Below are 64698 nucleotides of genomic sequence, written 5' to 3' on the forward strand. Positions count from 1 at the left end.
TTTGACTGAACGAATAAAATACTGAGTATACAGCTGTATAGTATACAAACAAAAATCATGTTCAAACGTCCATTCAAAAAATACACATCAGGAGCAGAGCAAAAAATGGCCTATTAAAAACTTCGAAGGTGCAATCAGATGCCATGGAGAAGTACACCTCCCATGTCGATCAGTCTCGTCCTCCTTGTGGTCTTGTCATGAACAGGTAAGCGTTGAAGTCCGTTGATAATTCAGAGTTTAAATAATTAGTTAACAATTAGTATAAAAAATTGGCAGTCAACATTCAATATAATAAAATTGCTCAAAAATAGTGCTTACATAGATCATGTAATTTGTAAAATATTGAATTATATTATAAAATCAGCTAATTTTTGAAGTTTGCCACGTTTAAGATTTGATCGCACATAAAGCAGGCTCTAGGTATCACAGAGAGAGACAAAAACTTCCTATGTAAGTTCTAAGGATACAGCGATAATGTCACAGAAATAAGAGTGGCTGACATTGGAAAAAAAAAGTTGTCATCATGTTTATAAATCTTTGTGTTAAGATTACTACCAACAACTTTTTCTAGTAAATAAACGTGATTACTTCGACTTTCCAATCATAAACTTCACTTAAGTTACTTATGTAGTAATATACTCGTATCACCTTATACACTGTATATCTTTTCATTGATTCAATACGCAAGACTTTGCTGTATTTATGAAAACATTCTGAAACGAGTTAAATTATTCACAAACATTGCCCTTGTTTATAAATAAAATTAAAGATAGAGTCGAATTCTGACTCACTTTAAAAAAATAATTTTTAGGCCATTAGTTACACACTAAATTGTCAAGACAAGACTGTCAAAGTTTTTGAACTTGTGTCTAATCCTTTGACTCTTTGACAATAAAATATGTTAAAGTCACTGAATTGTCTCTGGATTTTTCCATTATTTCCCTCTCATCACACAGAAAACACGGCAGGGGATGCTCACTCTTTTAAGGCACCTGATCCCACCTCAGATGTTTTAGAGGTCCGTGTTTGGTCTTATCCTGATTTGTATTGTTTGAATGAATTTTGGAGCGTAAATACGGTTTGTTATCTACAATTATATCATTGTAACACCAAACTTTACCCTTATGTAAACTTTTACTAACAATTCTATGCTTACAGGTACTTAAAATGTCATCCGTTTCAATGCAGTTTCAGTGGGTTTTTTTCTCCAAAGATATTCTAAATAATAATTTTAAAAAAATCATTTTTTGGAGGTATGCTTTTTTTTAACAATTCAAGTAGTTTAAGATGTAGAATCTATATAGATGATGAAAATGACATTTAAAACTTAAATTAACCTTCTGCAAACACTTTTTATTTGGTAACAATTCATGTTCTTCCGTCAAATTTAGTTTTCAATGATACGATTTTTTTAATTGATTCATTTTTTAAGTAAACTCTCAAATTTCAAACTGTTTGCGTTGATCAGGTGCTGATTGTTGCATTTTTTATAAATCTTTATATATAACACAACCAATGTCAGTTATAGTAATTCTTAAGATAATCAAAAAATCATATTTCATTTCGAAACAAGTATCGTAATAATTATTCTATAATTGTAAATAATTTTTTCTCTACTTTGAATTACTTTGGAAACTATTATCTAACGTAATGGTAACAACATGGGTAATAAATAACGACATTGTCGTACTACATGTACATTGTAACGTAACTCAGAGATACATAAGTACTAATCAAAGAGAGATAATAAGATTTCTTTGCTTTAAACATACCATATACTTAGTCTAGTATTTAAGAAAGCTGAATGAACAATGCAAAGAGAGGCAAGCGTCTTTAAATTCGGGTATTAATTCAATGCTTAAAGAAGCAAAAGTGATAACCAAAGTATTGTATATTAAAAATTCATTTTTAATAAATGAACAAAAATATAAAAGTGATATTTTGATTTTTTTTTCCAGTACGGATTTCGTCATTTAGCTTCCTTATTCCGAATTCGGAAAAATCTTCTTTAAGAATTATACTTGTATCTGATCCAGTTTGCATTGGTTTTGCTATAAAACTTTGACTGCGATTACACTTTTCGAAAAAGTATGATTTTCAGACATAACACCTAAAAAGTATAACAAGAAAATTGAAATCTTGTATGAAACCACATATGTAGACGTAATCCATGTTAATTTTAACAGGTATTCCGCTAAAGGGGGAAACGTATATTCCAAAAAAAGATACATTCCTGTCACCTGAATGTAAATTTTTGTGATGATTAAAATGAATGGAAAGTAGTGGTATACATTTTACATGTATAAAAATCCATGATAAAGTTCATATTTTGAAAGTCTTTAGTTTGTATAATTGTTATATTTTTTCAGAATTACATTATTTTCATGCATACCGCGATACTTGAGACTCTCCAATTTATGAGGCAAATAAGACTTCATGTTTTAAAAATAGACTACAAATTAAACGATGCATGCTTGGGAAATAATTTGACACTGAAAAGTTAGGCCAAAGTCTGGTTTATGAATATCATTTGATGAGAGTTCAGGTAAAAAATTGGAATTACACTTTTTAAGCAAAAGCTTTTAAGTACCGCGATATAATGAGACACCAATATATATCACTATTATAGTAAGATTTCGCTTTATTTTCAGCTGTATTTGTAGTCGATTTCATCAGATTACATGCGTCATAAATTAATCATAAAATATATATTTTTCTTACTGAATATGCTTCTAGCAACGATTTCTTTCAATAAAACTATACAAAAGTTGATGAAACAAGAATTTCAGCAGTCTCGATTAAAGTCATCATTTCGTAAGTTCTATGGTTGATACAATGACCTTGTCACCAGAAAATTTATCATTGAGACGGGTGATGTTTTTAATACTAATTGCTAGCCAATGATATTTACACTGAATTGAAGACGGATTTTCCCGTAATATCCTGATCATGACAAGGAGCACACGGCGGGTGTGACCGGTCAGCTTGGGATGCTCACTCCTCCATTGCACCTGATCCCACCTCCGATGTATTGTAGGACCGTGTTTGCCCTGCTCCTATTTTGTATTGTATGGATTTTTTATATTAACTACTGTTTGTTATCTCCCTATATTTCATTCCATTAAAAAATATATACATGTTCTGAACTCTTCCCGTTTGTGACAACGGTGCTCCATACCCTTTACCACGCAGACTAAAATTATCTTTTTTACTGTAAATTCGACAATCCGGATTGGAAGTTATTTCGAAGATTAATTTTTGCACACGTTTTGATAAAAATTGAGATATAGACTTTTTCGAAAGCTTCCGCAATAAGTGGTTGTTATGTTAAAAATGTAACTTCCGTTTGAAAAAGAGTGTTCACATTATTAAACGCATCGGCAGATAATTTAGTAAATTTCCTTAAATGTAAGAGTGACAATTTGAGTCTATTTTCATGCCCACCATGAGTTGCACCATAAACCATCTGATGAAATGGAATACAAATACGGCTGAAAATATACCGGAAACTCACTATAATAGTGATACATGTATACCACTATTTTATTGGAATTTACGTCCCCACAACTGTTTAATATACCTGTATTTTATATGGTATTATTGTTTGAATGCATTTAACACAATATATCGTTATTCTAGGCCTTTCAATCAAATGCTTTGTATCAGAGGACACAGAGCATTGGCCGTCGCCCCAGTAATTCGGCAAAAATAAAACATTGATTTATGATAAATCAGTAAATGATTTTAAATAATATACCAAAAAGCCTTGTAATGAGGTCCAGACCTAAATACAGATACCTTAGAGAAAGCATGTTTGTTGATGTGCTTTTTCTAAGGTCTTTGTATTTAGAGATTGACATCCTCATAATCCTATATTTGTGTAAAAGAAGTAATAACTAAAAAAATTAAAAATAATTTTTTAAATAAATCTATAAACATTGGGCGTCGAATAAAACGAGAATCAGTAGTACATTGTAAGGTCTTTACAAAGTACCTGTGAATGCAATACTCTATACAATGATACATGTAGTACTGTGCAGAATTCATTCTCCGAGACTACTTTCTCTACGTGCAATGATACGGAGTTGTATCGTGATGCAATACTAAGCTGTCTGGAGTACTAGTATATGAATGCTTGTACCTGGAAGATGTTGATATTAAACAAGGTATATTGATTGTTCAATAATCTTTATCTATTTATACTTCAAAATTTAAAAAAAAAGGACGTCTTCAGTTCTGATTCCATTACCAGATGAGTATTAGTACTTTATAAATATCCATTTAAATATCTGTACAAATTCCATAAAAAAATTCTTATTTATTTCCAAGATCTTTCAACAGGAATCAAATGGTTGCCATTCTATATCGTTAAAACACTGGGTACAGCATTTGAGTTATAAATAAATTTTTAAACTATACATCTGATTGTGAAATAATTTATCTTCTGGATCAATCTGTAACTCTATGCTTAAGAGAGTAGCCAAGGCGGATTGAAAATGAATTTCAATCAAATACTATTCGAATGCATTGATTGTAGCAGGTATTTATTGTATAATATGTATTTATTGTATATTTCCAATCTTTAGTTTCACAGTGGTTTTACTATAATTTTAAAATGATTTGACATTTTAATAGCATGTTCCATCATCAGATTTTTTTCCTTTTGAAAGACTACATATTCAAATATGTTTATGTTGGAATACGCTAATTGTTTATAAACAGTTTGACCTGAAAAGCTTTTTGACTAAAATAAATGAAATACTATAAGCTAACTTTTATTCGCGTGCGAGAAATTTCGTCATCGCGAATACTTATCGCCGCAAAGCTATCCTAAAAGTCTCTGTCTATTATCAACAGATCCAAAGAGGCTTCATGGAAAATTAATCGTCGCAAACAAGTTTACCTCCGGTATATCGCGAAATAATAACATAGCAAATAAAAGTTGGTTACCAGTTTTTTAAATACTTAAATCTCAACAAAATTCCAATCTTTTCCATAAGGATATGTTTTGATTTACCGGTAATTTGAATATGCCCTCTACCAAAATCCATAGCATTTGATTTCTTTTATTCAGAGTTTAAGACATTTATATATTTAGTGTTATTTAAAAAAAGATCTTGACAAAAATTCTTCAGCAAACAAATAATTTTTTTTACTTTGTCGATGATTATGCCAATTTGCTGGATCCGACCGATTTAGAGAAAGATGAAAAGGTAAAAGACAATGATATGATACTATTTTATTGTTAAAAAATAATAATAAAAATTATCAGATTATGATGTCAATAACACATGAAGTACAAAAAAGAAACAACAAAAATAAATCCGAATGGATGAATTAATAGACACATCTACTGTATAATAAATGCATAAATATAGTGGAGCAAGAAACTCGACATTCTTCTGGCTTGGGCTAGTGGGTGAACATCGGTAGAGCACTGAACTGGCATATCAGAATCCAAGGTTCAAATTCATTTGGAAGCAACATACCGTTGTTATAGATTTATGGGGTATAAAAGTAAGGGAAATCACTTTTTACAATGTTCTAAATAATAAAAGTGTTAAGCAGATCATACTTTTCTGTTACAAACAAAAAATGCAATATATATGAGGGTTAACCTAGTGGAAAACTGCATGTCAAGGCCTTTTTGAAAGGGCAAAATACATAAATTCGCAGTATTTCAACTACAGACAATTATTTGAATTCGCTGTAAAATAATTCATTTGTAGATGAAAAAGCAACCTTGTCACACAAATCTACATTTACATAATTATTCATGGAAACTTTATATACTATTCTGCTGAAATGAGTTGATCCACTGAGCTGTTTTTTTAGGATGTATGTTTCTTAATTATGAAAGCACCAAGATCTATGCATGACGTAATTATTTTTTAAAAGTATGTACTGACGATGGCAAGATCTTTAAAGTGAATTTATGAAAGATAAACACAACGCATGGATTCACAACGTATCTCTCTGTGTATATTTTTCTCTCATCCTGAAAAATAAATGCAAAAATATACTGCTTACGTGATATGTCTTACTGATTTTTGAAAATGAATGATAAAACATTAAAATCTACGAAGCTACGGGAATTTGAAGATCACGTGGCAATTCTTTCTTAAACATCACTGGTGGTAGATCTTGTTCCTGGTTTGAACTAGAATTTTCTTTCGTGGATATTTCCTGTCTCTGATCTTGTCTTGATTTCATGATAAATGCCCGTGTCACCCCTTGACGACGGAAAGGCAACATGGGTCGGGCTTGCTGGAAATTTCTTGTTTCCTGTTCCGGTGGTTCGTCATCCTCTGAATCACTTTCAAAGTCCGATTCATATTCCACCTTCTTGTCCACCGGTGGAGGGAACAACTCCAAGATAGATTTACGATTCCGATTTAAAATCTCATCATATCTCTTTTTATTCACGTCAATGAGAGTTCTAGCATTTCTTTCCCTTATTTTGTCGGGTTCAATATAGCTCAGCATCTGTTTTATTTCATGCCTCAGAGCATGCGCATCGTATCTGTCTTCTAGTGCCTTCTTGTAATCCGGACTTTCAGCGATAGGATGATTTGCAATCACCTTTTTGTAAGCATCTCTTTTTTTCATAACCTCGCGAACTTTTTCCTTTTTTCTTTCCATCTGATACCTTTGAATTTCTGCGTGGCGGTTGTAAAAATTGATTTGGTACTTTTTCAACCGATTCTCCACTGTGTTGAATGCCCGGATTTTTCGTTTAGCACCCTGCGTCATTCTGATTGTTGACATAAATCTAGAGTTCTTATTAAAAGCACTAGAGTCCATATTGAGCGTCAACGATCTATTGTGTACTTGTGGCATCCTAAAAAATACAAAATATTTGATAAAATAATTGATTAGATATTTTAGCAAATTCCATAATTGATTGCCTGAATAATATGGGAACAAGTCCAATGCCATTACTCTCTCCTTCTCTCTCTCTCGTGAGCTAAAAAAAATTATGTCCTCATTAGGTCGCGAGGCTTTTCCATTTTATTAATCCGTATAAATAATCACCTGAATAAAGGATTAACCTCAAAATTATTTTTAAAGTTCAATCAGAATTACCTGAGTGATTATCAAACTATTATTGTGTTCCAAAAATCGAATTAATCTTAATAATAAATAAATTGTCCCCCACTAAAATAACACAAAATAGAAAAAAAGGTTCAATGTGTCGTCACCAGAATCCTCACTGTATTTGTTAGAAAGCAATTTCTCGTTATTCCTCAGTTAATTAAATATTTTTAAAACGTGTGTTATTCTTTACCTATCTACTTCATTCATTCACGAAAAATCCACATTATTGATAAACATTATAAACGCGCTTTTCAAAATACTGATACTGAAAATGCAAGTAAAACGTATTGACTACTGTAAACATAAAGAGTTTGAGTACATCCTGTATACATATAGTACAATGTCATTCTTCGTTTACAAAATATCAGCTTGATAATACTTACTTGGAACGTATTTTGTTCTGTTTATCCGATGCTTAATAAAAATAAAATGAAATTGGATGCATCATTTCATCTGAGAATTGTGGAGCATTGCTGTCGTTGAAATACAAACTACATTTCACTTTACTTTTTAAGCACAGAATACAAATCTGTGGTAATCTGGTATAATCTAATATGTTGGCAGTAAGCTTGTAGAATTGAGAATAAATCTCCAGTTTAAGTGTATTAACTTCACACGTCCAAAGTATATAAATCTGTACCCATACCCCATTGAACTAGTTATTAGAGTAAATAGAAAAACCGCGTGTAAATCATAATGATCGGTATTAAGCGAAATCTCTGTTTGATCTTTTGTATCAATATGCTTAAATTCTCCAAGTAGCATATTTATAATATCGAGTATCAAAAAAGATTGACACGGGTGTACAAAAGGGTGATTTGATGGTCGTAAAGTCCTTTTTTGTGAGACTTGTTATGAAATTTTCGCAAACTTTGCTTTTAATATAGCTTTAAAAGATATAACTACTGTGATCCAATATTAGACAGCAAATCTTTGTAGAAATAAATTAATGTAAATTTTGTGTACCTAAGAAAGTTATTGCTTTTTTATATTACTTCACAAAGCCAAAAATAATACCAAGAGCTGAATTTATTAATAAGGGTAGCCTTAATTATATTAATGCGATTGTTGATAATATTTTTTTTTATCAAAGCGGGTAAAATTACAGAACTTCATTTTTTTAACAGTATCGGCCTTGAAATCGCTTCTTAAAAGTTAATATTTCATATAAATTCATATAAAAAAGAAAACAAATTAAATTGTCTCAGAAATTCAAATTCAGAATAAAGTTCCTTTGTTCAAATGATTTATTTCTTGTGTTCTGGAATATTCATCTTTATTCCTTTTCTAATTCCTCTAAATGCATTATGAGAGCGAGATTCTTTTACTATTTGATTTTAAAACTTCATTGTTAACGTTTGTGTAACAAGACGCCATTACACCATGTTATTTTTTTTATTATTATTAACATTTATAATTTTCATTTGATACAAATGGATCGAATTGATTTATACTTCTGATATATTGTTAAATTCTCCTTGTGATTTGCTGTATGGTTGTCCTATCATAAAAAAATATTCTTTAAAAATATCCTATCAGATATATAATATATGAACCGACACTTGTTCAAGATTTAATTTAGAATATCCAAAATATTATGTATGATCGACAAAAATCATACCTGAGTAACAACAAGAATTTTTAATTTAAAACACTCTATTAAAGAAATTCAATATAATCAACAATTATTAAAATGCAAACCCACAAGGCAGATTTAATTTTACCTCGTTTCGTCCATGAAGATCTGGAACTGAATTATGAAATATCTAGAACGGACTCCATATGAGAAGAAAAGTCACCAAAGCTTAAAATATCACAGCATAATTACAGATGTCATTTGTTTGAAGATTCGTAAGTAATAAACTGTTTGAAAAATGATCTGAGCAATTTTAATCAATCAAACGTCAACAAGTAAATGGTAAGGTGATGTTCGTTTATTAGAAATAGAAACATGAAACACAGTTGTTCACAAATTTAAAAAAACGAATAATATCGACATTTGATGAATCGTTCTGTTTAAATTGAGTCAATTTGATTTGATCAGAATGTCGATAATATTGTGACAGTCATTTAACTTCATTACGATATGACTCCTGGAGTTATGGACAATAACCTACAAGTTATCCAGTCTATATAAATAATAAGTCATCAGGTTAGCAGCCTCCAGATACGGGGGATTGTCACAACACGGTGCTTTCTGAACACAAACAGTTAAGATAGCTTTTAATTTTGTATTTCACTAATATGTCTACTGAATCAATATATTTGTTTTGTTTTTTTGCAGTAAACAAAGGTTTTTTTTTTAAATATAAACAGTAGGGTAATTTCAAAGTTTGGATAAAAGTTTAGGTATTAATTTATCGTTAGTTAATACCACTTAAATTTTTAGTAAATGGTAAAGAAAGGGTTAAATTAATTGCCACTGAATGCCATGATAAAAATAGATAGGTTAAGTCATTGATGTTGATTGCACTTTCGTTCAAAGGCTTGTTCTTTGTAAGAAAACGTTTTAGAGACAGACTACTGAACACTAAGTTGACGATACAAGGGCATTATTAATTGTGATTAAACTCAACATTTCACAAATGGTATTTACTGCAGTTTGGTTGAGCACTGACTTTCATACAAAATGGTTGCCCGCGTGGCGCAGAAGTTGGAGCATTTGTAAAAGGGTAATATAGAATCGGAAGTTGTTTCTTACGTCGCGGGTTTGAATGTGAAGAAAGGTCTTTCGGATAAAACGTAAGTATTGACCGAAATCTCATGTCGTGGTAAGTACTGGTACAACAAAAATCTCATACTTTTCAAAGACTCTAATAATAAAAGGCAGGTTCAGGTCTATATAAATTTGAAGCTCTTCATCACCGATAAGTGGAATGTTAATATGAATGAATAAAAACAATCACACAAATAGTAAGACCTTTGTTTTGTTCAAGGAACGACTTATATCAAGGGGGTACTCGGACTCTGAAATTGACAGTATTGTTTCAGAAACGCAAACAATTAATAGACAAGAATTGCTAAAAAATATCAAGACTAAATCTAACAGACCGCCCTCTGTGCTTGTTACCAAGTACAATCCTTCAGTCAAAAAACGGGGGAAAATTTTACGCAAACACTGGAAAATAATTCAAAAGATAAACAATATTCTGAAATATTCCCGATGCCTCCTATCATTGGATACAAGCGAAATAGAAACTTAAATGAGCTCTTAAACTCGAATAGATAACATATCAATTAACAAATCAGACAATCTGTGATAGCGAAAAGCATGCCAAGCAGATATCAGGAAACAGGTGGCTGTCAATTACCCAATACTCTAAACAAACAACCAATGCGCTTTCTCTCATGCCACGTGCATTAACTCTCCCAGCGCAATTATGTGACGGTCGCCCCGCCCGCTGCAAACGAATCTCAAATGCAGCTCTATCTAAGAGCCGTTTAGTACAAAATGTACCACAAAACAAGACGAGCAAATAATTTAAGCTCGCATCTCAGAGAATATTAATTCTCCTTGATATTGTCTTATTCATTGACATATCCAAAACATACAGCTTTTTATTCACAAAGCTTAATTAGTGGAACAGTAACAATACATGTCCACTACAATTATCATTGCATGAAACACCATTATGCTAGAGATCTTATACAGCTAAAATATATTAACTTAATTTGGGTTGGACCTCTGATGAGTGGCAGACCCTGGAACATTCCTAAAATGTGCCCGAAACACCGATTCAGGTGTCAGGTCCTCTTCCGTCGGCACACGTGGTGCCGGATGGCAACTTTATCTTACACGGTGGCGGGTTGGCAACTTTATCTTATACGCTAATTTCTCCCGTTACTAGACTAAATGAATTGGCAACAGAGGTTGCGACCTGACGACAGAGGATACTCACTGCACTGTGGCACCAGATCTCTTTTCTGATGTTTTTGAACATCATTGTTTGTTGCTGCTTACAATCTTAATATCTAATTGGATTTTTGAACATAGATTTTAAAGACCATTCTTTAAATAGAAAGCCTGATTTAAACATTCATGTAGAATGGTAAAAAATATGTTGCATGTCGAGTTTCAAAACTAAAACATAATTTAGATTAACTACTGTGTCAGTTATTCTTTAAATGGTGTATTTTTAGGTTGCTGTTCGTAAATAGATACACTGACCTTTAAATCGTCTATGCCTTAATTAAAGATGAATAATTTTTTGGAAAGTGTTTATTTTTAGTCATTGATACATTCCGTAAACGTTTTCTCAGTAATAAGGAGTTCCATAATAAAGGTTTAAGTAAATGTAAGTCCCCCGGTGCATTGCCCTGAGATGTCTTTGTAGAATTACGTTCTAAAGAACACATAGGCAGTCATACCAACCTGAGTCAAATTTATATAAGTATCATGATCGTATAAAATGATTGGATTGTAAAGTCACTGGAATAGAAGAATGGTTTCTTCTTAAAGCACCTATAAAAAAGATTTGCTATCAACTAAGTAATAGAAAAATTAATTTAACAAACAAAAGCTAAGGGTAGAAGCATCTAAAATGTTCCCTGGAACAGTTTTTAGTTACATATTTGTGGTAATCCGTGTGTTTTTAGCCTTTATGTATGATGTTATGATGGCAAAAATACATACTTAATCAGTGTGTATAATTTTTACAAGCACCATATAATGTTGCGTAAAAAGTTTCATACTAAAGTTGACACTTTTTATCAAAATTACCGTTATTTGTAAATACTTTTTGCATAGCTACATGTAGTAATAAAATTCAATATTTGTAACGTAATATTTATAATAGTTTTATATGTTAAGTAATAAAGTTCTATTTGATCAGAAGGAATGCCATTACCCTCAGTAGTCAATGTTATTTGAAAAAGGTCAAAGTGAAAATGATCCAATTTTTTCCCTATTAATATACAGTATATTTTATCAAATAATACAAATCAAAAGCAAACAAGCACGGACCTTTAACCCCTTCCATGGCAAAGATTTTAAGCATTTGTAGACAAATTGATATTAAGATTTCAATGCATTTTTTGGGGAATTTCTGGTAATTTTTGAATATACCAATGTATTTATATTCTGAAAGCAGGTATTGTGTAGTTTCTGAAAATGATTATAAAATATTTCAGTTGCAATGACAACGAAATACACCAAAATCATGCTGGGATTTCTATTTATTAAATAATAAGTTTCATTCTAGTTTTTGTTTGTTTTGTTTTGTTTTTTTTTTTGTTTTGTTTTTTTTTTTTTTTTTTTTCGCTTAAAAAAGTTAGTTAAATATATTTAAAACTATTTTATTGTTGTGTTGATAATTATGAGCATATTGTACATTTTTTTTACAAACTTATTTTAAGTATTTTTGGGGGATGGGGTGGGGTTTAGATATAAACACAAAAATTTACATATAATGTGTTACCCCTGCATTGATTTCGATAATGGCAAAATCGCTCAAATAGTGCGCAAAGTTTTACTCAAGCTAACAAAAAAGTGGTACAAACAATAAAAAAATTCTATATATTATTTTAATGTAATTATTTTCTCTTTCCAACATTGCAAGATTTATTCTGACATTTCCAGGATTAACGAAGTTATGAATGTTTTTTCAGACTATGCTCATTTTTCAAGTCAGATGCATAGAAATGCGTTTATACCATGTAAAAGGATAAAATATCAGAGGTGGGAGCAGATGCCGTGGATAATTGAGCATCCCTGTCGACCGGTCACAGCTGTCATGTGCTTCTTGTCATGATTGAGGGATTACAGAAAAATCCGACGACAAATCAGTTTATAAATGAAAGCATAACAATTAGTATGAAAAACCCTATCCAACATTTGGCTTAAAGATAGATTGAATTTTCTTATATGGTCAAAGTATCATCCACAGAAATTGCAAAATGATAATTTTATATGAGACTGTTGATATTCTTGATCATCAGGTTGTTTTTCAATACCTCGTTTTAGAAATTGTTCATACGTAGAGCATATTCTTTCGTATCGAATCAACTGAGGGATATAAACCCAGAATGCAGTTAATAAGGGCATATTGCTACATATTAAAGGGAAGTTGAAAAGCTTTGTTGTTAGGTTACCAATAACTTCTTTTCTAGCAAAATATCCAAGTATGAAACAGATGTGTCAGACTCTATGATATTTCTAATTTCAATATCACTTATATGAAACATATGTATTCAAGATCAAAAATCCACAAAACAATACGAAATAGCTAGGAAGAGAACAAACATGGACCTCCAAAACATCAGAGGTGGGATCAGGTGCCATGGAGGAGTGAGCATCCCCTGCCGACCGTTCACAGCCGCCGTGTGCTCTTTATCATGATCGGGAAATAACGTACCTATTAATTTTACCGAAATTTTCAGTAATTAAAAAAATACGTCATACCTTTTATAATAAACATTGTGTTATTATTATAGGTATGACGTATTTTTTTTTAAATTTACTGAAAATTTCTTTAAAATTGATAGGTACGCGAACTCCTGTGACTCAGTATATAAAATATGGATATAACGCGTCGACATATGAATGGAAATAAATGTTGTTAATTGATAATACGTTGTCGGGATATCTAAATTTCAAGTTGAAGGCCACAGGAAATTTTTTTCTCATATATAAGATTTTGGACAAATTCTGATTTATATGAATACAAATAAAAGGTCTATTGATAATAGGGTGCAAAGTTATACCCGTTTGAATTCCAACGGATTGTTGAAAGAAACTGGCATTAAAAACCACATACATAGTGTCTTTTTAATATCAACTTCAGAGTACTTGTTTGTAGAATCAGTTTGTTTTTAACAAAGTAATTTTACAAATAATCAGTGACAAGATAAGTACAGCACATCAACAATCTTTAGTTTTATTGAAAAATAATTGTCATTTGGTGTCAAAAAGCCTGGACGTTCATTTATCATTACATCTTTAGCAAATGATCAGCAAATAAAAGTGCATGCAAAAGCTACACTATTTTCCTTTATACATTCTACTCTTTGATGTCAAGGGAAAACATTGATTTAATATTGTGTATTTTTAAAGCTTTGTATCTAAAGCCAGTAAAAACTGAAGAAAAAAAAAGTTGTACATTTAAGTTTTTTTTAAAGACCAAATACCTTTATAATCCAATCATATACATGTACAACATTTTTTACCATAAAGTAATTGTATATTTTTCTTAAATTCTTACATTTGCTTTTTTATTTTCATAAATAAGTCATAAATATAAATTAAAAGCAAAAAAGTATTTTTTCGACAATGAATTCGATTTCAATTAAATGTGCATGATAATTAAATTCAGAAATAAGGCAATAAATGTAACATCCAAAACATCATATGGGGGATCAGGTGCCATGGAAGAGTGAGCATCTCCTGCCGACCGGTCACATTTGCCGTGTGCTCCTAGTCATAATCGGGAAATAATGTAAAAATCAGTCGTCAATAAGGCATCCACATAATATAGAAACAGTTTGAGATTCTTATTTCCTTCGCCCCACCTTTAAAAAATTGGATTTTTTTTTGTACTTTATTATATCAGTGCAAGTAAGCTGTCGGCTTTCCAAAAAATTGAATTATTCAATTTACTTACCTTGTCCTGATATATTTTCAAGTTTTGGGATTATAAAGGTTATGAATGTTTTTACATAAAATTGATTTTCAAAAAATGTTTGAGTTTCTGATTGATGATATCTGTGTAGTTTTTTGGAGATAAGTTCTTCCACCAATCTGTTTAAACTCTCATGGGCCCCATTTTTAGAAAACCAATTTTTGCATTCATACAATGCAGAATTTATTCAAAAACATAAATGAGAAGATTAAAAACTGTTGCTGCTGCTCTCAGTTCCTCATTTAGATATTTCAACGACGTATTATCATTTAACAATTATTACAGTTACTTTCATATGTCGACTCGATATCTCATTGTAATCTTGAAATAAAATATAGCAGAGAACCTGACACATTTGTTTTGTATACATGGATAAATATTTATAGTAACCTTGCAACAAAGCTTAATTATAAACAGGGATGACTCCATTTTTTTCTATCGTCATTTTCCCCTTCTTATGTAGAAATACACACTGATCACCTTCAGATGGGGTTTGTGTCCCCAACGTTGATTCGTCAGACAAAAGCGTGATCTAGTACAAATAATTTCTGAGCACAAAACAAGTTGATGACGAACAAGCTGTGGAAATAAAAAGATATTAACAGTCTTCTTTATCATAATCATTTCGTTATTAATCTCTATGGTTGATGCAATGATATTATCAGCAAGTACAATCTATCATTTAGTCGAATGCTGATTAACGTTGTTAATACAAATTGATACATCATTTTACACACTAATTTTCTAAGAATTTTGTTTGTTTTCCCGATCATGACAAGAAGCAGACGGTGGGCGTGACAGATCCACGTTTGCTTTGCTCTGGACTTTAAAGCTTTAATTCTCAATGGACCGCCTCTTAATGACATTAAGACATACCGAATGCGTTTTAGCACTCAATGATATTAATATTTGATTCCTTCGCTGAATGAACAACGGTATATCAGCATATTTAATTATTTTTGTGTCTTATTTGTTTTGAACGTTTAAAAAAATTAACATGTGCCGGTCCGGCAAAAAGGGTTAATCATTGTGTTGGAAGTTGGAAACTCACTTCGGATGAGACCTCAACAAGTATTTACTGACAAAACGTCAGAGATACTCAAGATGTAGGAATTCAACTAGGATGTGTCATTAAATTATATCCTGAAATTGTATAAGATGAGGGCTATTGAGTTTAACCTTCTGTTGAATGAAATACATGTACATGAACCAGAATTCATATATTGAATTTAATCAGAATAAATATAATTAATCGTACTACTTTTTAAGATGAATTTACATAACACACTTTCTGGAATATTTTATTATTTATAGAGGATAGTTGCTGTTTCTTACTTTAATGAAATATTTTTTATGTAGACATTTAATATACTTCGAACTATATACGTTTTTCTTGGTATTTTTTGCTTAATGACATACATAATTAATATACATCAATCCAATACATACATGTATTCCGTACGAATCCAAAAGAAGTTATATAGGTTCTGTTACCAAAGCTGAAAATAATGCTATATTTAAAAAAAACGTTTGAGGGAGAATTTAACATTAATTCATTTTGTGCTATTGTTTTATTGTCACTCAAAATGCACATCATTTGCAGGCCCGTGACAAGCAATATCAGTTTGGGGGGACATGTTAACGATGGGGTAACCTGCGTAAACTTTCAGAGTAACCAGTGGACTCTTCCAAGGATGTTTTGTCAGTGACCGAAACGTCGGCGACTGAAAGTTACCTGAGATTCCTACGCAAAGGAAAGCGCGAAATCTTTGTATAGAAAATTAAACTTGCCACTGCGGAGCTTCACTCATTGTTCATTCGCCATAGAATAGAATCCGACATTTAACACTCCATATTTATGAATATTCAGAAGTTTTCAAGATTAGCTTCATGTTTATTTCTAGAAATATTTTGTCTACAAAAATATTATATTTTTGCGTTTTTAAACTGAATAAATCGATGACCTAGCATCGTTTTAGGTAACTCAAGCTCATCTAGGGCTTGAGTAATTAACCGAGGTTCTGTATCGCAAAAGATGCTGATTTTAAAACGTTCATTCGTTTCTGATAAAGTCTGAAGATTCTGCATTTGGCTAAAATCATTTGCGACCATCAACCGGTTAATGAAAGTGTCTCAATATGAGTGAAAAAATTCTCGAAGGCACCTTAACAACAGCGAACAACAACAACCGAAAAAAGAAAAATAAAACAACAAAATAACCCCCCCCCCCCCAAAAAAAAGCAAACCATGCAAAGAATTGAATATCTCAATGATATACATGTAGATCTTTTTCATGATCCTCATTATTAGTTCTAACATAAAAATGTGTTTGTTCCAACAATTACATGAATTTGCATAGAGCGATAAATTTACAACTGTGAATTTATCATTAACCAAATATACAGCATGTATATGTAATGCACTAAGCTCAACGCTATGAACCATACAGTTAAAGAAAAAAAAAACATCATCGAAGAGCCAACTTTTAATGTTAAATCGTGAGACATTTATAACAACAGGAATTGAAAAGATAAAAATTTGAAAGAATTTACCTGTATTTAAATCGTGTCATTCTGATAATATGACTGATAGTATAGATATGAAAAGATAATTTATAATGATAAACATATTCAAAGCGGAAATGCTGTGGGTGTTCAGTGGAACTATAAGGAAGTTTTTGTTATAAAATTAAACGCCAACATATTGAATTCATAAGAGCCATGCCAATTTGTTTAAATTAAAATGCAGAGCAATTGTCCTCCAAACCTATTGAAAATATTTTGTTTTTAAAATACGATGTGAGCCGAAACTTTTTAAATGAAAAAGTGAGTTTTATTTCTATTTCAGGACAGACGGACATAAGTAATCTCACGCAATGGAATCATTTAGGACAAATAAAACTGAGATTATACAAGTATTTTGCGTATAAAAATATGAAAAAACAAGATGTGTTTGTGAAACACTAATGGCAACATAGCGAAAGTTAAGCTTTCTCCATTGCAGATCAAATATGCTGGTACCAAAAGTAAGGCTCTTTCACAAGAAAACACCTGTAGCTACACCTGTTCCAGGGTTATGATCAAGGTTAACATTTTATAAGATAGGACAAACTCCGGGTCAAGGTCAAAATGTTAAGGTTGTTGGTTTCTAAAGAGAGGCCTTGTCTCTGGCCCTTACCGTTCAAAAGTTATGGCCAAGGTAAAAGTTTGTAAAAAGTAGGTCAAACTGTCAAGGTCATAGGGTCAATATTCTTGGTATCCCATGCAAGGTCCTGTCACAAGGATTACACATGTGAAATATGAAAGTTCTAGCCCCTACTGTGCAAAAGTTATGGACAAGGTTAAAGTTTGTAAAAAGTAGGTCAAACTTCAAGGTCAAGGGATCAAGGTTCTTGATATCAAATAAAAGGTCTTGTCACAAGGATTAAATTTGTGAAGTATGAATGCTCTAGTCTTAACCTTTCAACAATTGTGGTCAATGTTGTGTTTTTAAAGTAGGTCAATATCCAAGGTCAAGGTCAAAGGGTCAAGGTTCTTGATATTCAATAAAAGATCTTTTCTCAAGAAATATATGTGTGAAGTTTGAAAGCCCTAGTTCCTACTGTTCAAAAGTTATAGCCAAGGTTAAGGTTTTTCATAGGTACGGAAATCTAAAAGGTCAAGGTCAAGGTTGTTAGTATCCAATGAAAGGTCTTTCAACAAAAAATATATATGTCAAGTATGAATGTTCTTGTATCTATTGTTCAAACGATATGGAAAAGTAAAAGTTTAAAATTTTTTTGTGAAACTGGGTCAAACTCCAAGGTCAAAAGGTCAATTTTGGTGGTACCCAAGGAAAAGTCTTGTCACAAGAAATACACATGTGAAATATGAATGTCATAGCTTTACTAATTCAAAAGGTATAGGCAAGGTTAAAGTTTTTGGGGACACACAGACAAACAGAGAGACAAAGATACAGACAGACAGCTAGACAGACGGACGGACACGACAAAAACTATATACCCCTGAAACTTCGTTTACTGGGCATAGTAATTTGATAAAATACGTACAGGGATTTATATGTATTATGATATGTATACAACAACCAATATTATTTCATTAATTGTTCAGCTTAACAGAGTGTGGATATAATCCCCTTATCAAATTATTCATTTTTATTTGATGATTTACTTTTCTTTTTCTCAAAATTAATTGGACACATTTCTATCGGATCAGTTGGTTGAAATATTTTTATGCCCCCGTAAACAAAGTTTCGGGGGTATATAGTTTTTGTCGTGCCCGTCCGTCTGCCTGTCTAGCTGTCTCTCTGTTTCTCTGTCTGTCTGTTTGTCCGCAAAAATTTTAACCTTGCCCATAACTTTTGATTTAGTGGAGCTATGAATTTCATATTTCACAAGTGTATATCTTGTGACAAGATCTTTCCTTGGGTACCACCAAATTTGATCTTTTGACCCTAACCTTGGAGTTTGACCCACTTTTACTCAAAAATTTTAAACTTTTACTTTGGCCATATCTTTTAAACAGTAAAGACCACGACATTTATACTTCACATTTGTATTGTTTTTTGAAAGACCATTCATTAGATACCAACAAACTTGACTTTTTGACCATGACCTAAGAGATTTTCGTTCTTGTGAAAAAACTTTAACCAAGGTCATAACTTTTGAACGGCAAGGGATAAGGCTTTCATTCTTCACATATGTAATCCGCGTGAAAAGATCCTTCATTGCATACAAAGAAAATTGACCCCTTGACCTTGGAGTTTGGCCCACTTTTAAAAAGCAAACCTTGACCGTTACTTTTAATTGGGTTAGTTTTAGTGCTTTCATACTTTACATATTTAATCCTTGTGACAAGATCTTCATTTGATAGCAAGACCTTTGACCCTTTGACCTTGGAGTTTGTCTTACTCTTAAACATTTTTAACCTTGGCCATAACTTCTGAACGGTAAGGGCTAGGGCTATCATACTTTACATACGTATTTTATGTGGCAAGAACTTTTATGGAATACTAACAACCTTGACCTTTTGATCTTGACCTTGGAGATTTTTGTTCTTATGGAAAAACCTTGGCCATAACTTTTCAACGATAGGGCTAGTGATCTTCTACTTCACTTATGTAATTCTTGTGAGAAGACACTTCATTGGATACCAAGAACTTTGACCCTTTGACCTTGACAATGGAGTTTGACCTACTTTTAAGAATATTTAACTTAGGCCATAAATTCTTAACGGTTAGGGATAGGGCTTCCATACTTTACATAAGTATTTGATGTGGCAAGACCTTTGATCGGATATCAATAGCCTTGACCTTTTGACCTTGGAGATTTTGTACTTATGAAAAAAACGTTAACTTTGTCATAACGTTTGAACGCATAGGGCCAGTGATCTCATACTTCACTTATGTAATCCTTGTGAGAAGACCCCTCATTGGATACCCAGAATATTGACCATTTGAGCTTGAGATTGACCCACTTTTAAAAAGCAAACCTTGACCATTACTTTCAAAGGGTTAGGCCTAGTGCTTTCATACTTTACATATTTTATCCTTGTGACAAGACCTTTCATTTGATAGCAACACCTTTGACCTTAACTTTGGAGTTTGACCTACTTTTTAAAATCTTAAACCTTGGCCATAACTTCTAAACGGTTAAGGCTAGGGCTTCCATACTTTACATATGTATTTTATGTGGCCAGACCTTTCATTGGATATTAATGACCTTGAAGACTTCTGTACTTATGAAAAACTTTAACCTTGGCCTACTTTCATATTTCACAAATTGTATTTTCAGTGAGAATACACTACTTTTGGTACCAATATATTAAATTTGCATTTAAGAAAAGTTTAGCAACTCCCTAGGGACTAAATATGTAAACTATTGATTCTGAGGTCAAAAGGTCAAAGGTCAAGGTAATAAATTTGCAAATTATGCTTAACACTTTCGTTTCCGCGCGATATCTCGAGAACCCTTTGGGCTTTTGCAATGAAATTTTACATAACAACTCCCTGTGGCCTAAGGAAGACCCTATTTATTTGAGGTCAAATGGTCAAAGTTCAAAGTCATAAATTTATACATTCTGTCTGGTGTAACACTATCCTTCCGGGCAATATTTCAAGAAGATTTTGAGCTTTTGCAATGTAATTTTATACCAAAACTCCCTAGGACCTCCCTATCCCTCTCAAAGTGTCCCGTCTCGTTTATTTTATTAGTATTTATTGTATTACTTGTCGCTATTTTTAGCACAGAGGCATGAGGAGAGTTATTACGTATAAAATAGGTTCTCGGCGAACTTTATATTCTTATTACATCTTTTAGAACTGTTTAATAAAGGTTAAATTATACACCATGCATTGTGTAAAATTTTGACAATATCGAACGTGATTATATACATTTGTGACTTTATCTTTTCATATAATTTTCGCCAGTTGAAAGCAGTTTGTGATGTAGTCCCGGGACCTTTCACATGTGCTGCGAGAGATATACCACTACAGTAGTGGTATATCTCTCGCAACACATGTGAAAGGTCCCGGGATCAAATACTTTTTTTTACTAAATGATAGTATTCAGCATGTGAAATGAAAAATTGATGAGGTCTGGCTTGTACAAACTTATGAAATCATCATTACGGTGTAATAAATATTCCATATAAAAAGAATCTTCGATACACATAATAAAGAATAAGTAATCAAATCTTTATATATATGCTTCAGTATACATGTTTACATTTAATAATTCTACAAATTTAGTCAGGGGGCATCCAACCCCCCAACCCCCCTCCCCCAACTGCGCATGGTTTACTTTTTCCCTAAGCGGGGTACACAAGTTCTCTGAATTAGCTTGTTTGGTATAAGGTGTAATGCAAATGAAAAAAAATGACCATATCAATCATTCTTATGTCATATAATGACAGTTCTTTGTAAAATAGAACTGAATCAAATAATTTGTTTTTCAATCTTGGAAAAAACAAATATCGAAATCACCCTCAACTGTCTCAGCAGTTTCTAACTTAGATAATTTTTTTCTAACTTGAAAACGAGAGCATGGTTAAATGATCATATTTATAGAGTAGTAACATGAAATGTTTACATTCAGCTGTAGTTGATACCGCAGTTTTTACCTGTTTTAGTCACGCAAAAACGTGAAAATAGCACCACACATCTACTAGCTCACTGAGCATTTAGGTAAAATTTTAACCTTAAAAAAATCCTTTACAACAATAAGTGCGTCAGGACAGGGGTTAATTTTCAAAGACCTATATTTAATACTTTTTGTTTGATATATTGTGCACGTTAATTTTAATACCGCGAACATTCACGAATCGATGCCTCGTCATCTTTTCGTATGTGTTTGACATCAATCAAAGCCTCAGCTAAACTAATTATACCATAAACACTTGAAACGCAGTACAACTTACGATATACAGGTCATGAAAGGAAAACCTTCAGAAATCACTTTAAGAGTACCTAATTGTGTCACTTTGTTTTGCCGTGGTATCCGACAAGATTTTCTAATAGCTGTGATAAGCTCTTCTTGTCAACAACGCAATCTCCTAGTAAATGCTTTAAATTTTAAGGTTTGGAACAGGAAGTTTAATGCATGCAGGGAAATAAAAGAAATACACCGAGTGACTCAATACTCATCGATACCGGATATGGTGAAATCATTCTACAATATGTTTCCGGGAGTACAATTTGATCTTCCCAATAATTTTAGATTGTTACCAATTAGTTTAATATCAAGTGACACAGCCCTTTGGAGCCCCTTCAATTTGTAAATAAAACTCGCGTAAATGATATCAGAAATCCATGTCTTCCATTTAACCTACACTAAATAACTGAGTGTCGTGTAACGTAATTGTAAGTGTAAAAAATAGTGATATTGACAAAACCGCCAAAGGTATTTATCACTTTCCTCGCTTTTGGTGCAATATGGTGGAATATAAATTAACGTATTTTGACATTCGTGGACGAGCAGAAATTTCACGCTTGGTGTTTGCCGCAGCTGATGTGTGTTATATTGATGACAGAATTAAACGTGAAGAATGGCCAGCGCTTAAACCAAGTAAGATAAAAATCATCTTCAAATATTAGATGTAAATTTATTTATATTATTATTATTTTAATTGTTAAATAGTTGCTCTTTTACTATATTTCATTACTAATTTCTTTAACCATGTATAAAAGAAATTAAAAAAGAATACTCATTTAACAAATTTATTTTTATTTTCTTTAATGTACAGTAAACGTACAATGTGCCTTATCTAATGTTATCGTTCTGAATATCCAATTTCTATTACAAAGATTTTTATTACATAATTAATGTTGAATAAAATGATTTGTACGTTACATCTTATAGTATATAAATGGTGCCTGTTTTGGAGGGTAACAGTTTCAATTGACACCCCAAGGAAAACCATTGTCAACCGACACGTCAGCGGAGGTTAACAATGGTTTTCCGAGGGGTATCAATTTGAACTGTTACCCTCCAAAACAGGCACCATTTATTTTATTATACTGAATGTCTTCTTGATTTACTATGTCAGCAATACAAATCGTCGATCACCTTTTCGTTCACGTTTAGAAAGCTTTCAAACTCCCCGCTACTTCGGAAAAGATTTACTGACCTCTGTATTGTTTATTTGATACTCTACGAGTCCTTTATCATCTAAAGTTTTTCGTCTGTCGTTTGTTGTTTTCAAGTAAGCTACATCGGACGCAAGCTTCTATTGACGTCAAGTTTATTCCGGTTCTTTCAAACGCGCAACTGACGTTTGAATAATTCTACGGTGAACCGTACGCGCATAATTTCCACGCATGTGGCATTGCCGTTGTGTTACCCATTGTCACGTGTGTTGCTAAGGCTGAGGGTAATAGAACAGATTGTTAACTGCGTCTAAACCAATCAGATTTTAGTATTTAACATGAAAGTATAATAATAATAGATGTTCACAGTTTACTGAGTTTAGTTTGCTATAGATTAACAAACTGTGCTTTCATATATATATTTTTCACGACTTTATTATATTGATATCCTTGACAGACTGTTAACAGAAAAATAATACATTTCCATTATTGATGGGTTTTTTTTTGGTGATCAATTATTAAAATATTCGACGTTTTTGTTCTGGTTGCTGACTCTCTTTTGTACACCTGTCTTCTGATCGATGTCAAATGAATGACGATCTATATAAAGTTCTGTTTTACAAAATGAAACAGAATAAAAAATAAGTATTTTAATGTAACCGATGTACGTAATCGTTTATCAATTGTCTCTGAGTCAGTTTTATGTGCTGCCTGCACATGTAAAGATGAGGAAGGGCTGGTGTTAATAATCTAACAATATTCTTTTCTGTTTGAGTAAAGTTCAACCTTCCTACTGTGTGACAAATAATGATAATTTTTTGCGGTCTTTTATCGAGGAAGATTAACCCTCCTATAAACAGCACTGGTGACACTTAACTTTAACAGAGATTCCACAAGCTTGGCAACACTATCTTATTTATCCATTTCATTCTAATACTCGTGTTTGATAAGAAAATAACTCATTTTGCACATGCACTGTATGATTGTAAATCAATGCTCATTAATAATTCAGTTTGAAGGCTCGTCTTAATATGAATTCTTTGGATATATTTTCGTAATTTGTCAATCAAACTACTTGTGTTGCTTTAATGTAATAATCAATGGTTGGGCGCTGATCCAGGGAGTTTACAATGGAGGAAGGTAGTCATACATACCAATCCTTTAAGACATGAATATCATGGCGAGTGTGGTAATGTTGGTCAACACGTAGTTACTTCCTCTGAGGATTGTTCATCCTATTTCGTGCAAAGGTGATGGAGGATTGAAATGGGTGTATTAGGTGCGGGGGTTGGTGGGTTGGGTTGGGGGTCTTTTAACCCCTAAAAAGAATTACTGTATAAATCTAAATAAATTTAAAAATTTGAATAAACTAATGTAAAGCACAAGAATGCATGATGAACCTTAAATTGTTTTACTTTGTAAAATATTCTTTTATATTAATGTATATAACATTGATCATTTCTATTACAGAAGCAGTAACAATTTGAATAATCATGATTGTAAACAGCTTTTTATTTTGATTCTTGTTATTTTCTTTTATAAAGATACACCCCAGGGACATTTGCCGCTTCTAACGATAGATGGAAAAGTCACATTACCTCAGAGTTTAGCAATTGCAAGGTTTTTGGCAAAAGAATTCGGTAAGCTTTTCTTTCTTTAAATTTTGAAGGCTTTCAATAATGCTCTGTAAAAATTATTAATACATTTAGTTCTCAAATGATTTCGTCTAAATAACTTTTACTTATATCATTCAAAGGCATTTGTGGAAAGAATAATCTTGAAAATGCGGAATGTGACGTAATCGTGCAGACGACAGAAGATTTAAGGGCAGAGTGGGTCAAGGTTTTTCGAGAACAAGATGAGGCAAAAAAGGTACACATTTGAAAATTGCCTTCACAAAAGCAAAATGCAATGAAAAGGATTATTTATTTTTTTAAATATTTCGAGCAATATTTTCAAAAACGCTTTCAGCTTTTTCCGTATTGTTAAAAAAATATAAGGAGGAGAAAACGTACCGGTATATTAAAGAAAAGCAGCATATGAAATCATATTGAATTCCTGAATTATAGGCAGACTTACAGAAAAAGCTTATAGAAGAGATAGTACCTAAATACTGGACGATTTTCCAAAATACACTTTCTAAAAACTCAACAGGTTACATGGTTGGAGACGGTGTAAGTTTACAATATCATCGTTATTTTATTACTATATAAGAAAAACCATGCATAATTGTCTTAAACTTTTTTTTTACTGATTTAACCATTTTTTATTTGTAATTTAGTTAAAAGAGATCTATTTTATTTTTCATTGTGTTATAGCTGACACTAGGTGACCTTGCTGTGTATGACGTCATGGAGATTCATACGCGTGACTATCCAGATCTTATCAAGGGATTTCCTCAACTAGAGGCACATAGACAGCGAGTGGCAGAAACATCAAACATAAGAAAATACTTAGAAAAGAGACCAGTCACTCTTTACTAGTATAAATCTTAAAGATTTTTCATAATATCAACGTTTAATTTATACAGCACATCTACAATAATTATTAAAGATTATGTACTTTTATAAATCATCACTTGAAAACACAAAATACATGTAAATTACGCCGTTATACATGAAAAATGTACACCAAAATGTCAAATAAAAAGAAATATCGATATATTGTAGCTGTGTGTCTACTTGTTATATTGCATCTTTCAAAAATTGTTGTTTTTCTACACTCTATATATAAATAGGTTTCTATTTGAAAAAAAAAAATCTAAATTATTTATTTCTTTAAAAGTGTAAATACACCCCTGTAATCTTTTACTTTGTTTCTTTTTATTATTGGACACATGATAATTTCAACATTTAACGTAGGCTTACAATGAAAACTTTTGTTCAACGTCATAAAATTTCAATAAAATAAGTAACGAAAACTGTATTTTATTCAAACTTCTCGCTGTGGTCAGGTGAAGCAAACAAATAGCAAAGGAATTTTTTTTGCTAGTAATGCCAATTCAAAGTTAAAACTAAAATCTGTTGGTTATCAATATTTTTATTGTGAAAAAAAGTTTTATTTTTTATTATAAAGTTCATTGCCTTTAATTTTTATAATTTATTATGCAACAACTTAAAATTTAAAATTCTGTTTCTGGTCTTGATTTGAGATATTCCTGAATTTTGGGTAGACTTTCAATCCTCTTCCTTAAAGCTTCCAGTTTGTCTGTTAACTTCAGCCCAAATTTATCAAAAGCATCCAAGGACCTTAGAAACGTCAGATCAGCCAGGGTCAGCTGTATATCAGAGAAACAAAGATATTATTAAACAGTGTCGCATAAAGATTTAAAACAAACAAAAATATAAAATCCGTGATGGCGATGGATAAAATACTTCTCTTCTGATCAAATAATTACTTTTTATCAAAATTAAATACGTCAAGAATGATAATTTATATGATCTGTACAGTAGGGAACTAACCAAAACTTTCATTTGAAAACATATTTAAGATTATGTTCCATAGAAAAAGTTAAGGATATATATTTTCGTGAGAGATAATCAGGTTTTTAAATTTAAACCCACCAAGCAGGAAAAAAGTATTTTAAAATATTCAATATCAAAACCTGACCGGTAGGTGCTTTTTTGCTTAAAATATAAACGCTTCCATTTTTGCTCAAAATAGTCGTTAATTAATTAGTTAATGTATCCAAAGATTGTCTATACATTTTATATATATGATATAACAGATATAACATTTGCTTTTTACCGATGGTCCCACTAAAAACCCGTTACCCCCTCCGTTCAGTGACAAGCGATCTTCTATTCTTTTCATATACACGGGAACTTGTTCATGGAATTTCTTCATTAACTCTGCCTACAAGATATAGTAAAAGTCATAATGTATAGAAACTAACACATTGTCAATGTTATGCTTAACACTAAAAATTTATTTATCATGTACGTACATAGAATTTCAACGTTAAAATGATGAAGTTATACAATGCATCAATTTTCATCTAAAGTCTGTACAATGCTTCATCTGATTAATACAATGTGAATTTATTTTCCTTCTCGCGTTCTTAGTTCTACGGGAGACAACTCCAATAGCTGTCATCTTAATTGTTGTAAACACATTTATTTATCGTTTACAGCGGTAAAAATGTAACAGTCCTACCCCGAGCTTACTTCGGATCGTGGGCGAGACAATGATTGCATTATATTACTAAAAATGACCTATAAAGAGACTATACCTTTTTGGCTTCGTCTTTTTCAAACATTACAGGTCGGAGACTCTCAAAGAAATCATTGACTGTTTCACATATCACGTCCACACAACAACTTTCCATGTTCGTTTTGCCATAAAGTCCTAAAAAGGATAAACATATTTTAAGAATATTTTAAGGATGGGATGGGATGCACCATCATGAGTCTTAAGAGTTAATTAATATATAAAAAGTTAACCTTTATGTCAGAACAATAAGGGGGACTTTTTCTTTATATCCTACTTGCATTTGTAAATTTTATAATACTTTCTATCTAAAAGCAGTTCTACAAGGCAAATTCGGACGAGTGAGGGACCAGCTGTCACTTCTATATATATGCTGTTCAGTGGAACTGGGCGGGAATTGGATTTGGGACTATATTAATATATACTGTGTAAAAATAATACATCACAGTGACTTACCAAACTCCCTAGCCAAGAAGCGCTCTATAGCTCTACTCTGAGGAATCTTTTTACCGTCAATCTCCAACACAGGCATGGTCTCTTGAGGCATTGCTACAAAATAACATTCACATTTAATATAACTGAATTTGAAAAAAAAACAACCTGATTTTGAATCATGAAATAGTCCACATTTATTATTCCCTTGCATCTGTTCTGCTAAAAGCGCCCGGTATTACATCCATTAAATTGATTTTGTTTTACTTCTTGGGGAAAGAGGTGGGGTGGGTGGTGATCAAATCTTTCTCAAAAGAGAATTTTTTTTGTAATGCTGGGTGATTTTTCTTAAAAATAACAATTTAAGTTAGGGACTATTTGTCATACTGCTCTATTGAACTGTCAAACTATATGTTCATCCATATACAGATATTTTTTGTGGATAATTTATTCAAATATTTTAAAACATAGATACATTTATAGAAACATTTATATTATAGATATAGATTTAAAGATTTCCCTTTCAGAAATCAGATTTAATTACTGTGATGTGATTCTTCTAGACAAATATTTTGGCGGGAAAAATAAAAAAAAATCCCTTCGCCATTTTGTTTCCCTTTTATATTCATAGTATATTGCTGTACATCGATTCACAGTTCATGAATACATTTTCAATACAAACTAATCCATGCCATAATTTAAAACCCACGACACAAATATGCGAGAAACACCCTTTTACAAATATTTGAAACCACATGTAGATTCAATAAAGCGAAACGTATTGATATCCTGAACTTTAAATTAAATATTAGCTTGTTCAACATTTGCATATGGTTAGTTTAATGGTTTTTATCAAAGAACAATTTGCTCCACCATTCTGTGGCTAATTGAAAATCATAATTCTTAACATTCCATCAGAAAATACTATTGTTTTGAAGAGTATCGCAAAATATCGGTCATGTGAAGGTTAAAGAGAAACTGGCGCGGATCAAAACCCCCTTCTATCGTATAGATGAAGCTTGTATAAATATAAGTAGACTAGGATCCTTCATCATACGAATCAGGAGGTGCAATGCCGCCTTTAAGTTAAAGTTCAAACATCATTTTGAAAATGCAAAAGATGACAGTTTTCTCGTTTTAAAGAAAATTTGATACATCAAACATGTTATTTCGATGCCCCTTTTCATGCTGAGCCTTACATAAAACTCATTTATAAACTCACTTGGTTTTGTTTTGGGCCAATCCGGACCTTGTATCCGAATATCCTCATATTTTATCCCGGAGGCGGCAAAAATCAAACGGCTGACTTCAGCTCTCCCCTTTGCATTGAAATAATAGAGCTTATATGTACTAGGCATCTTATTCTTTAGTGTCGTCTGTCGAGCTCTATATCTGATTCAAAATGGCGAGTGGTGATGTTTGTGGTCGCATTTAAATCTGAATGTTTTATTGAGAGTGTGGCAATACCAGGGTCGGGATATGGGACATCCGATCACGATTGTTTTCCTACTTCCAAGTTACTCAAATATTCGCTAATCATGGTAGTTTACTCCAAAGCGATTGCTTGTTCTATAACTTAAAAGCTACTCTTTGTAAACGAAGAGTCCTGGGATTCATTACTCGGCAAAATTCCGTTACAGTTCTTCTTGATCTTCCAAATAAATTGAAAATTTGAAAAGATCGATACAGTAGTAGCGCGAGGTTAACAAAGTCTACATTAATATTATTTGTAAATATCGATTAATTCTTCTCGGTTACATATTAAAGCAACACCCTATATTTCGTGTCTAAAATTATTTAATTTTTAAGCTTTTTAATTTAGAAAAATTATAATTCTTACTGAAGTATCAGTGACAGAGCTTATATCTTAAATTAACGATTTAATTTTTGTTTCAATTTTGGCTATAATTGATTATTTCGTCAAAAAAAGGCAGATAGGGATGGAAAGAGATCTTATTTCTTTACAACAAATTACAAGCACCAAAATTCATTGTTTATTGGCGTGGCACTGTATTTATTATTATATCTCAATACCATTGATAATGGTATTGAGTAAAATTCTAAACTAAAGAGGAAAACTCTCGATAGCAAGAGTTGTCTTTCATTGGCTAAAATGAAGAGAAATAACACAAAAAGCCAAGGCAATTATTCTATTAAATTGAATCATTGGCTATCTGTAGTGGTGTTTTACCGGATGAAACAGACGGAAAATAAAATAAATGCTTATATTCAATTGAGTTAAATGTATTTTTTGTGTGTAAAGATGACAACTAGAGTACTAGAGGATCTACAGAATTATTGTTTTTCCTAGATAGGGGAAAATGGCAACATTTTTTTTTTTTGAAAAATAATAATTTACAAGTAAAACTATCTTAGGCATCCCTTCTTGTAAAAAGGAAAAAAAAGAAAGAAAATACGTATTGCAAAATTTAAAATAAAACTTAATCAATATTTTTTCAGTGAAATGGGTGGACTCTCTATAGCTTTGGATATATATTACCATTATTTGCCTTTTATGTTTATATGAGCAATCTAACGGGTCGAATCCAAGAAGTTGATATATATCCATGTCAATCCTTAAAGAAATGCATCGGGGTAGTACATGAGGTAACACGTATCATCGTACACTTTTGGATTCCTTTGGGTTGTATATCTTAAATAGAAACGATTTTCCCACTTTTTCTTGCTAAAATGGTGCAGGACTGGAATAGGGAAGGTGCTGTTGGGTTGACCATGTTAAGGAACATAGATTATTTGATAAGAGGTTTGACTCTCACGCGGACAAGGGGCTGCTATTTGGCTTTTGAAATTGTCGAGTTTAAAACATTTGTTGTTGCTATAGATTTTCACTGCATGCTGATATTTACTGAAAATACGACATAGAATATATGTCTTTTAATTTGGAAAATCATACATCGAAACAAAAATTAATGAGAATAAAAGAATAATGAAAATAAAACTCATTCTTAATATAATTAAATGAGCTTGCATAGGCAGTAACACAGGAACTTGTTTCTGTAGATGAAGATAACCTATAGTTGTGTCATTATCAGGGTATTAATCTCTGATTTGAAAAAAATACAGAACAAGCTCCTGTGAGCAGCAACTATAAAGTTTTCTTGAAAGATTTTGAAATAAGGACAGACATGCAAAAGAAAGTTTTAAAAACGAGATTGAACCTAAATACAATGTACATGTACGGGTCAATTTTCCAAAATACACTTTCTAGAAACTCTACAGGTTACATGACTGGAGGCAGTGTATGTTCATAATTATAAATGATATAAAGGCATTTAAGAAAAATAACAAAAACTGTTTTTATAACGTACATTTTAAAACTCTTTAACCATCTTTCTTACTAAATACTTATACTGTTTCATTATATTAAATGATGAAATATTTAGATAACGGATTGAAACGGAAATTGATTTTTGTGATTTAGTTTCGTATAAAACGTTAGACGTACGTCTTGTTAAATATCTTAAACACTAAAAAATATTAATTTTATGATCATACAAGTAGTTTGAAACTGCCGATGAACTAGTACTGGGACTGCACTGAGGAATACAAGCTGCCTTATAGAAAGCTTAGGAGACCTCTATGGTAACGGAGTGAGTAAACCTTAGCTTGCGTTTTCTCCTATACTATTCCATTACCTGAAAAGGACAGACGGTTGCGGGGAAGGGACAGCTAAGTATTTCTTAGTAAGCCAACGTACATAAGGTCTGAATAAGGCAGTTACTTGGTTTGGCAGAGAGGTGGCATAGCACAGAGAAAGGTGGGGGAAGTGCCAGGAAATAGCAGTACTTTTAGAGTGGCAGGTCCAGAGAAATTCATTGCGGGAGACACCCATTGACCACAGTTAGTGGTTGTCCAATCAAGAAGAAACCCATTGTACTATTGTTAAATATATAATTGCATGTATATATTTGATTTGGTCAACAAAAATCTGAGTTAACAGGTTAACGAACCTAAGTGTAACGCCTCGGTGATGCAAGACATATCACCACACACCAAGCTCGGCCGCGTTGCACGTTACAGGATAGTATTCATGCTCAAAGTCCCTTCAAAGAATGTAAATCAGAAGGGATGAAACATATGGAGATAACGAACAGTATTCAAGTTCAAAAATCTAAAAAAAAGAATACAAAATAGGAGCAGAGCAAACACGCATCTCCAAAACATCAGAGGTGGGATCAGGTGCCATATAGGAGTGAGTATCCCCTGCCGACCGGTCACACTCACCTTGCGCTCCTTGTCATGATCGGGACATAACTGGAAAATCCTCAGTCAATTCAGTGTATAAATAATGGACTAACAATTAGTATGATAAACGTCAGTCAGCATTTGACTCAGTGATAAATTGTGTTTTCTGACAAGGTCATCGTATCGACAATAGAACTTACGAAATGATGACTTTAAACGAGAGTGCTGATATTCTTGCTTCATTTACTTGTTTGTCAATAATTTACCTCGTTTTAGAATGTGTACACACGCTGAGCATGCTTTTGCCTATCAAATTAACTGAGATAATATGAAGTTCATGAACTCTGTATGCAAGTGACGAAGGTATATTCAATTTGCTGCATAAGTAGGGGAAGCTGTCGCCTATGTATTATTTTTTTTACCAGATAAATATTCTAAAACATTTCCAAATTCATAATAGATCAAAATTCATATGTATGGAGCAAACTTTGCAACTGATGAGATAAATGCAGTTGTCAGTAGACAGGACAAATTCCCCAGTATTTTGTAGCTGCGGTCTTTAACGGGGCTGTTAAAACTGTCTGCGTCAGTGCTGTGCTTACAAAGAAGACATCTTCTGTCAGAGCAAATTTTAAAGCCCCCGTTAGGTAACGGGTTGTACAATCTGGTTCTTACTACCATGTCCTTTAGGTTCCTTGGGCGTCTGTATGCAGCCAAGGGGGATTCCTTAAAGACCTCTGCCATTCGTTTGTTTGAATGGAGAATTGGTAGGTTCTTTTGAAGGATACCGCTAGGGTTCTTAAGGACGGGATGGTATGTGATTACCAGAGGGACCCTGCCGCTATTGTCTTTCTCCTTCTAGCGTTATAGGCTTTGCCTGTCATGTCCCGCCATCTCATCAATAGCAGTTTGTACGGTTCGGGGATTGTAGCCTCTCTTCCATAAGTGGAACTTAAGAAGACCACTTTGCTCCTGATATAAGGTAGGGGACGAACAGATGCGTCGAATTCTGGTGGTTAAACCATTAGGCACTACCTTAAAAGTGTGTGAGGGATGACAGCTAGTGGGCATAAGATATAGGTGGGAGTTTGTGGGTTTGGTGTGGAGAGTGAACTCGATTTCATCATCAATCAGGGTAGATGTAGTATCTAAGAATACGTTTTTCGAATTAGATACGTCTACTGTAAATTTGATAGACAGATGAAAGGTGAAACGTAATGAATGCCTCGAGGCTGTCGATTCCATTCACTTCATCTCTATATCGTCAATGAAATGCAACCAGCTTTGGGGCCTATATGGCATATTGAAGTTTAAGGAAAATACTGATTGTTTTAGCTACATTTTCTTCTGTTAAAGGCGGGGGTTTAAAAAGCCTATGATTTTCAATATCCATAATCACAGATCCGAGCCTATATTCTTGTGTCGAGGAATCAGAAAATGGGTTTTTCTTGAACTTTTCAAGAAGACTATTTAAAAGTTTCAAAGGGACAGTGTAAGGTTTGGTGCGAATATGATGTAGACCTAACTGTTGATTTACATGAGGCAGTATGAATCAAATTAAAGGTTTATTGTAAGACCGATGCCCATCACTACGGTTATGCCTCTAGTCCCATCACATTTACAATGTTGCACTGTGGACTGTAAAGATTTTTAACACTACCGACATTGTCATTACATTCTAAAGGAAAGGCTGTCCTCAGTTTTCTAATTCAAAATTCAAATTTTCAACACATTTTTTTGGCTTTGCAACAGATAAGAATTTTTAAAGTCGCAAAACTTACTAGCATTCTAAATTGGTTCTTCTGACTAATGAATTGTATTAAGGTGGTAAATGAAGGATGCCGACCTCATTATTGAAAAAAATCAAATAAACTCTCAATCAGAAAATGAAATGGAAAAATATTTTTTCTTTCTACCTGTGTCTATAGTAAAAATATTCAAAGTTGTAATTTCATTGTGTTATATTTGTAGAACACGTTTACTTTTTAGGCGGAAGCCGCCTTTTGCATTTGCTTTGTTGACCTTTCGACCTCTCAAGATGTTTGCCCCGTTTCGTGGTACTCCAAACGGATGTATCTTAAACTAAGGGCATACAACCCGCTAAATTATATTCTACCCCCTTCCCAATCTTTATCGTTATTATCATATCAAAAAGCGTGTGTTATGGCGAATTTATTTTAACAATTTATTTTGATTAATGTAAAAAAGTCCAATAAAAATAACAGCCTAACAATAGAACGAAAAGTTACTTTAGTACTCCTGATACGTTTCACGTTTGAGAGAAGAACGAACGACAACTCTGTATGTCTAAAACATAAACAAATCGGGATCAACATTTGATTAGCACGGGGTCCTGAAGCGATCTTTAGAAATACTACGAGGGACAAAATAGTTCAAGTAGGTAATTATGTTTAAGAATTAATGACAGGTACATAGCTACTGAGGAACTAATCTTTTCAATAATATTGCATAAAATAGAAGAAAAGAGGTATGTAACTCCTTTTATCAATTGTTTTAATATTTATTTATATATAGGCCTATGTACTACATTCGCGTAATAATCTAACATAGACGATTCAGCGTGAAATTATTGTCAACAAACCCATGCACATGGAGCACAAATGATTTACAATGGTTGATTGGAAGTGATGGGCCTTCTCTTCAAAATAAGCAAGGTAACGCACGCTGTGTGATTAGCCTATCTTTTATTGTCACCCTTATCTTTTATTGTTTTAACTTGAGAATGTCGCCTCCCTATGCAGGCATGCTTTAGATATCGTAATATGATAGCTGTTATATGGTCGGGTCTTATCGAACGAACTGGTACTCTATAATTACCATGATTACATGCCTGGGAGAAATTATTTGAGGAATTATCATGCCGAGTTTGTGTATACATTTATATATTCTTTCTCATTTAATGTAAATACATGTATGTTGAAGGATGGGCCAAAACTGTAAAATTTGGACAGAAATTAAGACGCAAGCATAAGAACTACATTGTGTTTTAGTCTGTATAGATGTGTCCCTGCTACAGTGGCAGCTAACAGAAAGTGGGATATAATTAAGATTGCATAGTGAATTTGCTCTGTGTCACCTCTAAATGGCAGAAGAAAACTCAACTCAGCACAACCAGAAACACTTTTCTGAAGGTGAGTACATCAATTTATTATATTTCTAGTGGAAAAGTTTTTCATAAGTTATGATACATATTTTTGATAGCATAACAAATTTTCTTGTTATGATGGCAAAGATGAACCGAATACTATTTTTGAAAGTATATTTTGACATTTCTTATTTTTGTTGACTTATTTTATTTTCATTTTTTTTAAATACATGCAAATACATGATTACTTATAATAGTAGGCTTTTGAGAGAGAAAAAAAAGATTAAAAAAAATATTAGGGTAGTCAATAGGTTAATATTTAAGGGGGCCGACTATAGTTCTATTGTGTGAAAACTACAATAGCGAAACTCTTCATTTTTATACCATATATAACTTACATTAACTTCAGTGTACATGCAAAGTTTGGGGGGAATCTACCGTCCAGGTATTTTTGAGGGACCGTCTCAAAATACAGGTACATTTACTATAGGATTATATAGGAAAATGCCAATTTTTAGCACTTTAAAGCAAATTATACAAATACTACAATAGACATTTTGTTCAAACTATAATATTTTATGAGTAATACTATATTATACAATGTATGTAAGAAACGCAAAATTCTACCGTCTTGTTACCAGAGGGGGCATCTCAAAATGCAAAAAATTAGCAAATTTTACTATTTTTATAGAGTATTACAAAATATGACGTACACAATGGATTCACATGAAAACATAATAAAAATATTGCGAATATTCTCTAATTTCTATGTTTGAAATTTCAAGAGCGTATGTTTATCACTTTTTCTTTAATAATATTTTTCTTACCCATTCTTTAAGAGCTACAGATTATCATAACGTCAAAAACACACTGCAACGACGTCAACCTACCTATCAATTGCAATATCGGTTAAAAAATCAATTATATCAAGTTGTAATTACATTTTCATACCTATGATTTCTTAATTTTGTTTAATTTTAAGAATTAAGCGAATAAAGTTGCATTAAAACAGTAAATACGCTTCATTTTACTATGATGCGCGAAATATTGCGCAATGGAAACGATAGTCGGCCCCCTTAATAATCGCTTACTCGATATCTGACTTTTTCCCAATTGAATACACAGTTACACGGTAAATTGTAGATAGAAGTTTGTTCTTGAGCCTAGTTAAGCTCTGCTAACCCACAAAGCTGATTTTATCGTGTTTATCAATGTAATACATGTACAAATGATTATCAATTCCATTGGAAATATTTTTTGGTACTAAAATTAGTTATCAAATAAAACACGAATGCACAATACACCCAAAATTACAAAAGGTTGTTTTAATTGGATCTATTTGACAAACTGCTGTGTACACATGTAGGTTATATAACTAGCCAAAGAGAGGGGACAGATGTTGTTGGTCAGGATGGCTAGTCTTATCTTATTTCATTTGTTGTTTGTTTCCAGTATACTTACACTAAACTTACTACACATGTTGACTTTCAGCAGTTTTGAATCTTTTGTTATTTCTATATCACTTTACTCTTGAAGTGGGTATAGTGGCATTAATTTCTTTGCATGTCAGATTTCAATGAATGAATGAATGTAGATCAAGGTGATAGCGGGTGTTTTACAGCTAGGTGTAGATGAAGACATGCTAATACCTGTACGAAATGTTCCGCCTGGAATATAGGGGGAATTGAGGCGTACTTGGAGAGGCGTCAATTTGTCTCTCTACATATATTGTGATACACAGGTTCCGGGCGTAACTTAGGCGGAAACCAAGCGTAAATGGGCATGAATTTGAGGCGAAAAATGTAAATGAGCTACGCCCGGAAAAATAAATGACGCCCGTAAAAAAAATTACGCCTGGAAACTAAAATGACGCCTGGAATAGAATTACGCCTGGAATGTCCTTATTATTATATAATACTATGTGACCTAAAAACCTATATATTTACCATGTTAACAAAGAAAAAACATTCAGATTATGATTTACAATGTTAAAGCTAAAAATTTAGCTTTTTGAACTGTAAGAAAACATAATGACAGGTCATTAACATATATCATTAACAAGTATAGAAAAATAACATGAATTTTGTGTATTATAGGGACACTAAAACACGACCACCATGATTGAGTGTGTATTTAAAATTAAACTTTTTTACAATACCTGTACATTTTATCACTTCAATAATTATATTGAAACATTTTAGCTACTGACTGAATACAATTCTTCATTTACTCTGCAGTTTACAGTTAGATTCTCACTGCGGCCTCTATCAGACTGATATTTCTCAGAATGTGTGCAAGGACAAACTCAAATATCTAAAGTAATTTTAGGGTCAACCAGTTATAACTATCATTGTACATAATCATAATCAAATTTACTCAAAAATGTACTAGATATTCATGATCACACCTACCAGCAGACACTGTGTCATCCTCAAGAAGTGTAAAAGCCTTAACATTGAGATATCTGCATTTCCTGTTTCACTCGCACTAAACTCCCTCCTTCATGATCAAATTCAACCTTAACCTCCTATCTGAAATGACTCTTAATTGATAATTAAATTGACCAATCAGAGGCTTTTACTTCTCCTGAAAGTTCCAGGCGTAATTTTTGTTTCTATTTTCCTGCCATTTTACGCCCGAAAAATCTGAACTTGGCAATTGACGCCCGGAAATTACAAATGACGCCTGTAAGACGTCTCTTCTACTGAGGCGTAACTCTTTGAAAATTCCGTCTCCGCCTCAAGTACGCCCGGAATTTGCCAATTCCTGCTCAATTCCACCCAAATTCCAGGCGGAATCCGCCTTTAAAATTCATACAGGTTACCATTTGCATGTTTTAGTTTTAATTGATAAGTTTTTGGTAAAAATGTGTACATTGAAATAATAAATAATATACATCCGAATAAACGAGTACCTATTTTTAGTATTCGATACTTGGACCTTGGATCAAGTACCTGGTGAAGTTGACTTCCCTAGAAAATATATTAAAATATATCATAAAAGGTTATTTGAAGTCCTTGATTTCATTCATTGAAAGTCGGATACATTGTAAAATAATTTTTGTTAAATAAACATTATGAGATATTCTTAATTTTTTTTTTCAATTATACACTTTGTAGAAAATTCTGCCATGAGACAGTTGTGAGGGGAATGGTGTAGATAATCTCCAGAAAAGAAATCACCACTGATATTGGGATGTGTGTACATGTACCAATATTTTGCAATCATCAAAGACAAATTTACCACACGAATAAAAATAAAATTGTCTGGCGTTCAAGGGCTTACCATGGTAGAAGCTCTCCTGAAAAAATATCCCATTTATTGTGGACATCATGACACAGTGTTCACCTGTCATCAGCATTAGAGACTTGTGATTTGTTCTACCTGGGCTATATATGTATTGAATGAAAACAATTCATAGAACCACAAGCACATTGTAAATCTATGTAAGATCTTCTATGTATGTTGCATCCTTATATAATTTGCTGTTTTATAACAAGACTTTGTTTCATTGGTACTGAAACTTAATACACATAAAAAAAAAAACCAAAAGCAGTTGTGATATTTATTGTTTTCTATTACTCATTAGTTCTCATTTTTGTGTGAAATTTTATAATTATCCATTTCTTGTTCCCCAAAACCATATCTTACAAATTTTATGTATTGCAACTTGCATTTCAATTTTAACTTGTTATACTTAATAAAAACTAGAGGTACTGTGAGCAATGAGCTCACGAAATGATACCCCCGCTTCCCATATGATTATAATGGAAAAGTCCATCTTTTGCTGTGGCCGGGAAACCCAAAATATGTGTCGGATCAAAAAGTAAAATAGGAGGTGCACAATGGCAATATGTAATAAGGATTCTGTGAAGGTTTCATTAAATTTCACTCAGTGGTATAAAAGGAGTTGCAGATAAGATATGAGTACCCCAAAGCTTAACAAATGGACGGACGGACAGCTAGACGTACAGACGGCCGGACGGACATACTGATTACAGTATACCCTCCCACTTTTCAAGCGGGGGGGTATAATAAATGTTAGAATGTTCATATTGTTATTGACGTCACTTCTCATGTATCTGCTTCAAAAGGGAGACATATTGTTTATTCTTGTTCCTTGGTTTCAATACTACAATCCATCATAATATTTATCACACCCCCCCCATTTAAAACAGATTATGCTTCAAATATGTGTCATGAAAGTTTTGCACATGAGAACTAGCAATCTTGCTTCCGCTATCAGTACTCTCAGTACTTTGATTTTTGTTACCTATACATTTCAAATGACTGAATTTTCATTAATTTTGATGTAATTTAAAGTCTGAAATTTCCTCAATCTATAAAGATAATTTGACCTGTTGCTAAGGTCATTTCTTCGGTCAGGTTATCACAGCAAAGAAGACTCAAATTATAGTAGTTATTGTTCCTAGTATTGTTTGGTATATAGAAGAAAACATTTCATATATTTTGATAGCATCCTTTACTTTGTATTTACATTATAAAATGTACAATATTGTTAACAATCAGATAAAAGGTTCAAACCTAGCGTTTGTTTACATTCAAAAGATATGGAAAGAGAAATATACACTACGATCCACTCGAAAGCAAGTGACTGAAATGACTAAATAAATAAACAATACCGAAAATGTTTTTCTAATAAGAAAACGAAATTGTTCAGAGTTAAATTATCTCTTGAAATGATGGAACACTGTTCCCATCGCTTCACAGACTGGCACGAAGCAGCAGTTCATGCAGTTGGCGTACAACCTCTGGCAAAGTCCACAGTTGATTTCGCAAACCTTCAAGCATGGACTGATGTACCAAACATGGAAGAAGGAGATAATGGCAAACTCACAGCCCCACTCGGCGGCTATGAAGCATCCCAGGTAGAATGTCAGGAGCTTGTAGAGGCAGCCTTTCCACAAGTTGAAGCAGGTGTGTGAAAGCTTGTAGGCACAGTCAATACTGTGGGTACCATCTGGCTCACCAATCACATCATTGAAATGGAGGGTCTAAAAACAATGTCAAAAATCATGAGTAAAACGTAACAAACGATTCATTTACATATTTAGTTTCTCAATACATTCAGATTTCTTTTCATAAAAGACATTCATGTTTTGTTTTATATACATATGTTAAAGCAGTATTTCAGAGAGGTAAAAAAGAACTTGTTTTTTCATAATGTCCTGAATTCCATATGTTCTTCAATTGTTTTATAGAATGTCTTCTTTTTAATATCAAAGTCAGAAAAATGAATTACTCTTCCTGATGCAAGTCAAGGACATTTCAAGATTGTTTTTCATAAGAAGAGCTGTCCATATTCTTTCCAAATTAAAAAAATCATTCGAAAATTTACAGAAAGCTACTTTAATAGATAAGAATGAAAAGACGTATAAAGATTATCTATAAGTTCTTCTTGAACATAAATTTTCCTTTTAATCGTTTCGAATTCGGAGAGGCCCACTTATATCTGAAGACATTCGTCCTATGTGAAAAAAATATTGCGTACTTTACGAGGCTCTTGTGTATTCTCTGAAAACTTACCCCTAAATGGGAGTTTAGTCCATTAGGATCCCTGTTGACCAAATCAACTTCCTCTGCTCCGGACATTATTGGATGCTAGCCGTCTGAATTGTAAGGATAAAATGATATTGTTTTCACTGACTACCTGCTGTTGGCAACGTTTTGTGTATTTGTTGATGGTGGATACAAAGATTAATCTGACTTAATGAAGGATTAATCTACTGCAGAAAAAGAGATTTCAGTTAGAACACTCTTTTGTATGCATTTACGAAATCCGATCAGGGTTGGTTAATCTTTCGAATGAGAAAAGTTGCAAACAATGAAGGCGTTATTCAGAAAGAAGTAAATGCTTACAACAAATCGTGTTAAATTTTGACTTTTTTCTGTAACAGATTGTTAACCGTTTGATATAGGTCAAGACACGGGTAAAGATAAAAAAAATAATAGAATGTCAAAACACCTCATAAGCTATGCCTGAAATAAAAAAAGAAGAATAATCGAAGGTGTTATAACCCAAACGAATTGTTAACCCCTTTTCCCTCCTTATTTTTGCTTCCTTTTTGTTTTGCCACTTAGAGAACTTTTTCTCTTTTTCTCAATTTAATAAGACGAAAATTAAGAAACACGTCTATGGCCTTTTTACAAACTTTTATAATAATTATTTTTTTTATCTTTTCAATTCACAAATTACGTACAATTATTTCTTACATTTGAGCTGTTCATTGTATTTTTGACAGTTTAGTTTGCATACATTCTCATTCAGTTAAGAGTTTGTAGCTGATATCACTGTATTTTTTTCTGTGTAAAATAAGAAAAGAATTTTTGAATTAAGACATGCATTTCTTATAACTCTGAAAATGCTAAATTATTTTCATTTTTGATTTTAAAAAATGAGACCAACAAATAACACGATATGAAATTGTATTTGAAAATTGTAAACATAACCCTCAGAATAAATGTTATTTATTGCATAATATATATGTACACTAGCCAGGAGTAAAATGCTATCCTCAACTTAAAACTAAAACCTCTAGTATGTAAAGTGATACATGTTTGACAAAGAATTTTTTTATCAACTGAAGGAGAAATCAAAACTGTAAGAATCCTGTTTTAGATATGAATATCATTAGGATAAAGTGTACATGTATTGGGTATTGTTGACTAAATGTGTAATTAGGCATTTCTATATTTTTGTCTACTTTGAGCAGCACACAAATGCAAAAACTTAGAGAAATTTTCTGCATTGCTTGCTATTTTCAGGATAGAGCAATCCACAACTTGTATAGAATTGAATGATTTGGGATCCGCGCTGGATTTCGTACTTTGTATATAGTTCAAGTATTTTAAATATAAGACCAGGATAATGTAATAGAAGGAATGTTTTACATTTATATTCCCAAATTGATTAAGCGAAAGCTTTTTCCTTCATCAGAACTTCGTTGTTTCAAAGATTTTGTCAGGGTTTAAAAAGACGCACATCATATGTTTAAAATAACCTATTTGATGCCATTGTACAGCGTACCATATTTAAAACCAAAACATAATTACTTTCATCAGTGGATGTTTAAAAAACTGTGATAACATGCATGAGAAGTTTGTATAAGAATTATGTAAAGTTATTCTATTCTCGGGGTTATTTTTTCTCTGACATATTTTTGTTCGTTTTTATTTTTCGCTCTTAAAAGTTTTTTAATTATGTATTTTGGATTTCCAAAGTTTCGATAAGAGTATCACTGAAGAGGCATAATTTTATCGAAATGCGTACCATATGTATCAAAATTTGAACCGTAAAAGATTCAAATTAATATTTCAAATCTTTAATTCGTTACTGCTTTTTTACTACGTTTGACAACGAATTACCTCGATTACATATATTTGGACACATTGACAACGCCAACTTAAAAGAATGTACAGGGAATTTTCCATGAGAAACATATCTAGATCTGATATCTGATAGTTGCTTAAGAATGTTCACAATGTTTTTAAAAGATTTTACATATTACATGTACGTATATCAGACACTATAAAATGATATGTATTTAATTTGTTTACTCTATCTTTGAACAAACAATCTTGCTGATTAAATACATGACACTCGATTCCATCTCCGATATTTTGCTCTGTTCAGAAGAAGAAGGTTCATCTTGGACCTCTTTTGGCCCTGTGAATTTCTGAAAAACCAGAACTGCTCATTTTTAGTTGAAAATATGTTAAATTTCACTTGGACCCTCGGTGACCTCATTTCAAATAAAAATGATGTAATTTTTTCTCTTGTCCATGTATTACATGTTTGACGTCATGAATTGCGTCATTTTCCTCAAATCTTGAAAATTTATTTTAAAATGGCCATAATTCTAAGCCGTTTTTGAATATTTCGTATAACCCCAACCTCTGATCTTAAATATTTAACCTTACAATAAAAGAACTGTTTCGGAAGTTTCTAATTCATAAAACACTTTTTGGATCGCAGTGGGCTCATGTTTTAATCAATAATTGAAGATACTCAAATTCACTCATTTTCTTCAAAAATCAGGAACATTGTAGTTTCACATAGCCTGAGTAATAAAACTTGGACTCATAATTTTTTTTTATAGGAAATGAAAGCACTATGTCTCCACATTATGTTGAAGTTCCAAATAGGACGTAAGGACTTGGTCAGTTTATTTGTACCATGTCAGGAGCATTTTATGGAGTTAGCTAATTTACCTCTTTGTACTGTGTAATGGACTTTTGAGCTTGAATATATTTGTGTCCTCATTATATTATGGGTAGCAATTTTCCCCGTTATTACATGTAGCAGGATATTTTTGTATTCATTTGAAATAGAATTTGTGCAAATACATGTACTTATGCATGAAAAGAAGGAAACACTTGAACTCGACAGTTATATATATCGACGACGTATTAACAATTGTAATTTCCATTCCTATGTCGATACGATATATCCTAGTGAGCTTGAGATAAAAGATACCCCAGAGTCTAACACATCTGTTTCATATTTGGATATTTTAACCACGACCAACAATCGCCATTATAAAAATAAATGTGATTAAAATCATTTTTTGTTTATTTCTTCTATATAAATAGTTGGACATTTTACTTGGTAAAGACGTAAATGGTAATCTTACAGCCTAGCTCTATCATAAACGTGACGACTTTAACTTTTCTTTCGTCAACTTCCCATACTGCCTTCATCTCCTTCATACGGAGTTTATATATCTCAGTTGATTCGATAGTAAGAGCATGCTCTACGTATATAAACAATGTCTAAAGCAAAGTAAATTATAGACAAACAATTTGATGAAACAAAAATATCAGGACTCTCATTTAAAGTCATAATTTCGTATGTTCTATGGCCGATACCATGACTTGTCAGCAAATAAAATATATCATCGAATCTAATGCTGACTGACGTTTTTCATCCTAATTGTTAGTCCATTATTTAAACATTGAATTGACGATGTATTTTTCCGTTTTTTCCCGACCATGACAAAGAACACAAAGCGGGTTTGACCAGTCGGCGGTGGATGCTTACTCCTCTATGACACCTGATACAACCTCTGATGTTTTGGAAGTCTGTGTTTGCTCTGCTTCTATTTTGTATTGTTTTATGGACTTTTGATCTTAAATACTGTTCGTTATATCACCATGTTTCATTATAATTCTATAAATGGACGATAACTCAAAATGATAAAGAAAACAATTTCGTTGTAAGTGACTGCTTGCGAGCATGTGAGACGGACATTGCTTTATGTTGATCCTTCGCAAAATAAATACAGCTCAACAAACTTTTTAAGCTCACATGGTTTTTCGCACAAATTAAGGTCACATTTTTGTAATAAAAATTACTATTTTTGAACCTCAGAACGATGACATAGCCCTACATTGTATTACATATATAATGTCAAGTATAAATGTCCTTTAAAAGTATTATCTTAAGTTTCCAAAGTGGATGTTTTAGAGGGGAATTTATCAATGAATGGTACGATGTTTCTACTATAGGCCTCTACCATAGGTTTTTCACAAATAATATAAAACGTGCTTTCTTTGATACAATGTAGTTGAAAATTTTAAATTTTCTTCTTAAAGGTGAGTATTTTTGTCTCGCCTGCGACGAATGTCGCGAAGCGAGACATAGCGACCATAGATTCCGTCGTCGTCGTCGTCGGCGTCCAACTTTTGGTTAACCCAAATGTCAAAGTTTTATAAACTGCAATAACTTTCTCAAATTTTATTCAGTCTTCTTGAAATTTGGACACAATATTCAGTATGGATAAAAATTTATATCCCAAGTATGATTTTGAAAAAAAAAATTCAAATTTTTCCGTATTTTTTCCTTAAGTTGGACTTAGTTTTTTCATGATAATTTATGGTGAAGACCTATATTCCAGCAACTATAAGTTATAGGGATATGATAATTAGTCAGTGGATACATCATGGGTAACCACAAACGTCAGTACCAGAATTAGGTCATCTTGACCTACATTTTTCTGCATGAGTGACTTTGGTTAAATTTTTGGTGGAGGTCCATATCTCAGCATCTATAACTTATAATGGCATGATGATTTGTCATTGTACAGGTTATAAGTAACCAACAACATCAGTACCAGAATTAGGTCATTTTGACCTACATTTTTCTGCATGAATGACTTTGGTTAAATTGATAATGGAGGTTCATATTTCAGCAACTATAACTTATAGTGGCATGATAGTTAGTCAGTGGATACATCATGGGTAACCACAAACGCCTGTACCAGAATTAGGTCATCTTGACCTACATTTTTCCGCATGAGTGACTTTGCATAAATTTATGGTGGAGGTCCATATCTCAGCAACTATAACTTATAGTGGCATGATAATTTGTCAGTGGATACATCATGGGTAACCACAAACGCCTGTACCAGAATTAGGTCATCTTGACCTACATTTTTCCGCATGAGTGACTTTGCATAAATTTATGGTGGAGGTCCATATCTCAGCAACTATAACTTATAGTGGCATGATAATTTGTCAGTCTACACATCATGGGTAACCAACAATATCAGTACCATAATTAGGTAATCTTCACCTACATTTTCTGCATGAATGACTTGATACATATACAGTGGATTTGATTTCAAAATGCAAGTTCAAATTATTGCGACTCATAACACGTTGCAATATTCGCAATAATAAAAACATCACAATAATTTGTGAATTTACAGGGTATATGTATATATATATAAATGCCAATATAATCGCCAAGGGATTAGATATTAAGTCAGCTGTTCCATTTCTTTATTATTGTATTTTTGAGTTATTCCTTCTGAAATGTCAATAAATGCTTCAGTTTATCAGACAATCATTTCTTACTAACCACAGCGACAGCAGGCGAGACACAGGGTTGCGGGCAACCCTTACGTACTTTTTAAAATTCTTTGCTCATTTACCTTACTCATGTGGGTTTTGTCGAAATGTAGCACCCAAAAGGGATAACATTGCAGAGAGGAACCATACTACAGAGTAGGATAATGAAGTATTGTTTATTTTTTAATAGTAAATTTTTCTATAAAAAGGAAAATTCTTCTGCATTTACGGTTTGAAACGTTAAAATTTTGCTGTGGGATGAATCTTTCATGATTCTAGATTTTTAGAAGGTGACTTTGAAAAATGCCACCTACAGAGCAGTCAAACAGATGAAAAATACTATTATCACCATGCGCTAAAGAGTCGAATATACAGAAAATACAAGTTACAGTAGCTATACTGTGCCCTTGTCTATGTTTCTGCAAAGAGCTACTGCTTTCAAAAGAATGGATAAAAAGACAGCTGCAATTGGCAAGAAACTACAAAAAATCAAATGGAAATAATTGTTATTTTTCAGCCAAGCATATATTAAAGTTCTAGCAATTGATTTGTATGAATTATGTTTTAGTAAATGAAATAAAACTCAAATAATGTAAACAAATACTTTTAAAATGTATTTTGATGTCTCAACACACAATATTACATTATAACAATGTGACCTTAATTTATGCGAAAAAACCATGTGAGCTTAAAAAGTTTGTTGAGCTGTATAAATTTACTCTATAGAAACTAGAGGTACTGTGAGCAATGAGCTCACTAAATGATAACCCCCCCCCCCCCGCCTCCCATATGAATATAATGGCAGTGTCCATGTTTTGTTTTTGAAAATCCAAAATATCTGTCAGATCAAAAAGTAAAATAGGAGGTGCACAATGGCAATATGTAATAGAGATTCTGTGAAAGTCTCATCAAATTTCCTTCAGTAGTATGAGAGGAGTTGCGGATAAGAGATGGGTACCCCAAAGCGTAACAGACGGAAGGACGTACAGACAGACGGACAGAGGGACGGACGGACGGATGGAAATACCGATTACTATATACCCTCCCACTTTTCAAGCGGAGGGTATAATGAAAACGAAACAATCAGATGGAACTAGGTGCTAAACTCTTAAACGGAGAGCTTACGTAGCCTCAACGCTAGAAGAGCGCTAGCAAACATTATTTGATGCTTACTACCAAATCCAAGATGATCTCGTTGGTTACAACTTTGCAACCAACACAATCATATTACGCATTTTCCATATCTGAGGAATTTAAATGTAAATTAACATACATATTTTTGCTTGATATAAACTTTTTTTACAGATATATTTATCTGGAATCCTTCACTTAGCGATAACTTACAATGTACAACTGTAGATACATGTAACTTAATCAGAAATGAATTGAGTTTCTATTAGAACATATACATTGTTAAACATTGGTTCATAAAATCATTTTTAGTTACCTTTCATATATGTCAAGGGGGAAAATGTATTGCTATAATATTGAATTTTTTTAAAAAATTCTTTTTAAAAAGCAATAGCAAATTTCTTTGAAATTATTATACATCCATATAAAAGAGAAAGAACAAGGATAAACATTTAAAACTAAAAAAGCAATGATTCCAGCATTAACAGAGCATTTTTTAAATTTGCAATTTGTAACTATAGTAAAATAAGGAAACAAAACATTCATTGCAATTTCATTGCAGTTACATAAAGAGGAATAGACCAAAATCATTAGGTTCTCTTAAAATGGTGGAACACTGATCCAACTGCCTCACAGTATGGCACGATGCAGCAGTTTATGCAGTTAGCATACAGCCTCTGGCAAAGTCCGCAGTTGATTTCGCAAACCTTCACGCATGGACTGATGAACCACACATGGGAGAAGGAGATAAGGGCAAATTCACAGCCCCACTCGGCGGCTATGCAGCATCCCAGGTAGAATGTCAGGAGCTTGTAGAGGCAGCCTTTCCACAAATTGAAGCAGGTGTGTGAGAGCTTGTAGGCACAGTCAATACTGTGGGTACCATCTGGCTCTCCAATCACATCGTTGAAATGAAGGGTCTGAAATAAATATTAATAAATATCGAGCTTCATCTTTACCTAAAATTTCTGAAGATAAATATATGTACGCAAGAAACTATCTATCTTCAAACGATCCCGTTATATTAAAATATACTTTTAACATAGTTTTGGATACTAAAAAGAAATCGGTAATAATTATAGTACTGTTATAAATAAATTCAAAGTTTAGTTAGATTAATATATTCCCTCTGCATGAATCATATCTTCAATATTTAAAATTGTTTTCTTACCCCTAGATGAGAGTTTATTCCATTAGGATCCCTGTCTTCTAAATCAATTGGTTCTGCTCCTGACATTGTTGGGATGTTTTTCGTCTAATTTTCGAAGATGAAGTGTTGTTGTTTGAGGTACCCGTTGTTGCTAACAATTTGAGTATTTGTTGACAATAGATACAAAGATTAATCTGTCTTAATGAGGGATTAACCAGATATTTTTAAAAGAATGGACTAAAACCACAAGCAAATATACGTCTATAACAGCACTCTTTGGCGATAAGAGGATATATGTAAGAAAAATCCCCAGGTATCGTGTGGATTTATGAATTTCGTTCTCCTTCACAATGCATGCACAACATAAATGTCTCATTCAAAGACTTTGTCTCTTTAAGGAATGTTTATGATTTATTCCTTATACATTTATGTATTTATTTCCTATCCTTTTAATTATTTATATAGAAATTTATTTTCTACTTTTTAACCATATTGTTTTTATTAATTTAAAAAAAATTATTCAGTATGCTTGATTTATTTATGTTAATAATATGAAGAGTATTGTTTTCATCTTACATTTGTACGACACAATCGACTAAAATGTATTTTCGTTTAAAAGGTTTTGCTCAAAATATATAGTTTAAAGTAATGTCTTTTTACGATCGTCAACCAAATTTAATTGTGCAATGTTTGGCTCATTCATTTTAGAGTTTATATAATTATTTGTTGACGTTTCATTTCTATCGCTTAAGTAAGAAGGTAAGGGAGGATAGGGTATAATTTCCATATGTTTCATTCCCTTTATTTCAAGTTCTTGAAAAGATTATGATCCGCTGTTTCAAAACTACATAAAAAAATGCTTTGTGCATTATATGCTGCCTTTAACCTTTTTCATATTGGTTTTATCTATCAATTCATTATGTTGAGGGCTCGGAGGATTATAGTAACTGTATGGTTTAACACAATTCTAAAGTCGCATTTGAAGTTTCCATAGCATAGTGTAATGCTGAGAAAATATGCACATTTTCAGACAACAATTGTTTTCATTATATATATTCAATGTATGTACGACGTACATGTCATCTATCGTTGATATGCTCTCAGCAGTACGACAAATTACATTGTTTTGTATTGTACGTTATGTAGTTACAGTAAAAAGTAAAACATGGATATAACGAACGATATTCAAGTTCAATCTAAGTCCATTTGAAAAAAATGGATAAACATGGGCCTCAAACAAATCAGAGGTACGATAAGGTACCGTGGAGGAGTGAGCAGCCTTTGCCGATCAGGAACACCCTTTATGTCCTTTTTCTCATGACCAGGAAATAAAGGGATAATTTGCTAACATTTTAGGCCTCACAATAAACATAAGAAACGTTCGTCAGCATTTAACTTAATAATATATTTTATTTGCTAACAAAAGTTTTCCTATCGACCAAACAACTTGCATATTGATAACTTTAAATATTCTTTTTTCATCAATTCGTTTATCAATAGCTTACATTCCTTAAACAACTGTTAAAAAAAGTGAAATGTTCTAATGTACCGTATGTATCGAATCAACTGGGAAATTTAAAGATTAACCGGTGTGACCGGTCGATATGGGATGCTCACTCCTCTATGGCATCCCAAATTAAAATGTTAAGGCTGTAACCAAATTGTGATTATAGTATCACAGATAGAGCCAACCATAAAAATACCAGTTCTGAGTTACTAGTACTTAGTTTATAATATCATGATACAATGTATATGTATGATCAATCACTTATTACATTAATCATAATGAAAAGAAAACGATAACTATGAAATAAGTTTAATTCTAACCAAATAATACAAAAGATTATAAAGTGTCCTCCAAACAACCACTTGCATTTGGATTGAATTAAATTGGTGTCTTTGGTTTATAATAATAGAAATGCATAGCGGTACATTAACATGTATGCTGAAATCAGTAAAATATTAAACTTATCGCATTTAATCAACACTATAAATATTCGCTTAACATACTGAATATAACATTTCCAAACTTTTTTGAAATGTAAGCACTGCAATTAACTGGTATTGAGGTATCCTTGAAATCAAATGCTAGCTGAATTTTCTAAAAGTTTATTATGTTCTCTCATGACCTAAAAGATTCAAAGAAGGGAACGAAAAAGGATTCCGATTCAATCTAAACGTTTATGTTCTTTTAAAATGATGGAACACAGATCCCATCGCTTCACAGACGGGCACGAAGCAGCAGTTCATGCAGTTGGAGTACAACCTCTGACAAAGTCCACAGTTGATTTCGCAAACCTTTAAGCATGGACTAATGTACCAAACATGGACGAAGGAGATAATTGCAAACTCACAGCCCCATTCGGCGGCTATGAAGCATCCCAGGTAGAATGTCAGGAGCTTGTAGAGGCAGCCTTTCCACAAGTTGAAGCAGGTGTGTGAGAGCTTGTAGGCACAGTCAATACTGTGGGTACCATCTGGCTCTCCAATCACGTCATTGAAGTGGAGGGTCTAAAATTAAAATATAAATGAAGAGCATTATTCAATTTGCATCCGAATACCTTGTTTTCATAAAAGAAATGAGAAACACACTATAAATACACCAGAAAATAAAATACTGTCTGAATTAAATAGTTAAGTGCATTAAATCATTTTCAAAACGTTCGGAAGAGAGCCATTGAGAGAAAGGAAATAACGTTGTTCTGCATGGTTTTCTTACCGTTGTGCTGACTGAAGACACTTAACACCATTACGCGCATTGTAGAAATTGATATTTGGGTTGGGATTTTTTGTAAAATTATATAAACTAATGTTTCTCCTGCCGATTCATATCTTTGAAAGGAAGAATCAAAGGTTGATGATTGAAAACGATTGCTAGATCTGTCTTTGTCGAGCAGCTTTCAAATTTCAATCGCAAAAATTAAAAGAAAAGTGTAATTTGATGTTAAAACCATTTAAAATGAGAAATATTGTTTAAGGAACTCCGATCCTCAGCAAAGAAGGATAACTCTTTAATTTATAATTTAAATCAAAAAGTCCAAAGTTGAAGCTTGAAAATAATTTTTTTCGTGCAATTTTTTTTATTTTATGCCTCTCAATGTACATGTGCTTCAAGGTTCTTCGAAGTTCTCAGAAAGGTCTTATAAAAAGTCAAAATTTTTACCCAATAATAGTATTAAAAATAACAAATTTTAAGAAATTGAGGTTCTAACCAAAAATAGCAATGTTTATTAACATGATATGAAATAAGAAGTAATTTATGGTGTTTTGTAATGATAGTAATCTTTATACACCATGTATAGTAAAATGATCAAAGTAAATAGAAGAAACTAAAGTACCTTATAGAAACAAAGTACCGTATAAGTATTAAAATTGTGCAATTTCTTCAAAAGCCTGGATACCTATGAGTTTTATTTCTAAAAGTGTTTGCTGATCGAATTGAAATTGGAAAAGGCATAGTAGATGTTTTAATTCGCATTTGCTGAAAATTTATTTGAGAATTCTTTATTTTCCCTATATAATATGATTAACTTTAAATATGAAGTTTGAAGAATTATCGTGGGTAAAACACTTAACGTTGAGAATTCAAAGATATTTTTGTTAGCATTTTCAATTAGACAATGTTTGATTTTCAGAACCTGAGGATCGGACTACCTTAACCAGCTCTTCTGATGTTATACTGTCCTCCCCGGCATCATGAAACTGACATTTTGCTGAAGTACAAATCATCCTTAAATATCTTTTTTCTTTAAATTCTTTTATATTTTTGTCGTTTTAAATTATTTCAGTAACATTTATTGGATATGAAATAAAACAATATCTGGAAAAATTCCTATATCTGCAGACAAAATTTAAAATGGTGAGTTTTTAGATTTAAACAGATACATGTACACATAATATTGATGAATGGTTCCAATGCCTTACCCCTAGATGGGAATTTAGTCCATTTGGATCCCTGTTCACCAGATCTACCTCCTCTGCCCCAGACATTTTTTATTAAATTTTTTATCGGAACTGACTCTAAGTGTTTAACGAAAGAGTTTAAGTATTGAGGGTTTTGTGCATTCAATTGTTTGTTAGAAACGTGGGTTTCAGATTAAAGATTAAGGTGGGGATTATCTACGTTACAATCGACATTACAGCAATCATTATTAAAAATGTTTTAAAAAATTTAAAAATGGTGAGGTTTTAGATTTAAACAGATACATGTACACATAATATTGATGAATTTCTGATCTACCTCCTCTGCCCCAGACATTTTTTATTAAATTTTTTAATAATGAGTTATAGCTCAGCTTTATTGAAAAAGATTCATTCTTGTACTTGTTTCGATGTTTAAAAAAATAGAATCTAGTTGCTATGATATGTTTAAAAACATTAATTCTAAGAGTTATTCATATGTACGGATGATTTATAGCAAAAACCTATATTTTCTTGATAATAAAACTTACACCATAATATTTTATTATCATAAAAAGGTCTTAATATTCATTTAAAATATTTTCTTCTCACCATTGTACATGTATGTACCATTGGTTGAAATTTTTTTTTTAATTGTACTACAACTGTGTAAAACGGAAACAAAATACTCAATAGTTTTTTTTTCAATTAATTCAACACTACGTGTTTCTACATGTAACGTAAAATAATCATAAATGAAATTTCTCAATTTATTTCAGGATACACATTTAAAGTGGTAATTACACGTAAGTATACACGTACCCCAAGATGAGCATTTACTCCATTTGGATCTCTGTCCACAAGTTCAACCTCTTCTGCCCCGGACATTTTTTGCTTAGAGTCTGTGATTTTTTAATATGTTATACACCAAATGGAAGCTCATTATTAGATAAAGATTATGCAGACAACATGTAAATAAAGATGGTTTCTAGGGCAGATTACTGGGATGACACATTGAATTCTTTAATGCTCATCGGCAAGTTTACAAGTCTCATCTTGAACAGTTCGATGGAAAGTATTGAGAGACTGTCTCTTACATGTTGATTACGTTAAAGACCATCATCACAAGCGGAGTCTGCATGTGGGAGAAGATCGTACATTTTGGCCGTGGTTTGCGACGATGGTTAAAGACAGACCATGTGGGACTTTGTTTGCTTAGAATAAAAAAATAGAATTATAGAATTGACGTACTGAGTAAACACATCGTCATAAATTATGATAAATTTCAATTTCTGTTTCTTTTGCTTGATATGAATTAAAAACATCATGTGCGTAATTTAATGTAGAACCAAAGAAACATACTAACTTAATTTCTTCACAACTCATACTTGAAATCGTTCTGCCACAACAATGAAGCATAAAGCTCATCTATACATGTATAATTTCAAAAATATTAAAGAAACGTTCCAACAGCTTCAAAAACTAAACAAAAGATAATTTTTTCTCGAGAAAACATTTTAACGCTTTAATATCTTATTGGTTATAAACACATATTTATTTTCCTTTTAATTTTTTCTCCGAATTATTACAACTTATGTTTGTTCGATTATTCTTTTAGCAACAAATCAGCAGAGTTTTTGAATTCGTTATAGAACAAAAATACAATAAATACAAATAAAAAAGCATATTCCTCCCATCTTTTATTTATGAAACTAAATAACGTAGAATAGATAACGTAGCATTACGATTTAACGGCGATTTTACTACAAAATCACGAAATGAAGTAAAATTCAAACCAAATATACTGGTACATAGAGAATCAATTTCTAAGAAATACAATTTATAAAAGTCGGTTGTCATTTACAACATAAGATAAACGAAAAAAAGTCTCTCATTCAATCTAAAAGTTTATTATGTTCTTTTAAAATGATGGAACATAGATCCCATCGCTTCACAGACGGGCACGAAGCAGCAGTTCATGCAGTTAGCATACAGCCTCTGACAGAGTCCACAGTTGATTTCGCAAACCTTCAAGCATGGACTAATGTACCAAACATGGAAGAAGGAGATAAGTGCAAACTCACAGCCCCATTCCGCGGCTATGAAGCATCCCAGGTAGAATGTCAGGAGCTTGTAGAGGCAGCCTTTCCACAAGTTGAAGCAGGTGTGTGAGAGCTTGTAGGCACAGTCAATACTGTGGGTGCCATCTGGCTCTCCAATCACATCATTGAAATGGAGGGTCTGAAATACAAACGAAACATCTAATCCTTTGGAAAATAACATTTAATGTAACAAATCGCTTTTTTATGTTTCATTTACTTGTATCAAATTTCAAGTTGTAAAATCGGCTTTTAGTCGAAAAACTAGGGCTTATCTATTCATTTTTAACACTTTTGTTATGATACCCTCATAAAAGTATTTTGGGATGATATTGAATTGATTTGACATTGCATGATTTAGACAATTTGAAGCATTTAACTGCAATATTTATTAAACATCGTTTCATGTATGTCATAATTAATCTTAAGTTCAAATGTCTGAATTACATATACAATATTCCTATATATATATTCACAGTTTTGATTTGAACTGATTCGTGAATTAAATTGATGAACATTAAATTACCTTGTCTCATGATATTTTACTGTTTTCGTGGAGACAAGAGGTTATTTCTGCATAACGATTATATGATATACGGTAAAATACATATTATGTGTCTAAAATTTTGATTGGTGGTATAAATAACCAAAATTTTTCGTGCAATCATTACTGATGGGAGTTATTTATTTGTTTGATTATTATATACTAATGTACGAGAAAGAAGTGTATATGAGAAACATTAAGAATGTAGCTTTTGGGTTGATATTTCTTTTAAAGAAAGGTTTGATAAAATCCAGATTTGACCTTCCAACAAAGACGAAAGTGTAAGCAGATTTTCCTCTAGAAATAATTGAACGGATTGTAACGCTTTTGTCCATTGTACCTCAATGATTTTAAGCAGATCATTAAATCAATGCAATAAAAGGACTAACCGAATGGCCGTGGTTCGCAGGGTTTTAAGTAATGGGAGCTCTACTTAAACAAAGCTGTTTGGCATGCTAGTGACACATTATAAACTGTATCAATAATAGACGTTTTTGGAAATAATTTCGTATTGTGATCTAACCTTTGCTCAGTTTGTGTAAGAGAAATTAACCTTTTTATTTATTTTTTTGCATCATTGAAAAACAGAATATAAGCACATTGTAAGAATGAGAAAGTATTACAGAATATTTTTGATTTAAGTGGAAAATGAAGCTACTTACTTTATTTTAAAATATATATTAAATTGACACAGAAATCTTGACGAAATAATCAAACTTTGCATTAAAATCCATAATTTACATATAGGGATTAAAATTTGTAATTGTCTTTTGAATTGAAGAATGCTATTTTATGTTCTATAAAACGAGATCGTAAGAAAACATGAACAGATTTTATGGATCTTCTCTTTAAGATTTACTATTTTAACTGTATTTGTTTAAATATACAGTGTATAGAAAACTTTACAAAACAAAAGAGAACCCGGAGAATAATGAAGCTCAAATGTGCATTGGAACAACAGAGATTGGGAAGAGACTAAAGAGGTCCTTCAAATGCATCAGAGATTGGATCAGATGTCATGGAGTCGGAAACATCCCTGTCGAACGGTCACACCGCTAATTGTACTCCTTATTATGATCGGGCAAACATAATCATATGATATAAGAACATTTTACTAAACGATTATTATATTTCATGTTGTTTATTTGGAAGATGTTAATTCTGTGTTCAATCTTTCCAGTTTACTATGTCTATATATTTACGAAAGATTTACTTTTGTTTTGAGACGGATTTTTCAAGTTACATCAAAGCAAAGACTATAAAAATAAAAAATAAATTTAACAAATATTAATTTCTACTAACAAAATAAAAATATAAATTGTTGAATAAGAGATGTTAATTGAATTGGAAGCTTATTTCAGATTTATCTTCATACCGATAGTTCTTAAACAAAATAAATTTCTCTAGCAAAATGCGTCATTATATTGAGTTTTCCCTTATATGGCATCAATTTATTTCAATTATATTCCAAAAATTATGAAAAAGAGACTGGTGTTTTAAATGTTTGTTTTGTCGTACATTTGGAAATATTTTAACAGCCAGTGATATACATTGTGAGCAACTATAAAACAGGCCTTCGGGTATCCGGACTGCGTTCTATACCCAGATTCTAGGCATCTTTTATCAGTTTATTTCTGATATTTTCTGAAATACCCAAGTCTGTATTTTTCATTGATACAAACATAATGCTTTAAATTAATAAAATCTGAATTTTTGAAAGTGTGAGTATGAAAATGTGTGCAATGATCGTTTCTCAACGAATTAAATCAAACTGTGGTGTGTGCTGCCAGTGTAACCCTGCAAATAGGGTTATGAAGAATGTTGAATGCCTGTTCTTAGGACAGAAACCTACATACCCCGAGATGAGCATTAAGGTTGTTGGGATCCCTGTTAACAAGGTCTACTTCTTCTGCTCCAGACATTGTGCTTTTGGACTTGACGCTCTTTTCACTCCGCGGAGAGGAATCTGGACTCTTTAAACTCAGATCGCTAACGTGAGACATAGTATTAAAAGTTGCAGTCGCTAGGATATTAAAACAGGGCAACAAAGGGATAGTCTGTACAATAATTAAGCTGTGTTTTGCTGATTGTTAATCTGTTTAAAACACGATTAATTTCCATTACTTGGCGCAAAAGAAAATTTGAATTGGTTACGATTAAATATTATTGTAATTGTTGACATAGAGCTGTTGGCAAACAGATTTCAAATTTAAAAAAAAGGTTCTTGTCACGAAAAAATACGACTAACTGAAGATAGGAATTTGACAGCCTTATGATTTTGAGAATATTATAAAAAATAGTATATAATGTAAGCTTATGCATTACTATTGTTCAGTTTTTGCGACCTAAGTTAGTTAAGACACTGTTTGGAAAAGAGAATGTTTGCCCTAAAAATAGGGAGACTAATCTTTTCCTTGTTTACTGCTATTAGCAGTCTAATTTGTATTCAAATAAACAAGAATTTGTGCAAAATATTATGCGTGAAAAGAAAAAAACATGCTGTGACCTTCAAATGTACACTTATATATTTTCAACCACATATTGTCTATTAACGATCTGTTTATGGTAATTTACATTCTCCTGGTGGCATTGGAATAAAAGATACCACAGAGTCTGACACATCTGTTTCATATTTGGATAGTTTATGTGAAAAAAAGACGTTAATTGTAATCTAACAACCAAGCTCTATGATAAACGTGATGACTTTAACTTTTCAATCGTCAACTTTCCTTTCTTAATACTGAAAAATATGCTTTCATCACCTGCATGCGGAGCTTACGAGGGTAGTCCAAAAAGTTCGTGGACAAATGCTTTATTCTCTTAATAAAGCCCGCGATGGCAAGCATGTGCGATAATATCTTAAGGACCCTCTCTACACAAGTGCAATTGATTTTTTGGACGTGAAGAAAAATATATTGTATAAAGGTGTTAATATTGTGCTTAATTGTTAAAATTTCACTATGTTTAAAAACAACACAGGATCAGTGAATAGAAATCACTGTTAATTATTTCAACAGAGAAAATACATGTAAATAACATGTTCAGTTAATTTATCTTGGCCTCTTAAAATGTTAAGAATACTTGAATTAATTACAAATTGAGTAATACATTGTAAATTTTTTTTTTTTTTTATAATTTAGATCTAAGGGCAGGTCACTCTTACTGCAGAAAAATACCTTAGAATCAGAACTCTTTTGTGTGCAGTGTAGAGAGGGTTCTTAAAAATATACAAAACAAGATGTGTTTGTCAAACAATGTGCGCCCGGCGACAACAAAGCTCGAAAAAGTTATTTCTAGCATATAGGGAAAAGTCAAGGTCACGAGGTCATTGACCTTGGTGTCATTTGATAAAACTTGATTAGTGGAGTATGCATACCAAATATGAAGTCTCTTACTCCTATGGTTCAAAAGTTATAGAGAAAGTTCGAAAAAGCAATTTTTAGCATATACTGTACAGCAGGAAATTAACTCGCGTAGTTAATTTTCGCTATATTCGCGGAAAAAGAAATTCCGCGAATTCAACATACAGTGAATATTTCTTTCGAAGAATTATAAGGACAAATTGAAATTATTACTATTTTCTGTGATTAGATGTAGAGTAGACTGTCTTTATAATTATGTGAGTGTCTGGATCAATTACAAACACATAGTTCTTGCTATTTTTAAAGCTTATTAATTGTTTAATTCATTTCTATAGCTAACGATTAATTTTGCCATCTAGCAGACGTGCGATGTAATTATTTAATAAAACATGCTTGCTTAATTTTACCCGTGCGTATCACTCACTTTACTTAGTAAACAGGGTAACGACAATTGATTAATTCCAATTATATGATTAAAAGTTCAACATTTTTACTACGGTATATTTTTTTGTCTGATTTGGACCCGGAAATAAAAAAAATTAATGCGTAGCACTATTTTGACTTCAAATCGGGATCAGTCAATGTTTCGTTATTATTCAATCGGGATCAAAATCGATACAATGAATAGACTACTTTTCTGTCTGATAAGCACGATATAGTATACTTGATTACAGACTTTCGTAATATACTATACAGACGGGAAATAGCAGCTCACACAATATATGTCTACAGAAAAATGCTTGCAAGTACTGTTTAAGAAATTTTTGGTTTTTCCTTTTCCGCGAATTCAAACGACCGCGATTTGCTGAAAATTGAACAAATCGCGATCTTTTCCGACCGCGATTTTAACCTGCTATACAGTAGGTCACAGTCAAGGTCACAAGGTCATTGACCTTGGTGTCATTTGAAAGAGCTTCATAAGTTTAGTAGGTACGCCAAATATGGAATCTCTATTTTGCATGGTTCAAAAGTTATGGCGAAGGTTAAAGTTGACAACAGACAGACAGATAAACAGACAGGACAAAAACAATATACGTCCCGGATCTATCGATCCCGGCGCATAAACAGCAAAACAATGCACACTATGTTATGAACATTATAGGTATAAAAACTGTATATTCAAGCAGCACGGGCAAGTCTGACGTAACGCTAATTTTATACCCTGTTCACACGGAGAGTTTAATTCGAATTACACGTAAAGTTACTGCGAATTAGCTTCGCTTAGCGTTCACACGGAGAATTTAATGCGAATTAGTTTAATTCGAATTGATTTACTGCGCATTAAATTACTTCGCATTAGCTCCGTGTGAACGCTAAGCGAAGCTAATTCGAATTAAATTTTGACGCATGCGTAAGGCCAGAATTAAGTCACAGGACACGTGTTGGTGGTTATATATAGGTGTTTCTGCTATATTTGGTTCAAAAATTGAGGGAAAGTATGTTAATCACTAAAATCAATGAGTACCTGTAGCCACTACATGATACATGTATCAGAGGATGGCTCTGCATACATGACGTGATTTACAAATGACGTCATAATAGACTTACTGACGCCTGACTGTAGAAGAAAAATTTTTATTCGCATTAGCTGTCGTGTGAACGCAATTTAATTCGCATTAATTTGATTCGCATTAGTTTACTTCGTATTAATTTACTGCGAATTAAACTCGTCGTGTGAACAGGGCATTATAATAACGTCAAAGATATGGACTTTTTCAATTATTTTTGATAACTGTTCATAGACACGCGCTAACTTCCTTTATCATGTTACACTGCCAAGTGAGTACAATAATATCTATGTCTAGACCATAATTGATTCAATTTTTAAATTCAAAACAATATACACGATAATTTACAAGCGTCACCAGTATAAAACAGTACACAGCCCAGTCTGACGGCGCTCGATATATAGCAACGTCATGTATAAGGATAACCTATTTTCATCAAATAACAGTAATTGTCCACTTTTTGAAGTGTCTTTAAGATTTTAAAAATCGTTGAAAAATCGTATACATCAATTACTAATCAACAGATAAAATATATTCCAATAGTTTCAAGTTGTCTGAATAAATACTTTATGTCTGACGTCGGTGCAACCGTGTTAAACCACTATGATCGGACGCTGTCCTATTCGGATGGCCGACGTCGCCTTTTCTGTCTATTTTTGAAAAATACTTCTTGCGGTCTTCGCGTAATATTCTCAGTGTCTACATAATACGCGATAGTAAAGGTACCAGAAAATAATGATAACCACTATATTTGGGATACATTTAATTTTTATTGAGACTCGTTTTACAAAGAAAATTTTCATTTTAATCACACTTTATTTAAATGTTTATGCCATTTTAACCCTCGTCATAGCGCACAATCGGCGACCATTAATCACTGCGATTTTCATAAAAAAAAAATTATTTATGTAAGATTAATTTAAATTGCAAGGCAAATATCAATATTGTGGCAACTGCTATATTTTGAAAATAAAACAATTGCACAAATTAAATTATGCATTTTATTTTGGTTATAGAACAAAAATATTTTTATTTCCCTCTTTATTGTTTACCTTTTTTATCAAACATGCATGTAAAAAATATACATATAACGATCTACGAGGGTCATTCAAAAAATACGTAGACTATGTTCCACTTCATATTCACTGTGTAGAAACGGACTAGGGTAAAGTGCGTTACCCTAGTCCAAGATGGCGACAAGCAAATACGCTTCGATCATTTTGCACTTACTTTCAGCGTTATACAGACTAGCATTATAAATTTTAATGTTAATATTGAATTGTTTTGTACAGAAGAACACAACTATTGCAAAAAGTCGGCATGACATGCGATGATTAAAGCCAGATTGTGAATACAAAATTTGAGCATGATTAGGGTAAAGTAAATTTTTGACTAGGGTAAAGATATTATGAGCTTTTTTGGTGACTAGGGTAAAGTACGTGTAAAATATCATTTTCCTTGTTTCAGGACTTAAAACATCCTATTTCTAGGGATGTTTACTCCTTCTAGACAACTGATCCTACTTCTGTAATTTCCAGGGGTCTGTGTTTTATACCCCGTCCACAGATTTATATTGTTTGTGGTTTTCAGTGATAGATCACTGTTCGTTATCCTACCTTTTCATTGAGCAGACTCGACACACACTTTGGGCCTTTTCATAAAATCATTGCACAAAACACTATGAAACGGAAAAATTCTGATTTTAAAATGAATCGAGAGCAATAACGAATTACTACTTCTTGTAGTTAGTTCATGATTCTATTTATAGACATAATAAAACAAAATGAGTAGGAAAAGCAACACTCTTTTGATTTAGATGCGGCGAAAATATTTTCAAACATCTACAGATTAATTATTTAAAAATTATAAATAAAGAGAGGGGGGTATTTTATTTATTTATTGTATTGACGTGTGCATAATGGCCAGAAATAGGGTTTTGTAGTATTCTTACACTGGATCTATGATCGAGAAACGATGCGAAAAAATATCATTGCTGTATCTATTGAGGTTACTGGCAAAGCATTTCTTCGAAAGAGAAAATAAATCTATACTTGGGGTTCTGATTCTTAAAATTTCTGTATGTAAGGTGTTTCTTTAAAGGTGTTTCTTTCACAAGTTGAACACCTGTGAAACGTTTCCGTTTTTGTAAACATGGCACGAACATTTTGTTAATGTTGACGTTTTACCGTGTTCAACTCTGTACACATCACTGAGTATAAAAGGACTGATAATAATGGTGAGTTGGTTTTGCTTTCCCACATTTCCCACATTTCTACTCTAATTTTTCTGGATTACAGTTTAAATATACACTGTAGTTTATTAAAACATTTTTTCACTTCTCATAAGTACATTTATTAAGGACAAAACTTGCTTTGCAAGGATGTATCAATTAAACGCATCCCGAAATTTCTAGTTTCAATAATTTTCAGATTTACAGAGTAAGTTTTTAAAATTATACTTCCGTGTGAAATGCTATGGTAACATAGGTAAAACTCCAAAGTCCGATGATGACGCCAAATCCGATGGTAATCTGTGCGAAACCCCGATGGTTTGTTGTCGCATATCAGTCATAATATTATGCCGAAAATATTTGAGAAAACATTAACATAAAATTTGTTTCTATGCACCTTTAAAATTGCATAAAAGTATTTAAAGTAGCTCAAATAAAAGCAATAGTATTAAATCTTTAAATAAATTAAGAACTATTCGAATAAAAAGTTCGTTTTGAAGAGGAGCTGAGGTATTGACTTCGACTTCTTAATGACATCACTTTTTTCAATGAAACATATGGAGAGAACGAACAGTATTTAAGATCAAAAGTCCATAAAACAATTACAGAATAGGAGTAGAGCAAACACGGACCTTCCAAAAGAAAAATAAGGTAAGGTTTTTCATTAGTTTTCACCGATATTTATTCATGGTTATTTGAAGCGTAGGAGCTTGTCGTCATCTTGGACTAGGGTAACTCACTTTACCCTTGTCCATTTCTACACAGTGATATTATTATTACAAGATCACCGTATACAACGGGTAACGCGGGGGAGTCGCTAAAAAGTATGGGGGAGTCGTTTTCAACGTATGGGGGAGTCGATTTTCACCGCTTCGGAGTCAGAAGAGATGTGGGTCACGTCTTTTTTCGGTATATGTAAGATGTCTTTACCAAAAACAAATAGCCCACGGAAGGTAGCAATAGTTAAGCTTTCTTTTGGTCATTTGTCTGGTTAGCATATACGTCTAGTTTTCTCAAACACTTCGAAACTATTCGACAGATTTCATATTTACGTTGATCGAATGGTTAAAACATGCATAGTTTGCACAATCTACGACTTGTGTAAGGACTATGACAGTTAAAACAGCAAAAGCAAACGTCAATCTTTCAAATGTAACAATTCATGCTTGGCCAGACTTTATAAAAAGTATTAATTAAGACATTTTCTCTTCAGACAGTAATGGTTACGTAGGGGGGAGTCGTTTCTGGAAAAACACAACGCATAGGGGAGTCGCACAATTGAATTGTACTATCATTTTAAATTTCGATTTTTCTTTTTGCTTACTGCTTCCTTACATAATTATTTTGATAATTTTATAATATTAGTAAAATGTAACATGAATAAAGATCAATAAAATCAATATGTACAAGTAAAAAAAACATGTATTGATCGTTTCCTATTTTGAAATGCATGAGTATATACTAGTACTTCATATACGTCATTACATGTACATTTGATATGGTTTCTGCACGGATGAGCACTTGCATATTCCAAAATTTTCAGCATTTTAATTAAATAAAATACCGTTAGGCATTTAATATCGAAGAAAAAATAACTACAAATATGGAGGGGTGAAGGAAAGGGGACTTCGGCTTTGTCAATTTCCTTCACACATACATTGTAACATCAAACTCTTCTAAAGCGTATATTTCGAGATGATGGCATGATATTTTAATATTTTTCTTTGTGAATTTTTATTGCTCTTATTATAATTAGAACCTCAGACCCATGTTTCTAATTCTTTTTTCTTTCATACCTACATCAAACTCTTCTAAAGCGTATATTTCGAGATGATGGCATGATATTTTAATATTTTTCTTTGTGAATTTTTATTGCTCTTATCATAATTAGAACCTCAGACCCATGTTTCTTATTCTTTTTTCTTTAATACTTATGAAAAATTGTTGTTATAAAAAACTATAACTAAAAAAGTAAAACCTTTCTACTGTTTCCTGAGCTGTCAAATAAAGTGCTGCTTGACCGTGGAGTGAGATGTTGGACCTGTCGGTGAGATATTGCACTGCTTAATCAGTGTGAGCGGGGTCACTGTCAAAACTACGGAATTGACCAAGTTTAAACTACAGTGCGGATGAACAAAATTTCATCATGATTACCGTCTTCCTTGGAAGACGGTATTGTATAGTTGAAGTTTTTTACAGTCTTCGGACTATGCACTTCCTCTCTTTTGTGATTGGTAGAAATTGCATGATGAGAAAATTTTCAATTATTTCATTGGTTGAAATGCTGTTCAGGGCAAGGGAGATAACTTTCTGATGGTCTATTTTTCGTACGACTTAACAATTTTGCAAGATTTCCAATCTTAAAAAAATGACAAAACGAACAACAAAATCAGCAGTAATTATTTCTTAATAACATGATATTTTTTTATAGCAATAAATAAAAAGGTCTCTTTAATTTCATTATAAATAAAATTTGATAGTTATTGCTTGCAGGCTTTACAATTTGTTATTATTCTTTTCCCCTTTCTTGTTTGAAGAGTGAATGGGAATCAGCCGAGATTTGCCAAAAGCTCTCGGCCAGTCAAAGTTTACGGAGATGACCGAGCGACAACCGTGGTAGGGCTAATGCCCGTAAAAAGCTAATACAACATC

The 64698-nt window shown here is 32.4% G+C and overlaps 7 protein-coding genes across 7 annotated transcripts; 1 reads left to right on the forward strand and 6 right to left on the reverse strand.

The window, feature by feature from the left end:
• Positions 1 to 5723: 5723 nt before the first annotated feature.
• Positions 5724 to 8922, reverse strand: LOC134241788 (uncharacterized). Its single transcript, XM_062723807.1, has 2 exons — positions 8823 to 8922; positions 5724 to 6841 (listed from the first exon to the last, which is right to left on the reverse strand). The coding sequence occupies exons 1-2, from the start codon at positions 8834 to 8836 to the stop codon at positions 6079 to 6081; spliced, it is 777 nt and encodes a 258-aa protein (XP_062579791.1). The 5' UTR covers positions 8837 to 8922; the 3' UTR covers positions 5724 to 6078.
• A 13192-nt stretch (positions 8923 to 22114) lies between these two features.
• Positions 22115 to 25913, forward strand: LOC134241785 (glutathione S-transferase 1-like). Its single transcript, XM_062723805.1, has 5 exons — positions 22115 to 22776; positions 24842 to 24937; positions 25054 to 25169; positions 25367 to 25471; positions 25616 to 25913. Exons 1-5 carry the CDS (start codon positions 22644 to 22646, stop codon positions 25778 to 25780), a joined length of 615 nt encoding a protein of 204 aa, XP_062579789.1. The 5' UTR covers positions 22115 to 22643; the 3' UTR covers positions 25781 to 25913.
• A 311-nt stretch (positions 25914 to 26224) lies between these two features.
• On the reverse strand, positions 26225 to 29494 carry LOC134241787 (S-crystallin SL11-like). Its single transcript, XM_062723806.1, has 5 exons — positions 29161 to 29494; positions 27963 to 28055; positions 27529 to 27644; positions 27045 to 27152; positions 26225 to 26574 (listed from the first exon to the last, which is right to left on the reverse strand). Exons 1-5 carry the CDS (start codon positions 29294 to 29296, stop codon positions 26419 to 26421), a joined length of 609 nt encoding a protein of 202 aa, XP_062579790.1. The 5' UTR covers positions 29297 to 29494; the 3' UTR covers positions 26225 to 26418.
• Positions 29495 to 39938: 10444 nt separating this feature from the next.
• Positions 39939 to 40938, reverse strand: LOC134241789 (caveolin-1-like). Its single transcript, XM_062723808.1, has 2 exons — positions 40798 to 40938; positions 39939 to 40265 (listed from the first exon to the last, which is right to left on the reverse strand). Exons 1-2 carry the CDS (start codon positions 40861 to 40863, stop codon positions 39939 to 39941), a joined length of 393 nt encoding a protein of 130 aa, XP_062579792.1. The 5' UTR covers positions 40864 to 40938.
• Positions 40939 to 47781: 6843 nt separating this feature from the next.
• Positions 47782 to 48510, reverse strand: LOC134241790 (caveolin-1-like). Its single transcript, XM_062723810.1, has 2 exons — positions 48425 to 48510; positions 47782 to 48173 (listed from the first exon to the last, which is right to left on the reverse strand). The coding sequence occupies exons 1-2, from the start codon at positions 48488 to 48490 to the stop codon at positions 47844 to 47846; spliced, it is 396 nt and encodes a 131-aa protein (XP_062579794.1). The 5' UTR covers positions 48491 to 48510; the 3' UTR covers positions 47782 to 47843.
• Positions 48511 to 50203: 1693 nt separating this feature from the next.
• On the reverse strand, positions 50204 to 52393 carry LOC134241791 (caveolin-1-like). Its single transcript, XM_062723811.1, has 2 exons — positions 52328 to 52393; positions 50204 to 50914 (listed from the first exon to the last, which is right to left on the reverse strand). Exons 1-2 carry the CDS (start codon positions 52391 to 52393, stop codon positions 50585 to 50587), a joined length of 396 nt encoding a protein of 131 aa, XP_062579795.1. The 3' UTR covers positions 50204 to 50584.
• Positions 52394 to 54201: 1808 nt separating this feature from the next.
• LOC134241792 (caveolin-3-like) lies at positions 54202 to 56987 on the reverse strand. Its single transcript, XM_062723812.1, has 2 exons — positions 56803 to 56987; positions 54202 to 54544 (listed from the first exon to the last, which is right to left on the reverse strand). Exons 1-2 carry the CDS (start codon positions 56947 to 56949, stop codon positions 54215 to 54217), a joined length of 477 nt encoding a protein of 158 aa, XP_062579796.1. The 5' UTR covers positions 56950 to 56987; the 3' UTR covers positions 54202 to 54214.
• Between the last annotated feature and the right edge of the window lie 7711 nt (positions 56988 to 64698).

Source organism: Saccostrea cucullata, unplaced genomic scaffold, assembly GCF_032062105.1.
Source record: "Saccostrea cucullata isolate Sc308-1 unplaced genomic scaffold, CSIRO_AGI_Scuc_v1 ctg2728, whole genome shotgun sequence".
Lineage (NCBI taxonomy): Eukaryota > Metazoa > Mollusca > Bivalvia > Ostreida > Ostreidae > Saccostrea > Saccostrea cuccullata.

Coding starts and splice junctions, on each gene's coding strand:
- LOC134241785 (XM_062723805.1), top strand. CDS start 22,644: ATGGTGGAATATAAATTAACGTATTTTGACATTCGTGGACGAGCAGAA. Junction 22,777..24,841: donor ATGGCCAGCGCTTAAACCAA/GTAAGATAAAAA, acceptor TCTTTTATAAAG/ATACACCCCAGGGACATTTG. Junction 25,170..25,366: donor AACAAGATGAGGCAAAAAAG/GTACACATTTGA, acceptor CCTGAATTATAG/GCAGACTTACAGAAAAAGCT.
- LOC134241787 (XM_062723806.1), bottom strand. CDS start 29,296: ATGCCTAGTACATATAAGCTCTATTATTTCAATGCAAAGGGGAGAGCT. Junction 27,645..27,962: donor CTTCTTGGCTAGGGAGTTTG/GTAAGTCACTGT, acceptor TATCCTTTTTAG/GACTTTATGGCAAAACGAAC. Junction 27,153..27,528: donor AAAAAGACGAAGCCAAAAAG/GTATAGTCTCTT, acceptor TATATCTTGTAG/GCAGAGTTAATGAAGAAATT.
- LOC134241789 (XM_062723808.1), bottom strand. CDS start 40,863: ATGTCCGGAGCAGAGGAAGTTGATTTGGTCAACAGGGATCCTAATGGA. Junction 40,266..40,797: donor GACTAAACTCCCATTTAGGG/GTAAGTTTTCAG, acceptor CATTGTTTTTAG/ACCCTCCATTTCAATGATGT.
- LOC134241790 (XM_062723810.1), bottom strand. CDS start 48,490: ATGTCAGGAGCAGAACCAATTGATTTAGAAGACAGGGATCCTAATGGA. Junction 48,174..48,424: donor GAATAAACTCTCATCTAGGG/GTAAGAAAACAA, acceptor TATTTATTTCAG/ACCCTTCATTTCAACGATGT.
- LOC134241791 (XM_062723811.1), bottom strand. CDS start 52,393: ATGTCTGGGGCAGAGGAGGTAGATCTGGTGAACAGGGATCCAAATGGA. Junction 50,915..52,327: donor GACTAAATTCCCATCTAGGG/GTAAGGCATTGG, acceptor TTTTAATTTTAG/ACCCTCCACTTCAATGACGT.
- LOC134241792 (XM_062723812.1), bottom strand. CDS start 56,949: ATGTCTCACGTTAGCGATCTGAGTTTAAAGAGTCCAGATTCCTCTCCG. Junction 54,545..56,802: donor ACCTTAATGCTCATCTCGGG/GTATGTAGGTTT, acceptor TTTGTATTTCAG/ACCCTCCATTTCAATGATGT.